Source organism: Centroberyx gerrardi, chromosome 15, assembly GCF_048128805.1.
Source record: "Centroberyx gerrardi isolate f3 chromosome 15, fCenGer3.hap1.cur.20231027, whole genome shotgun sequence".
In the NCBI taxonomy this organism is placed as follows: Eukaryota; Metazoa; Chordata; class Actinopteri; order Beryciformes; family Berycidae; genus Centroberyx; species Centroberyx gerrardi.
Window position 1 is genome coordinate 6,351,462 of NC_136011.1, and position 65,000 is coordinate 6,416,461.

The 65,000-nt window shown below is 43.5% G+C and overlaps 4 protein-coding genes across 4 annotated transcripts in view; 1 reads left to right on the top strand and 3 right to left on the bottom strand.

Moving 5' to 3' along the window:
* Positions 1-11,907: 11,907 nt before the first annotated feature.
* Positions 11,908-24,592, bottom strand: socs5b (suppressor of cytokine signaling 5b). Its single transcript, XM_071924801.2, has 2 exons — positions 24,309-24,592; positions 11,908-18,497 (listed from the first exon to the last, which is right to left on the bottom strand). The coding sequence occupies exon 2, from the start codon at positions 18,476-18,478 to the stop codon at positions 16,787-16,789; it is 1,692 nt and encodes a 563-aa protein (XP_071780902.1). The 5' UTR covers positions 18,479-18,497; positions 24,309-24,592; the 3' UTR covers positions 11,908-16,786.
* A 12,190-nt stretch (positions 24,593-36,782) lies between these two features.
* LOC139931334 (GTP cyclohydrolase 1 2-like) lies at positions 36,783-39,401 on the top strand. The gene is made up of 6 exons (XM_071924812.2): positions 36,783-37,068; positions 37,782-37,891; positions 38,067-38,122; positions 38,227-38,258; positions 38,338-38,422; positions 39,275-39,401. Exons 1-6 carry the CDS (start codon positions 36,783-36,785, stop codon positions 39,399-39,401), a joined length of 696 nt encoding a protein of 231 aa, XP_071780913.2.
* Positions 39,402-42,217: 2,816 nt separating this feature from the next.
* On the bottom strand, positions 42,218-56,098 carry LOC139931338 (rho-related GTP-binding protein RhoQ). Its single transcript, XM_071924817.2, has 5 exons — positions 55,582-56,098; positions 55,153-55,211; positions 48,838-49,002; positions 45,855-45,950; positions 42,218-44,792 (listed from the first exon to the last, which is right to left on the bottom strand). Exons 1-5 carry the CDS (start codon positions 55,721-55,723, stop codon positions 44,631-44,633), a joined length of 624 nt encoding a protein of 207 aa, XP_071780918.1. The 5' UTR covers positions 55,724-56,098; the 3' UTR covers positions 42,218-44,630.
* A 7,177-nt stretch (positions 56,099-63,275) lies between these two features.
* Positions 63,276-65,000, bottom strand: part of mxtx1 (mix-type homeobox gene 1) — a 2,517-nt gene continuing 792 nt past the window's right edge. Inside the window, exons 2-3 of the mRNA XM_071924820.2 lie at positions 64,636-64,820; positions 63,276-64,022 (exon numbers count right to left, since the gene is read on the bottom strand). Coding sequence (XP_071780921.2) covers positions 63,276-64,022; positions 64,636-64,820 — 932 coding nt within the window. The remainder of the gene's footprint in view (positions 64,023-64,635; positions 64,821-65,000) is intronic.

The window sequence follows — 65,000 nt, forward strand, 5'->3', positions numbered from 1 at the left end:
GTTTTTGCACCTTTATGTGTCTTGATTGTGAAGCACTTTATAATCTTTGTGGCATTATTGTAAACAAAATGTATAAGAATTTTAAATATAATAGTTAAAATAATAACAGTACTATTACTACTACTACTAATGATAATAATGAAAATAACTATCATTATTATCATTATTATTATTTATTATTGTTTTTGTTGTCGTTTTTGTTATTGTTGTTTTTGTTGTTCCATCAGAATCCGCTCTTTGCATCTCAGAGGTGGGATGCGTCGACACCTTGGTGACGGTAACTACGGCGACAGCAAGTATCCGGGTCATCCAATCGTCTAGGGCCGCACATGCACGTGTAACACACATGTACACATGCATACCTCCTAATATAGCGCACATGTAGGCTATATTCTCCCTCATAAACCCACATGTGCACTCTCGACTGGTAAAAGCGCTTGCATGCACACTCCATGACCTCTAGGCCAGTATGGGATTTCTACTACTGTTACATTGCATATTGTAGTCTGCAGGCTATTCTTAGCACGGGTAAAGGAGAAAACATGGTGAGGAAAGTTGGAAGGTTTTTAAAGATTAGGGGGCAGATACATGCTGCATACTGCAACAAATCATCAACTAAATATTTAATGGGCCAAGACGAAAGAAACATTAGAAATATTCTTACCATGTCTTATTAGGTTTCCTCTCATTTTGGACAAAGACGTCGAGGGTTTTGGGCTTTTGACTGAAGTCATGCCAAGTCCAAGGCCGATATATCTCGATTTCCAACACAACAACACATAATAAATCTAATCTGCTTTCCCCATGTTCCCCAGCAGCTGCGGTTAGCGATGTAATCGTAAATTAAAAGGTGGGTGAACTTTGACCTTTAGTTGATCATCATAACTCATCACGACCACCAATATAAACAAGAGTCGGTTATATTTTCAAAAAATGCTTAATTTATGCTTTTTCCTTCGAAGATCCTGTCTTCATAGAACTTTCAGCAGTTTGATACTACATGATGTATGAATTTTGGTCTTAAAGTTCAGCCTTAAAAGGTGCTAAACCCTCTCCCGCAAATAAAAACATGGGTAAATTAAGTTTCGGTGGGTTTCTTCTTTTCATATATTTATTACTGGAGTCATTCATGAACTATAGCGAACTACAGCGCCCTTTTGGGGTGACTCTCTTACACAATTTCGAACTGTAAGTCCCTTGCTTGCTACCAGACGTGTTCATTTACCCAACTTCTCCAACTCTGCTGCAAGGGATAAAGATCAAAAGCAGGACAAACAGTCTTCACCCCCCTGACCTAAACATATATGAATGTTTACGTATTAATAACTGTGTGTGTGTGTGTGTGTGTGTGTGTGTGCAGTGTGTGTCCATCTGGAGCCGTGCCTCTCCTCTCGCGGGCCTCATCAGCGCAAACTTCCCAGAGTTTGCGGAGGTTTCCCATCGTGCCAGCAGCAGCCACGCCCGAACAGCTGGAACGAGGACAGGAGCGCACAGCTGGGAGGGAGAGAGTGGAGTGTCAACACCGCTTAACACTACCAACACTACCAACACAGAGAGAGAGAGAGAGGGAGAGAGAGAGAGAGAGAGAGAGAGAGAATGCTGAAAAACACACACATACACAGGATCAATGGCCAAAATGCTCTGTGGGACCGAGTGTGCACTTTTAACAGCAGATTTGAGGGCATGTTACGAGTGTTTCGGAATGGTTACGGCATAAAACGCCTCGCTGTATGTGTGTGTGTGAGTGCGTGTGTGAACGGGAACAATGCGGGCATTTATAGAACGAATGCCGCAGCCTGTAACAAGGACCCTTAACATATTAGCCATGTGACCCGCTTGAGCTCAGAAAATGTCTAGTAACCGCCCCCCCATACAATTGTACAACTACAGTTCATATAACGTTGCATGTAACATTGCATTTTGCCCACCAACAGCACAACAATATTGCCCTATTTGCACAACACTGATATTACCGGTGATTTGTAATAATTATGGAGATTGTACAGAGTAATTTCAGCCATAATTTAGTTTTCCAGCATGATTTCTTTCTCTTTTCCTTCTTCCAGATGTAAAATTTCTATCTTCCTCCTGTCCTGAAAAATAGAGGCAGTACTGGAATCAATAGAAGAAGGTTTTCAATGCATTTCCAGTGCAAACGTCAAGTTTGCTTTGCTAAAAACAAATTCTTGACCTTATAAAAACTGTATCAAGGGACAAAATCCGGGGGCAAATGTATTTCACGATAATGTGTTCACATAATACTAGTGCAAATGAGGCTTAAGACTGTGTGTGTGTGTGTGTGTGTGTGTGTGTGTGAGAGACCAGCGTGACCTCTGACCTACAGAGTGTGAGCTGGGCCGCTCGTTATAAGGCCCGTTGCCCCCACCGAGGCTGTGATGTCACCCCCCGAACACAGAACAGGCTGGGCTGGAAAAAAAGAAAAAAAAGCCTTAAAAAAAGAACTGAGAAACACAGTCCAGCGGAATAATTATATGAGAGAGGGAGTGAATCAGGAAATAGCTTTTGGTTTGGGAAACTCAGAGTTTTGAGGGAGCGCTGCCATGTGCTAAATGAAAACAGGATTTGCAGAAAAAAAAAAGAAAAAAGAAATAATGGAGAGAGTGAGAGAGAGAGAGAGAGAGAGAGAAAAGAGAGAGTGAGTGAAAGAGAGAATGAAGAAGCCAAAATGTTTTTTTTTTCTTGCAGAGGGGTATCCAATGGTCAGCAAGGAGAGTATCCCTTAACCCCCCCCCCCCCCTTTTCTAACTTTTCTCTATCCAACTCTCCCCCTCCTCCTCCCTCCCTCCCTCCCTCTCTCTCTCATTCTTTGTTTGCAAGTTGGCTGGCAGTCTCTCTCTCTCCCTCTCTCTCTCTCTTTCCTCACACGTTTTAATGGGTATCTTCCCAATCAGGTTTTTTTATTGCAGGAAATTTCAGCACACCACATTGCGTGAGCCGGAGGAGCGCTCCATTCTTAGCTCGGCACCGCCGAGTGCCAGGGTGCGCTGCAGCTTGCCAGGGTGTGTGTGTGTGTGTGGAGGGGGGGGATGTGTGTGTGTGTGGGGTGGCGTTGGTGTCGGTTCGGTGCCAACGTTACAGTTCTGCACGGCTTTCCCCCCGTTCCTCCTCCTCCTCCTCTTCTTCTTCTTCTTCCTCCTCCTTCTCCTTCGTTTGGTAACAATAGTGAAGTCAGGGAAGGAGGCGGGTGGAAGCCATTGAGAAAAGACCAAACAATCCCTGCAAAATCAGAAAAAAACAGACACACACACACACACACCACCCACCCAAACTTTGACTCTGTTTGTGAGAGCTTCAACTCCTCACCTCTCTCTCTCTCTCTCTCTCTGTCCTCTTCTCACTTTATGGCAGCCACCTGGGTCTCTCTCTGAAAATAAGGCCGTGGTTTTGGGCCTGCGGTTTAATTGAAATAATATTTGCTGTACTCCGCTGCCTCCCCAGCTCTATTCTCCCTTAACAACGGGCATTATATTTTTAGCCTCCGCGCCCGGGTTCTGTCATTTCCTGTTGGAGGGCTCGCTGCCGCTGCTCAGCCCACAGGCAGCCTCAAACGCTGCCTCAAACGCTGCCTCAAACACTGCCTCTGGGCTTCGCTTCCACCGTCACACCATTCCTGACACCCGAGCAGAACGCTGCACCGGTGAACTGTCCAGACCCTGACTCTATACATCCACAACCTGGATCAACGAAAAGACACTTGGGCTGTGACCCACCACTGCAAAAACAAGTCATTTAATCTAGTATTGAGACCTTAAAATCTTATTTTTCTCTAAAAAAGCTGCCAGCAGGGTGAGGGAATTTCACTTGTTTGCAAAGCAAAAATAATAGAAAAATCAACAAATCACCTAACAAAGCAAATCCTAACAATTCATTTAATCTAGTAGTGAGTCTTAAAATCTAATTTTCCTTAAACAAGTAATAGTAGTGAGATAATTTCACTTGTTTCCAAAGCAAAAATTCCAAAACTTTTCTTGATTTGAAATTGAAAGTGTCATTTTCTTGATACTAGTTGATTGATTGATTGATTGATTGATTGATTGATTGATTGATTGATGTGTTTATTTGAGTGTCCTGCACCATTTATGGTGCCTATCCCGTATGGGCTTACAAGACACTAGACAGCAACAACAGCCAGGATGGCCACATGACAAATCATAATATACAGTTCCACAAATTCAAAAGGAGAACATTTCAAAAACATTCAATTTCCATGACAGAAATGTCCTATTATGTTGGATACAGTGTTCTCTGTCTTAGTTGCCATGCATTTTCTATAAGTCTTGCTAAGACAAAAATCTCCTCATTAAAGAGCCAACTCAACATATCACCTTCAGACAACCAAAACAAATCAGGGTTCTTCAACTGAATTTTTTCAAATAGATGATTCCTCATATCACTGTACATGGGGCAGTGCAACACAAAATGAAACACCAAGATCACAAAAAACACATAAACGCAGCTCTTCAGGAATACCTTTATATCTGCCTACCTCAATTGCCAGTGGTAAGGTACCAGTTCTTAACTGAGCACATAAGGACCTCTGCCCTCTCTTTAAATTAAATGTTATATAAGGTTCTGTAGAGTGATTTGCTTTATTTATTCTTTCAGTTTCAGAAACAAGTGAAACTGTAGAATAATCTCACCCCATTGGCAGATTTGTCTCACTTTTGTTAAGGCAATGGGGATTTTAAGACTAAATATGAGACTAAATGCTTCGTCAAGATATATATATATTTTTTTTTTTACAGTGCCTCCGTTTTTTTACAGTACCGCTGGTTTGAGAGCCTGAACCACCTTAATAACAAGGTCCAATAAATGTACAGAAATGTATGTTGATGACTTTGGTACAGAGGCTTAATTTAGAGATAATGTATAGTACTCTACAGTACATACTGACCCATGTGGTACAAAGACATCAGGACCTCACATGCAGTGCAAAGAGACAGTGCAAGACATATGGACAGTAGACTATACAGATCACTCTACAAATATACATCCAACATGCTACAGCTGTGTGCATTCAGGCAGTGTGGCACAGTATGGCTGCAGCTGTACAGGGAAGTGTAGTCAGTGACCAATGGGGCATTGGTTCAGTGTATCATGAGGAAGTCATACTGAATACAGTGAGATGCATGGAATATATTGAGTGTGTGTGAGTGCAGTTTCCATTTTTATGTATTTTATAAACAGAAGAAGAACTGGGTAGTTCGCATGAGCAGTGATAGCCACCATGGCTGAACAGACAAAGAAAAGAGAAACTCAAACTGCATCAACAGAAAATCCAAGACTTCACAGTACTGGACACACTGTTTGATTGACAGGTGATCTCTGGGAAGAGCAGTGCAGAAACACCACAGCAATGAGCGCTGAGCAACAAAGATGGAGACAAAAACAAAACAAAGGATTTTGGAAACTTGCTTTGCAGTATTGAAAGAACCACACAAATCCTTGAGTCTAAATACCTTGGTAGAATTGGGCAGTGGAGGCCTAACGGTTAGAGAAGCAAGCTTGTGACCAAAAAATTACAGGTTCAGATCTGTGGGTGCCCTTGTTCTGGGAAGCTCCTAGGTGTGAATGGGTTTCACTGGATGGATGTGAAGCAAAGTGTTGCTGGAAAAAAAAAGTTAGCATTTCCTGATGAAATATAGATTAGACAAAACAGCTCTCTGCTAAAATTACTCTGTTCAAAACCATACTTTGGTAATGCTATTCAAGTATTTGATAGTAAATGTGCTTTGAAGTGTCTTGAGCAAAAGTACATGTTCTGCATAACATGCTTGCAATTCAGTGCTTGAATGTGTTCTTTTTCAATGCATCAACCTCTATGGGATAAGGTAAGAGGGTTGGAGCCATAGACAAGTATGAAGTTGGATATTAGATTTGGATTCAAATGGAGTAAAAGTGAAAATACTAAGTGAAAGTACCTTAAAATTATAGTTAGGCACAGCACTTGCGTCAAAGTAATAAAATTCCACCACTGCCTGTGTGATAAAATACTTGACTATCTATAGTGGATACATAGGAGCAGGTCATAGAAGATCATTGAACCCTACAGAAACTCCTATGCTATGTTTATATCCCTGGGGCAGAGTTACATGTGTCTGAAAATAAAACGTGTCAACAGTATGTAAACAGCGTATGGGGACTTTAAGCCAGGTCTGCCCGAGACAATATGTCAGTGCACATGTCAACAAAACAAGTGAACCCTCAAAAACCTGGGTGGGTGGTGGTTGTGTAGCTGGTGTCCAGTGGTGTGGCAACAGCTGTGTGAGTCACTGGGGGGTGGGGGGTGGGGGCAGAATGGCAGTGGAGTGGTGGTCCAGTTCAACCCCCCACAGCTGTCCTGGGAGACACCCTGGGGCCTGGATGAAAAGCCTCGGGGCTAGTTTGTGGTCACCCTTAGCTGATTCACTCTTCTGGGAAAGCCAGCTGGGAAAGGAAACCGCAAAAGAGCCTCGCTTCTCACTGTCCCGTCTCGATCGCTCCTCCCCTCTCTCTCTCATTGTTTCACTCAAGGCCTATAGCAGACATGACTACAGTAAAGACAGAATTGGTGCTTTTCATTGTCCAGGCTGTATCTCCATGCATTTTATCAGTGCCATGACCAGTACTTGCAAATAACTCTTTTGCGTGTTTCGATCAGTGTGGTGCACCAGATGGGTGGAGCTTGCCACAATGGACAATACAATGAGTGCCAGAAAGTTTGGACTTTTTCAAAATCTATTTAGTTTTCTGTGATTGACAGCTCATGTAACAACTCTAAATTGTCCTAAAGTGGATTCCAGGATAACTCCACCCATGTGGTGCTCCAAGTAGATTAAAATAAACACTAAGGGTCTGATTTGACCCTGGTCTTGTGGCAACACTGTCTAGTAACATGGATTTATACTTTTAGTTGGTAACCATATTTGGCATAGGTGGTATGTGCAATAACTATACTATGTGTTTTTAAGTTTTACCATACCCTTCATATACTAGAGGTGAATCTACTTAACACAAAAACAGTCAAAACCACAATTATTTATTCAACATCTATTGGGGGAACTTAGCACCCAGTAGATTGGAGAATGTTTTCCCAATTTAATTAATGAAAGAGTGATCAGTAATCCCAGTGCCAATGATCCAGGCCGTGCCCCGCCATAAGAAAATACAGCCCCGCCACAGATCCCATAGCCCCACCACAAGACCCATCCGGGCCCGTCCCGCTGCCTCCATAATGGTGCACCAGCCGCCACAGGGGCCGTCGCTTCAGCTCCAGCTCCCCATAGCTTCTCCACCGCACGGCCTCGACTCGCACAAGGGGAACGAGGGATTAAATATAATGCTCGCATGTCAAAGTCTGCAACACAAGAGAGGGAAGGAATTTGTCCGAACTCCATAAACACACACACACACGGAGTCGGGCCCCCGGTGCCAGCGCGCCTCCGAGCGAGGAGAACTTTCCGGAGGCTCGCTGAGCGACGGGGGGGAAGGCCGAGGGTGAGAGTTAGCAGGGCTGCCGAGCGGACCCAGGGTTTACACAGAGGCCAGCCAAGCAGCAATGATACACTGCACAGTGGAGGAGAAGGACATGAGGGAGTGGGGAGAGAGAGAAGAAAAGTGGCAGAAATGGAAGAGAGAGAGAGAGAGAGGAAGAGAAAGAGACAGGAGAAGAGATGTGGGATCACAGTTTGTGGAGAAGACATAACACAATTCGAATGGGACATGTACAGTATCAAAATGTTGGCAGGCAGTTAAGGCCAGAGATAGATAGATAGGGTGAGGGAGAGAGGAAAGAAAGACAGTCAAACAGGTAGAGAGACTGGATAGACAGTGAATCAGGGAGTGAGGGAGCAAGGGAGAACGAGAAGGAGGGAAGGAGGGAAGGAGTGGAGGGAGGGGGGGGGGGGGGGGGGGGGGGTTCAGAGGAATTAACAGGACATGCCCACTGAAATTTTCCAGCCTCTCTGCCAGAGAAGAAGAAGAAAAAAAAAAAAAAGAGGTCAGTCCCAGATGCCGCTGCACTGTTCACATGTGGTCCAACTTTTCTGGAGCTGGGGTGGGGGGGGGGATGGGGGGATGGAGAGAAGATCGAGGAAGAGGAGGAGGAGCAGGGGGAGGAGGGTGGGGGGGTGTTGAAGATGGAGGTGAAGGTGGTGGAGGAGCGGCGGGACGGATGGAGGGAGGGAATGAATCCGACTGCGTTTGGGCCCGCAGATGTTCGACAGGTGGGGGGACTCGTCTTTCCACAGCCCGTCTCGGCTGTGGCTCAGGAGGTAGAGCGGGTCGTCCACTAATCAGAAGGTCGGTGGTTCGATCCCCGGCTCCTCCAGTCCGCATGTCGAAGTGTCCTTGGGCAAGATACTGAACCCCAAATTGCTCCCGATGGTTGCGCCAGCACCCTGCGTGGTAGCTTGCCGCCATCGGTGTGTGAATGGGTGAATGTAGGCATTGTTGTAAAGCGCTTTGAGTGGTCGGTAGACTAGAAAAGCGCTATATAAATGCAGTCCATTTACCATTCCAGGGGGGGCCAAAGGTCAAAGGTCACGAGGCACAGCTACTGCACACACGGAGTCGGAGCTGAATTACAGATCTATAAATTTGACAAGTAGCGAGAGGCTGGAAGACGGAGCGATCATCCGTCATGGTCGTGGATCTCGCCGCTCCAGATGACGGTGCGGTCGGCCTGTTGCTCTTGGCTCGGTCGACCCGAAGAGGAGCAGCCTCCCTCCCCCCACTCCCACCCACAGCTCTCTCAGCCACTGGGAGGTGAGCTCCGGAGCGGGTGTAAAATACTGTCGGGCGGATATATTTCTGGTATGAAATATGGATGTAAGCCTTGTGTGTGCGAATGTGTGTGTGTGTGTGTGTGTGTGCATCTGCGAGAGGTTAACCGGAGGTCAACGCTCACTTTGCCGCCACAGACCTGGCGGCGCTCCAGTGCTGGAAAAGCAGCAGCAGCGTCTCTCTCTTTCTCTCTATCCTATCCGTCTCCTCCTCCTCTTCTTCCCAGTGTAGTTTGCGTGCGGATGACATGCAGGGAGCCATGTGGTGTGTATCTGCCGTTGAGCTCTGGACTTAGCGCTGTGTGCGGGGAGAAATGTGGGCTCGGAGCACAGGAAGCGAAGGGAAATGAAAAGCCTAACTGGTTCGCAAGTGAGACAGGAGTCGGATGAGTCCCAGAGAGGGGACCGGGAGGAAAGATTGCTGACGAGTTTCAGAAAACGATGCTATGCTCGTCTCACATAAAAATACAACATATACTTACCGCATACACCAAATATGTTTCAACTGAACATACAAAGCAATCAACATTCATGGAATATTTTACTGATGGCTTTACAGAATGTTACACACTGAACAGTTAAGATAGGGAAACTTTTTTGGACAAAACATTTTCCATTGTCCTGGCCAGTGGCGCGATGTGCTGAAACAAAGAAAACTAAAAAAGTGTTGCATGTGTGGAAGCAGGCAGCAATAAGCATATCTTGCCAAGAAAAACACTGTATTTTCATGTGAACCGTTATCAAATAACATGCAAATGCAGAAACTGTTCTTGGCTCGGACCGAGTTACCCAACAGCAGACACATTTTGAAAAAAAAAACCCTTATCTTGATAGCTGTGTGATGGTTCTCACCCTTGACGGGCCTTTTGATGCTGTTGCCAGCAACAACTGCTCATTGAGGCTCAATGTGCCAGCCAGAGATAGAGCGGTGTGCGCTGCGGAGGCCGACACGGCGGGCTGATAAGGAGGTGTCTCACACCGAGCCGACCGGACCGCAGCGAGATGAAATCTTGTGGGTTTGGCCTGCTGATAAACCTGACAAGACCTTCACCATCTGCACTTTCATCCTCCTCCTCCTCTTCTCGTCAGTGACCCGCATCCAACTCTAGATTCCACAACTTATTGCTGGAAACCTTTTTGCTATTCTGGATGCACCGGAGGGTTGAACGGGGGGACTGAAGGTACGTTTTGAGAGAGGATGGCTGGCCTGTAATAAGCTTCTATTCAGATTCCATTTTCTGGGTTAAAAGTTTAGCGGCAGTTTCTTGCCCCCCCCCCCTTGAGAACCACGCAGAGCCTCCTGCTCTGTATTGCCAGCTCACCCTCACCCTCACCCTCTCTCTCCTTCTGGGTGAGCGTCAATTATTTATAAGCCTCGGGTAGCTAACTTGAAACCGATAACCCACATGCTATTTATACTTCATTTCAAATGAACAAATACTTAACTGTGGAGTTCCAGGCAGCTCGGTCGTGTCTGTCTGCATAGCCAGTGCTCGGGCCTGGGGGGGGGGGGGGGGGGGGTTAGGCTGTGGGTATGGGGTGGGGGGGGAGTCATCTGTCTACTGGGAAGACTGGCTGAACCAACAGCTGTACAGCATAGGTGAGACTACAGGGTAGAGCACTGAAGAGAAGATTTTCATTTTTTGTCATTCATAAATTTCACCTTTATGCATTCTAATGCTGTAATTGCCAGTTGTGTTATGTTTATCACCACCCCATTTGCTCTATTCTTATTTATATCCTTTTAAAATTGTCTGTATCGTATTATTTGCTGCTGCAACAACCCAATCTCTCCATAGGAATCATCAAAGTTTCATCTAATGGAATCTAATACATGCATCTCATTGTCAATGATCTGAAATCAACAAGATAAAATGTTGATGAAAGATTAAATATTTTGTCTGTTGTCACAATTTTACTGAACTATACAGATTTGCTGAAAAGTTATGAATAAATCAGAACATAAGAGCTATTGATGTGGTATGCAGTAATGCTGAGCTTTTGGTTTCAATGATCCACCACAACTGTCTCTTGTACATTAACTGAAATCAAAGACCCAGACATCACCCCCAACCACTAACCAAAACACACACTAACTGACCCCTAGCACACTGCCAAGAGCGTGCAAGAACAATAGTGAGAAAAAGCATACGCAATATTAAAACATGGGCCAATGTGGATTACACTTAACAGTTTTATTTGGAATATTAAGACAATGAAGCATAAGCCAAGCACCAAGAGTGACAGCTACAAGTGTCGCATCATACGGCTCTTTAAAATGAACAGGTTATACTGGAAAGAAACAACTGTTTTTTTTTTCTTTGAACGGTGAAGCAGATACACAGAACAACAAAGACACTGAAATGTGAACATGATTACGTTGTTTACACTCTCCGAATCCTACCTGACAGCAGTAGAAAAAAAAAAAAGGAGAAAAGAAAAAAAGAGAGGAGGAGAAGAAGAAGAAGAAAATGGAACAGCGATATTCGTCTGACGAGAGTTTGGTTAGCCCATGGCAGTGGCTGCGGCCCCGGATATAAAGGGCTCTCGTGATTGGTCAGAACGAATAAGGCAGTCTGGGAACACAGCGGCGCTGCAGAGTGACAACCATTAGTTCCCATCATTGTCAAGTCCTGTTGCCTCGGCACCCACATCCACACAGCAACCAATGTGCACATACAGCATTAAAGTGACAGAGGATTGCAACCATCGTTACAGTACACTCCATTGCATATTAGGGAGAAGTAATAATGAAAAATAATAATTCTTTAGTCATACATCTTTTTTTTTTTTTCTGTTTGCATATAGCACTTAACCCAGCTTTCCAAAAAAAATATATGGGAAACATGAGAATAAAACTTTTTTGTTTAAAATTATTATTATTTTTTTTGTTTGTCCTCTAAGCGGTGAAACCGTGAGCCGTACCGGAGGGGGAGGGGGGGCATCAAGACCTAGATCCAGGGGTGTTGCTGTGGTTTAATGGGGAGGGGCTGGTGATACGACCGGCCCGTCTCCCATCCAAACCAGACCCAGTGGTTTCTCGCCACAAACGAGGCTCTCATAGTGCAGCTAAATAGTGTCGTACTAATAACGATATAAGTTCAAAATAGTTCAATTCACGGCATTTGTTGTTTTTTTGTCTTCAGAACATAGAATATACATGTAAACACCAGTCTTTGTTTTTCCCTTTATGGGGGAAGTCACACAAGAGAGGCGGTGCTGGCTAAATGTGGTCCATGTTTACACATCCCTGGTTTAGGGTGGGGTGGTGGGAGGGTGTGTGTGTGTGTGTGTGTGTGTCAATATCTTGGGTAGCGCGGGTGTCAGAAGTGTGATCGTGTGCAAATGTATGTGTGTGTGTTTGATACAGTTAATGCACCACAGATGAATAAAACATCTTTTCATCAGGCTGCTATTACATCATTCATCATACATACAATGTTCTTCTTTTTTTCGTATGGCAAACATGTGCTACGGTTCATGTCGGATATTTCCCATGGGGAAAACTGGGTTGAGAGGGTCCTGGGACTCGCCTTGCACTGGGCCTGCCTGAGAATAAGGGGGTGTTGGGTGAGGGGGGAAGGTGGGGGCGGGGTGGGGCAAGAGGCATTGTTCATAGGGGTCACTGTCATCACCCCTCACAGTCAACTCTGCATCCCCCCTCCACCGGACCCCTTTATGTGGCTCTGTCCATACACAAATATACACCCACGCCGCACACACACACTCGCGCACATACACCACCGAGTCTGCAGCATGGTAGGAAACACAACTCCCGAGTCCACCGGCATATCTTACAATGCCTGAATACACATGAAATAATCCAGGACCACCAGCTTTTTTCTCAACGCTCGTGCACGTCTCCTCATTTTGCGCAAATATACACGAAACACAAATTCACAATTAAAGTGCCATTTACTTCGACAAATCCCTAGTACCCCCCCGCCCCCCTTCGCACGGCGTTCCCACAACAGGAAACCGGGGCGCTCAATGGGGCATTGTGTGAGCCGGGCGCTCCCTCTCCCCCGCTCGTGCTTTAACGCTAACTTTAGCCCGACATAGCGTATGGGGTGGAAGGCTGCGCGAACAACAGGCCTTAAGTCCACTCTCCACCACGTATCCCCCCCCCCCCCCCCCCGCATCAGCAGAGTGATGTTGAGGATGTGGTCAAGGGAAGAGAGAGAGAGGTGGGAGAGGAGAAGAGAAAAAAAAAAGTCCCCCTCAAGTCACACAGCACCCATTAGGCAACACAGAGTGGCCCTTTTAGTGCCCGGTAAATTTAGATCCCAGTGCGGTAAAATTAGCCTGTGATTAGCGCCCGCGGGTGGGGTGGGGCACTGCCAGGAGTTGTCTGCTAGTGCTAGGCGGTAGCATGATAGACAGGTGGCAGGGAGGGAGATAGAGTGTGCGTTTGTGTGTGTTTTCAAACAGATACACCAGTTTTCTTGACAGTGTGGCTGCGGTAAGTCCCGAAACATAAAAGTGCACATGCAAGTGACTTAAATGTCAACTTTTTTTCCCCCGTAATTAACAGTCACTCCGGCCCCTGTATACTCTTCTAACACATATGGGCGATTAACATGCAATATTCAAGCTTTCTGAAAACAAAGTGCAGGGCAGAGGGAAATGTTTCGGACTTAAATGTGAGCGAATGTTTGGTGCCTTCTGACGGGTTTCACAAAGCAGGGGAAGAGGGCAAATATGGGTCAGTGAGATGTGCGGCGATTTAACCGTTTTACCTGCGCCCACTGAAACTTTTCATCAATCTCTTACCTGCATAACAAAAATCAGTCAAGTTATCTTTCATGCGTATACTGTGACAGAACCATGATGGGTTTGGCAGAAAAGAGCGTGGTAGGGCAAAGGGGGTTTCAGTCTTCCCCATGAATACCTTTTTTTTAACCAAAAAAGTGTAGCCTATATCTTACACAGTATGGAACTGGCTTTCACTTGAAATGTTCGTATAGTTGTTATTGAAATATAATTTAGCTTAAGTTTAACACCATTGAGACACAGTGACAAGCGTTTCTAGTTCATACAGGTAACTGCGTGCAAGAGCTTTTTAAGAGCTTTGGTCACAGACTCAGATATTCATGAAGGAGAAAAAAAAAAATGCACTGACATATTTCTTGTTCATGATTCATCCTCACTGATGAGTGAAAATAACCTTTTAACATATACAGATAAACGCACACACACACGCACGCACACGTTAAAATCTTAGTCTGAGAAGATTAGAGATAAGCCTTTCCAATGATCATGATCTCAAGTGAGTTTCAGCTATAATACTTTCGTTTTTGACCGGTTACCTGAAGGGTTTTCATATACATATTTTCCCCATTCATTATGTTTATGTTAGAAAAATTCTCTCTAAAAGCCTTAAGGGAACTGTTCTGCTTGTCCACACCCATCTCATCATCGATCAGTCACGCTCACATGAAGAGTTTTATTAAAAACTCAAAAGTCATTTCATTTCTTGGAGAGCCGGGTATTCACCATTAATTAAGAGCCACAACTCTGTTGATGAACAGGTTTTAACAATTTGCTGAAGCCTAACTTGGGCACTCTCAGAAACAGGACTATTCAGATTAAAACCCTCATGTAAAACAAATGCCCTCCCATTAGAATCTGTTCATCGAGTTGCGGATTAGTAATGTGGACATCAAATTAATCTATTCATGTGAGGCCTGGACAAACATGGATATCTTGCACAGGCAAGATGCTACAACTGGGCTGGCATTGGACCCACTAAAGACAAAAGCAATTTTCAAAACTTGTAGTACAGAAGCCAAAAATGTGGTGGTGGAGACAGATGCATGCGTTAGTGAGTGAAAATAGGTTTTACAAATCTACAACCATTACACTAATCCCCCTATCTTAACCAACATAGCACCACTAAAATCTTTTTTCTGTTACAAAAATTTAACGTGCACCATGAATAATAAGGTGAGCTCAGAGCTCATGCACCTCTTCATTATTATTCTCTTCAGTCTCATCAACTGGCGTCCGGAAGGGCCGCTTTGGAGCATCTCATGCTCCAAGTTTGGACTGAAAAGCAACTGAATATGCTGGAACAAGACAAATGGCTCTCTAAAAGGCACATAGGTTACACTTAGTTGTATTTTCTCTTCATGATGAAAACTCAATGGAAATGACCAGCTAGCCAGCAGTGTGTATGTCCTAAGTCCCATAACTGAGTTCATTCAAATTACATAATCGAGATAACCGGGTGAAAGTTTGCCAAACCTCTCAGAGATAAGCGTTGCCTACACAGTCAGACTCACAAATACAACCAGGCAATGAGATTTCTTGGGGTTGACAAAAGTCAACAATGAACCCTCATAGTAACAAATCCCAAAGAGAGGGACAGCAACTGCCAAGAATAGACTGCAACATCGCTTTCTTTGCTACACAGTGCTCTTCATATTTAAAAAAAAAAGCTTGACACATTTTGTGGCAAAGCTGTTTAAAAGAAATGTTATGCATTGAAGAAAAAAAGCTGCTGCAGTCTAATCCTGAGAGCAGCAATTCACTAACCTCAAAAGCCAGTTCTTGTAAAGTCACTGAACTATCATGTGAGGTTAGCTGCCCTCCCCATTTAGTATTTTTCACTATAAGGAATCTCTTCCCAGGAAAACACTAGTAGTGCCAGCAAGCTTCTATCTTATAGTCATGGTTAAAGGGACACTTTGACATTTAGAATTTTCGTTGATTATTTGTCTTCACCTAGCACTTGTTACATTTGTGGGGGAAACATTCTGCATTTGTCCTCAGTTCTCCTGAAAGGAGTTAGCATTCCTCCAAGGCGCACAGCTAGCCGCACCAATGGTTCAAGTGTCTGGTGATGAAAAATAACCAACTTGGATTCACAGGTCAAAGTATCCTGTATGCCAGATGCCACAGAAAGATTTGCACCGAGAGAAGAGGGGGAAAGCTCCTAGACACCATAAAGCCATAATACAAGTCAATAAAGACACCAGACTGTTCGACAGTTACCCTGGGAACTAAATCTCACACGGGGAGAATGAACTGTGTGTGAGAGTGTGTGTATGTGTGTATACACAACTGCATGCACAGAGTTAAAGTGCCTGTGGCCAGTGAAGAACTGACAGACTGCTTTGAAAACTGTAATGATGGCAAGAATTGTCAAAATCTTTCATCCCCCCACCGTTATATAAGCACTGGTACACAGGGGGAAGAAAGCTGACAAGATTAGCTTGCTCACTAAATAGGACGCAGTAGACAGATTCATCATTCATCAGTCATTTCCTGCCGAAGGAAGAAATAATCGTTCCTATGGACTAAACTATATTTCCCATTTCCCCTATGGGCACCTGATGTACAGTACTGAACTCCGTGGACCCTCTCTGGCTTAGCTGTTACTGCTCCACGTACAGAGATGGCAAGGGATGTGCCTATGTAGCTCTATCCATGGGACAAGCTCTGACTGCAGTTTGCCAATAGCATCTCCAGACGCCCTCTCAACCCACACACCTCAAAACCCTCTTGGGCAAGCGCTCCACTAGGCGCTTTGTCAAGCAAAGGGGGAAAAAAAATAGAGAAAGCACAAAGTGAACTGTACAACAAAGCTAGCCATGTGGGCCTAACTAGCGATTTGGGATGAACAGGGGAGGCATGCAGGCAGGTCTACAGGCAGGGTAATGTTGTGGGATCAGGCAGACACTTAGCACAAAGTGGGAGAGAAAGGACACAAAGCTTTGATATTTGTGCTTTCCCTCCCTGTCAAAAAACCTGTTCAACACTAAAACATGTGCTTGCCAGACAGCGTTATACTGAATATAATCATATGTATTTTCTGTGATGTAAGTAATAACTAAAACAAAGATTAGAATGAATCTTGTATAGCTCATTTCACCTAAACTCCATCCCCCGCCTGACGGAGAGCCATGTCAGTACGGCCTCTCCTGATTGGCTAATGGGGAGTTTCTCAAAGTTTTGTAATCCTCCTGCAGTGTGTCTACAGGCCACGGGGAAGCCCCGCCCTATTTGACCTTGAGTGGCGGCTCCCTCTCCAGCCAGCGAACTCGTACTTTCTGTTTGTAGTGATACTCCTTGAGGAAGTCCTGAAGGGCGGGGGGCAGCGGCAGGGCGCCGATACCATCGTAAGTGGTCCAGCGGCAGATGGCGGCGCGCGCCAGGTGCTGCAGGCCGAAAGGGAAGGTCCGGTGGAGAGGCGCTGTGAGCAGCGGTTCAAAAAACATGCAGGCGCTGGGGTCCTTGTAGTGCTCCAGCAGCCCCGTGACCGTGGACGAGTGGAAAACGCAGGGGTCGTGGGCATCGAAGCTGAAGTTGTGGTTCCACTGCTCAATGCGGGCGTGCAGCGAGCGGTTGTAACGGCGGAAGCTAACGGAGAAGAGGTAGTCCTCCTGGGCCGAATCACGCAGCAGGAAGGTGCCCTCCGGCCGCCCATCCAGCAGCGCCTCGGCCTCGTAGCGGTCCATCACGCCCCAGTAACAAGGCAGAGCTGTGATCTGCAGTAGGTCCGGCACCAGGCAGTGGATGTAGTCAATCTGGGTGTGAACCTTCCAGGGCCCCGGTTGCTGCCGGCTCAGGTGGCCGTCCCCAGAAGCATGCCTCTGCTTGGGCCTCCTGGCCTGCAGACAGAGGGTGGTCGAGTCCTCCTCAGAGTCACAGTCCTGGGCTGATGCCGCAGCCCCCAGCACCTGCCCGCAGGCCCCTGATGACACAGCAGCACCAGAGCAGCTGGCCGCTGAGCTCCGGCCCTCCCCAGAGGCCTCTCCCATGCCGGGAGCCATCTTTGGTCCCAGTTTGTAGAGAGAGGAGCCCGGCACTGAGGCCTCCAGGGTGTGGATCTGGGCATTGGGTGGTGGGTCCACGCCCTCCTCGATGCTGAGCCTGCGGCGCTCACGCAGACGCTCCTCCTCATCCTCAGGAGAGGGGTGGGCCGGGTCGAAGGCGTCCAGCAGGGCGGTGGAGGAATGCGGGCTGACCGGTGCTGTGTGCTGCTTGATCAGGTGCCACTTGTGGGCCAGGTCTGAGCCCGGCGGGAACGGGCAGGTCTCCAGCATGAGCTCTGTCAGGTGGATCTTGCGTTTGGAGGTGACGGGGGTCTTAGATGAGCGGGACCGTCGGCGAGGGGGCAGGGGGAGGCAAAGGCCTACTGTGTCGCTCAGTCGCTGGCGCAGGGAACGAGCACTCAGACTGCGTCCTCCAGATACAGAGTCACCCATCTCCTGGATGGAGCTGACTCCGTAGCGCCTGTCCCTGCGGCCGCCACTACCCCGTGAGCGCCCAGACCGTCTGTCTGCCTCCAGAGAGCTCTGGGTTTTGGTGGAACATGAGTGTTTTTTCTTGCCCCCCCACGGAGCGTGGCGGGAATAGGAGTCTCTACGAGCCAGGGGAACACCCCCTGGTCCCCCCCGCACATCCTCTGTGTCCTTGTCAATAGTGATCTCTACTATCTGAGGGATGTCTGACACACAGTTGTGATGGCGGCGCCCTGCTGTTACCAATGGGAGTGGTAGAAGGCTCCTTGATGGGCTGGAGGCCCCAGAGGCCTGGGCCTCACCTGAGCTGCCTCCCTGCCCGAGATCCACCACACAGTGGACGGCATCTGCCTCAACGCTGCTTTCACTGGGCCCGGAACTGTCGGCGTGGAAGAGTGTTTGGCATTTGCTCCTCAGGTTGCTCCACATCTTGCCCACTTTCTCCATCGATAGGAGCCCCTGGGACCTGCAAATAACAGCAGACAAAAGTGATCAGGTCACAGGTGGTGAAATCTCACAATAGCAATGGTGCCTACATTCTACACTGAGGTACAAGCTACATAAAAAATGTCCTACATTTCAATTCCCCAGACTACTGTGCATCTAGTAATTAGACATGGTGTGAGTATAACGGGGCCAAAGTGTCTGAGAGGTGGGTGAGCTTGAGTAGTTGGAACAGCAGAGAGTTAGGAGTTGCCAGGCAGACGTGCAGGGACACAAGGCCACGGCTATAAATGAACCCAGGATCTGCTCACAGCTGATCTGCTGGTATGTACTGTATTACAGAGCCAGTCTAGACCTGACCAAAAACTTTCCCTGTAACGGCAGCAGACAGGGCACATGTACATGCACACACACTTCCAATTTATTCATCACTCTACCAGCATCTGACAGGGATTTGGAAGTAGTACCACCAAACTGCTTTCCAATGATGCAAATTTTACAGAGAGCAAAGTCACCACAGGTAGGTGGCCTGCCAAACACAAAACCTCAAAGGATTCCATAATGTAGCATTTCCTTCCCCATTACATTCACGGTTGCTGGACTTCATTCATCTATTTGGGATAACACACATTTTGCCATTTGGTGGACACTTGCATCCAAATACTTACAACTGATAGCAACTGATAATGCAGTAATGGTCAGACAATGCAATAACTTTTCAAAATGTAATAAAACATTTTAAGATAATTGTGATCATTTTGTTCCTGATAATGTAAAACATTACTACTATACTGTTATAACACTATCTGGCAATTTATTACATGAGCACTTTCTATTACATTTTCAACCCATTTAGAGGGACATTTTATTACATTTGACCAATTATTATCCAGCATTAATTACATCATCAGTATCAGTAAGTTGATGCAAGCCTTGCAGTACTCATAAGTGCTCACATTTCAAGTATGACCCTTGCAGCGTGAGCATCATGCTCTATTCATTGAGCTACATGGCCACAACAAGGGATGTTAGCTCCTCTCCCACTTTTACCAATTAACAAATGTATTCTGCTTCTGGGCTAAAAGTAGCTGAGCAACAACCTGGCATCACAGTGACCTGCCTGCAGAGAGAAGTTTGCCTGCTAGTATTGATAAAGACATCATGGATTTGCACAGTCAGCTGCGATAGACAGGGTTCTGTGATGCACAGGAAACTGGATTGGTCTTCAGCACATGACTGATTATGTTTGAGGTACTGAGGGCAGCTCCCCCAAGGTTATCACTAACCAAACTCATGATGTCTCCGCCAGCCCTGGCCAGATTAATCCCACTCATTGACTTGCTTTGTACTCAAGTCGGGTCACAAAAGATGTCATCAAACCCTCTCCACTTGATAGCCATCAGACATTTAAGAGTGCATACTCCTCCAAAACAGCCTGCGACAAATTTGTTGGTATGAACATAGAATATGTTCTCCTTCAAGCTGTCAGCTACTAAGCTGCATCACCAGATGCAACATGACTCATTCCCTGTGGTTTGTGTCCCATTCTGTGCCCCACGTGTGTCTGCACACCAAGCCACTGGGTCTGGGTGAGTGCATTGTCTCGTCCGGTGGAAGTCTTCCCTCCATTCTCTCAAGGGGTGGTACCACAACAAAATTTCACAGGAACTGACTGTACACCTCGCCCTCTGATCCTCACTGGGTTGAGACAGAGCTTGAGTAATAAAGTAGAGATGAGAATAGGGGAGGTTTGTAATACACGTGTATACATTTAAGAACCACATTCAATCGCTTTCAAATCAGCTGGTGATATATTCACACGCTTTTCAGCACTAAATGCCAATTCAGCAAATTCACAAGGAAGTGCAAACAAGGGAAATTATGTCCCTCTGAGGGAGTCCCTGGGGCAACAACATCTCTAGTTATTAATAATTTAAGGCTAGTGATACATAAATTGCCTTTTGACACACATTAAAACCAGAGCTTTGTAATAATGCTATCGAGGAACAAGGCCTACGTTTCTCCTGGTTGACTTCACAATGGATGTTGCATGGAGGAAATGAAGGAGACCGTCTTCATTTATTTTTTGGGCACGTTTTATGTGAAACCTAAAGAAATCTGAGCCACACACAGTTCATCCATGTGTTCTACAAAGTGCTCCAACTCTCTGAGGGAGCGTCCTCCCTCCAGCTAAAATCACAGTGAAATGTGTCGGAGTGGAAGTGATGCCAACGCTGCTCAAAGGGAAAGAATAAATTCTAATCATTTTTAAACACAGTCAAGTTGTAATCAATTTTAATGGTATTGTCCAAAACTAATTACCACAGCTCAAAATCTGAGTAATTATTTTCTGACGTGTTTAAAATGCACTCAGAATGTGCTTATGATGTCTCACGATGGTGTTATTCAGTAGTCATTTTAGTACTGCGCTTTAATAGGTTAAGTTGTTATAATTACAGAGAGGAATAATTAAGACTCTTTTCAATTCCATTTAAAAATCGTAAAGGTCAAACTGTCCGACTGTAATTGGGACAGGAAACCTAACTTTTCGTCATCTTGGCTCATGATTTCCCAAATCCGTGTAGGTATTTTGACCAGCCAATTTGATTTTTAGAAAGGAAAACATCCAAACAATGATTGCTGGTAGAGTAGAAAGTCTTACCAGCAAGCCAAATTCACCAGCATTTACCTAGATGTCTGACTGTAATAGTACTGCCGCTAACATGAAACATTGCTCTAGGAACTAATGCTGTATGGTGTTCACACCCTTCTGTCTTCCCTCCAAGATGAACTGGAATTGTGAGGCTAACGTTATATCAGCTCCATCTTGGGAGGCTGGATTTTTCCATGTGGGTTGGCGTGTTTTATCCTTCTACTTGCTAATCACCTCAACAAAAAAACAATGAAAAGCTCCAGTTTACAAGAGACAAGAAGGGGCCAGGCTCTCCAAAAACGTACTTAAATTGTGCCCATGGGTCATTAAAACATGTGGTTGACAGTTTAGAGAGAATTAAGATTGTGATTATGATTTGGAGAGTATATTTGTGGTTGCAATAGATCTAGAGATAAAGTGAAATGCAATTTGGCTTCCTTGAATCCGTCTATCTCAAATAACAAGATTAAGAAAAACAAAATAAAGCTACACATGCATACAGTCTTACACTGTATTACAATCCAAACAATGTTCAGGGTCAATAGTGCCTTACAATATTACATTAGAGAATCATATTTGGTGCTTTACTTGTTTTTCATGCCCAGTCAAAAGTGGGAAATAGAATATCAGGGACAACAGACCTAAACTTACCAATCCACGAGGCCTAAGATTAGTGGGAGGCCTCATTCAGTCAAACTCTAGCCAGAATAAGAACTAGTAATGAAAAGGTATTCTGACTCTAATTTTCTCTTCCCACTGTAATCACCTGACTTCAAGACAACAAAGACAGCGTTTGCCAGTCTGTGCCCACTGAACCTAAATATGCCAAAACCTCACAGGTCCTCATAGGACCCATGTTGAATGCTGATTTAGGGACCACTGGTATGAAAAAGCAGTATAACTACTGATATACTGTATACAGGAATTGAAAAGGCTTATTGGGAAAAACATACTAGCCAGTACACACTTGTCGACCACATAGGCCTACAGGTTCACATCAGAACTACACATCTCAAAAAATGTAAACATGTACCTGTTAGCCATGTCAACTTTTACATATTTAGCTGGCTTCACCGTCAACTGCTAATAAATAGTAAGAATTCATAACTTCATTATGCTAACAGGCAAAGAGACAAAGTGGTAGCAAAGCTAGTTACTTGTACCCATCAAGTGCCCAAATAGCCAGTGTGTATCTATAACTACCAGTGTGAAGGAATGACCAGTGAGAACTGACAAGCTCTGCCAGTGTGTGCAACAGGGTCAGTTAGCTAATCTGCCTCTGTCCTGTGTCCTCATTAGCATGGCTCCATTCTGATTAGGCATCAAAGGAACTCTGTGAGCTGTCCAAGAGACACCAATAATAATACTGCAAATGTGAGACCCTTATAAAAAGATCCCTATTCACAGCACCACTACCTTGCAAGACAGTGCATTTAATGAATGCACAATTAATAAGACAAAACATAAGCCACAGAGGCCCTGATATCGGACCAACGACAGGAGAGTGCTAAAAACGCATAAAATTGCGGAGATCAAGAGACAACTTCAATTCTAACTAACGCTTTATGACGTTTAACTGTTGTGTTAACCATTAATGTAACACTATAACCAGGGTGGGAAATTGAACCTTTTGTCCACAGCAGGACACACTCAATGCTATGGCATCTCAAGTCACACATTTTGCATGGAGCCATGATTGTAGTGTATGAAAAATCCCCAAATCAGGGAGCCTGGGTGGAGCCAAGACCTACCAGCAGCCAATGGACTCTGCTCAGCTAATTAAAGAATAAAGCATTCAAACTACAGTAATCCTACCTAATTCATTGTGACTGACACCACTGACAATGACTGCGACCCAGTCTCCAACCCATTTAAAGCCCTGCCTTGAAACAGAACTAGGCTACTTCTGCTCTTCGACAGCCTAACACACCCATTCTCCTGGGATCATAGTGATCTAAGAGGGGGCTGGAGAGCGGACAAGATTATGGGAGGAAGCCTTCTCTGCCCAGACCAGACCAGACCAGGATAAATGAGATATTTGTGGTGTCTCGCATTTTGAAAGACATGTGGGATGGCAGAGAGCCATACAGGGTCTGTAAATAACTGATACAACACGTTTTGCTTTCCATCACTCAAATCTCACCAAATATTACTTTCATGACAACACTGGTCTACTTAACTAGTTTTTGTCACAGAGATGCAAGATGTCCATTTTTTAACTATAGCCATTTCGACATGAGGCAGTACAAAACATGCACAATCCATTGACCTATTCTGCAGCTCTCAGTGAACTAAAAGTATAGCTACAGAAGTCAAAAACTCAGAATCTAGGTAAACAGTGCAGTATTGCATTGTTCATTACGACTGGTTCCTTGGAGTGATTGGATATACACTGTCAGGTCCTTATGACAGCTTTGTACCTAGTTAGCAGTAATTACAAAATATTACAGAGCCAGACACTAAAAAAAAGTTGGGCAGCTACCGTTAACTAGTCAATCAAACTTACTGGAACACAGAGCTTAGGTTTTCTGACCAAGACTGATTAGAGTTAAACTGCGCCTGCTATGATAAACAACACGAGCTGCATTTGAAAATTCTCTAATCATAGCTCAGTATCGTTATACTTGCTACCTTGACCCGTTATGCTTTAACACTAACGTAAGAGAATCAGCTATCTTGCTAGTCTATGGCAATTGTTGGAAGGCCTTTGGCTCTCTGGAGGCCCCACTTTTCCCCGGCCACAGTTAGCCAAGTTAGCTGACTGGCTAACACGTTAACCATCCACAGCCAGTCCTCTAACTAAACATAATGACTATCCAGCAAGATAACGTTACCCAGCTATAACGTCTGGCTTCATGACTCCAAGGTACATGTATAGTTTTTCTAAAGAAAAAACAGCTTATTGTTAGTTAGCAATTAAAGTAAACGCAGACTGCCTACAACCAGGCTTGCGAGCTGTCAAAAATGCTAGCTGTTAGCTATCCCTTCGGACGGGTGTTTCTAGCGGTTTGGCTAGCGTTAGCTAGCCAGCCAGCTAGCGAGGTTAGCGTGTTAGCTTGTGAAAATTCGACACAAAATTACACAGATAAACCAAGCGGTGCTATGCTGCCTAGCGATGGAGAGTAGACAAATGTGACACGTTCGGCAAGTAATCGCTGGTTTCCCGTATTCACAGCTTACCCTTTTGTCTTTTAGAAACCCCTACTCAACAGCTCTCTTTGTCTGCAAAAAATGGCTATCAAGAGAAGTCAGGCACATATCCCCCTTGCGGTCCACGGTGTCGGATGAAAGCAAAAAATGTACGCGGATAGTTGTCGGTTTCATTCCGATTCCTTTAAAAATAATGGCTAAATATTATATGATAAATTCATTTAATTGCTAAAATATTCTCCAAATGCCGCGAAAGCCTGTTCTTTTTCATGGTCGGGTCTTCTTTTCTGCCGTGGTCGTTCCTGTTCCTGGCAGCCAATATGACGGCGGTCTCCCAGCAGACAGAGAGCAGGAGAGGCGGACGGTGTTTAGCATGAGGGAAACGGACTGACAACGGCGGAGTCCAATGGAGAGAAGGGAAAGGACGGCCACTTCCGACGGTACACACAGATAGGGAAAGCCCCGGAGCTGGCTCCGCGTGATGGGCGTCCGTTATCACCAATGAACGGAGAGAGCAGGATAAAGCTCTCCATTGGCAGCTACTTGGAAACGTGGAGAGGTGAAGTGATGCTGCTGGTGTCCCAGTGAGGCCAGGCCAGCGCCAGCAACCCGCTGATGTCATCCAGGTAAGCCTGGCCCAGACGAAGTGCTTCTCCAAGTGGGATCCTTGTTGAGGACTGCAAAATGAGGAATAGTTCAATTTCACCATTATTGAGTTCACTATATATTAGCCCAATTAGAGAATGTATAAGAATGAGGTTTTACCCTCACTATCTATTATCTCCCCACCTCTTTCACTGGTGCTAGACAATGATTAAACTGCAAAACTCAAATCCATACAACATTCCTGTTCACCAATTTTATACTGTAGGAGACATTTTGACCAAGTTGGTCTTCATTAGGTGTGTTTGAGACCGTACCCATAAAATAAATAGCTTAAATAGCTTGTAGAGACATCACATGATCTCTTACTGAAACAGCACATACAAATCCAGCATGGGTTGAATACACCTGTCTAAATCAGCATTCAAACAATAGATTACTTGATTGTCTTTGAGTCAGTAATCTATTGTATGAATGCTGATGTGGACAGTTGTGTCGATTGGGAATGGCTAGGTATGGCACTCGCCATACATTAGCCTAAATGAGTCAAAATTTGATCTTATATACTTTATAATGGAGAGCAAACAAGCAAAAATTCCAGAATGCCATATTAAAAGCCTCATCAGGGGAGCTTTCAGGGCCAGGATCAGTGCAAGATAGTTTAGAGACCTACATCTAATCATTTTTCATTAACCAAATGTCAGTCATCAGTCATTGCTCCACTATGTCCCCAGAAATTTGGTGGGTATAAAGTGGTTTAGATGTTTTGGTGGCCAATTATATTAGATGCAGGTGGTGCATAGGGTCAGTGAATTGATGCCCCTGCCCTAAGAGATGATGGGACTGTCTGCTGAGCTAACCAGCAGCCTGCTAACCTGCGAGGCTATGCATGGCACTTCTTTGCCTGAGCCCAGAGTGTCTACATAGTGCCAGGCAACACAAGTATACTTTATGTTGGATGGTTATGTTTGATAAATAGTTCTGACCAAAGCCATCTAACCTAAGGGAAAGAAAACACTAGAAACTACTGTCCTATGTCATTAGGCCTTCTGTCCATATTCAACAGATTGTTTCTGGGTTCCTCTTCAAGTTGAAAATCAAAATATCACTATCAATCTTGGGACTCCTGGGACACCTCCATATTCCAGCTTCCATCTTTTTTCTTTTCTTTTTGTCTTCTTTTTCTGAACTCTGCCCTCTCACATCTCATGAACAGCAACATTTCTTGAACATCTCCCTACTGAATATAGATGTAACATGATTTTGATCATTTCACCCCATAGACCTTTGAATTTAGAGTTTTGTTTTGTTCGGCCCTATGTTACCTGATTCCAGCATGTCCTGCTCTAAATTATGTTAATGTTAGCCTGCGTACAACATAGACAGAAACATCAACTGCAATGCTGCAATTTCATTTTCCAGTACAAAAGAAGGTATTCATAGAGCTTTCTATGCACAAAGCACACAAAAAATGAAAGTATTTTGTGTGGAGATGCCATGGTGGCACAACCACCGGTATCCCATGGGTGAAATTAAGTAAAGTTGAACGCTCCCTTGCCACCCTCTTTTGGCCTCTGCTGCTGTAGAATTAGACGTGGCGCACAAACCAGTATAGATGTGTCATAGCTTGCACTATAGTAAATCTTAGGACAATTAAAACGTCTCAATGGAGCATTCATAGTCACTCGCACCCACAGATGAGGTCATCCTCTGGAGTCGGATCATTCATGAGCACATGACACAGGGCATAATGGGAAGAGGAAGTGGTGTGAGTAATGTAGTAGTTAGCCGGAGCTGAGGTCGAGTTCCAGGGAAATCACCAGCAGTCCGAACACATTAGGTTTTACATCTCGGACTTTCTGATCTAATTTGTGCTATTATGAAAGGAAATGAAAGAGAATTGCATTAGCGCTGATTCTTCTGTCCGAGGTGATTTGCGCTGTTTTACAGTCAACATGGACCTCTCCTCCCATCCCTACTCCCCACCCTCATAGCTGTCATCACGTTTGACGAGTTATAGCACTTTCATAAGATCTGCAATCCACAGTAAGTGCATAGTAGCTTGCCGTGTCCAGCGAGGATGAATGTGGTTCTGTTGGACCTGAAAAGCATGTAGGGAAAGGGGAAAGTATGAAGCCACTTTCCTAGAGGCTCGCACATGTGCTATGGGATGCTCAGACCCAGACCACACACCAGACTATTTGCAATTAGGATTATTATACATTATTAAACAATTAGACTATTTGCAATTACTGTTTGCAAATGATTCTTAGCATTTGTTTTAATGTGCTTGGAGTAGCAGGCGGGTGGGGTTTACTCTATCAGGACAATTCAGATTATGTAAGGTGAGGTGTCAATCATAAAAAAGTATATGGCTACAGTGAATTGGCTTCAGAATGTTTTCCTGTGATTGTCTAAACTTTCTATAATTCATTGTATTGGCCTCTGTGGTAAACCCCACTCATCTGACACCTAAATACACTAAAACAAACCATACGTGTTTGCAGACATGATATGTGCCAGGTCTGCCACTCACTGCAGAAACAGATATGGAAACAGATCAGAACTGATATTGTATAGATGGATAGATGCAGAGGATGGCTAGGATGTGTAGTGGATTGTATTTGTTTTCATTGTAAATTGACTGAAAAGTACATGTGGGTTGTTTTGTGTGGTGCATCATCATCTCCATTAAGGCAGAATCAGTGAAAAATGAATGTACATTTGATCATCTCAGATCTTGTAATTACTGTTTTACTCTGTCTAATCTTTTTCACTCTGGTTTATAAATAAATCAGTCATTTGTCTTTTGATCCGACATCATCTCTAATTAATGCAAGGCTGTTGTTTATATTTAATTAGTCTGTCTATTCCTGGCTGTGTTGTCGGAGAGATATATATCTGATGTTTTTGATGTGGGAGTGGCACTTGTAATCTAATTGTAACTAACTAGATTGCTCTGCATGGAGACTATAATTACATTGGTGCCTTCTCTGAGAAGGAATCCCCCTTTAATAAACTCAGGACAGGGCTGATGAGGAGATTCATTTCAACATTACTGCTCGTGTCATACAAGAAGTAGACAGTGTGTACTGCTGGTGAAAATGGAAAAGCAATATTCTATATTGAGAGTATATATACTGAAATACATATTGCTCATATTGGTCAGTGTATTCTTTTTTTAAAAGACTGATTAGTTAGTATTAGTATTAGGATTAGTTAGAATCTGCTTTGAATGTAGTGTGCATCTAGATGTAAAGACTTGCTCCCATGATGGAAAAAGCAGGGTTGCCATCTTGTGGCAGCAGGATGGAAGCAAATTTACATCAAAATCATATTGATGTTGTCAGTTTGACTGCTCCATGGTAACTCTCTCAAAAGCCCCAAATGTGTTTTTTCATTAGATATATGAATTATTGGCTTCTCCACACAGATTCTTTAAGTAAATATTTCCTTCAGATCCTACTATAGATCGAAATACACACCTGGTTTGCTGCAGTGTTTATGATTTCAAACCATTTTCAATTTTAAACACGTTTAAGATTCCCGTTCTGTCTTATTTATGAATAGTTCAGTTGTAAATTTGAGAGGGAAGTTCTGACTATTTTCAATCTAATGAAAAAATACCTTAAGAGGATCCACAGGTGGTGCCATACTCCATTAAGAAAGACGAACATACCTTCACACTGGACAGAATAGAATAGAATAGAATAGAACAGAACTTTATTGTCCAACCAGGACAATTTATTGTAGTTTATGTCTTGCTTACAACATTTAGCTCAAACATGATCTTTTGTCAGGTTCTGCATATTGTGAAGGTAGTATAGTATACACCAACCCTAACTAACTAGATAGATGGCATCTAGCTGATGATGACACCTCATTCAATAAATCAGTCAGTCTTTATTTGTATAGTACAATTTGTAAAAAAGCAGCAGGGTGGTATTCACTTCACTAAAATAAACTGTTTTTGATCATAGTCAGTTGTTTTTTGTCATCCAAACCTATGTTGATCATGAACAAGATAGTGATATAACATATTAAGGTGTATCCAATTCCCTTTGCATGTTTGAGATGTCTCTGCAACCTAGTTTGAGTCCACCTGTGGCCAGTTCAATTACGTGCATGTGATTTAGAACAAAGACACATAATATGTCTATATACAGTCACACAGATGACAGTGCATGTCTGTGCAGAAGCTACCATGAAGTCCAAGGAACTGTCTGTAGAATCCAGAGACAGAAGGAGGCAGAGATCTGGGGAAGAGTAGAAAACTTCAGAGTTCCTTGGCCGTGATCTTCGTGGAAGGAAAACAGTCAGTGCAGCACTTCACAAATCCAGACTGTATGACAGAGCAGCCAGAAGGAAGCCACTCCTGATAAAGAAGACACATGGAGTTTGTAAAAGGCACATGAAAGACTCTGAGAGCATGAGGCAGAAGGTTGTGTGGACTCAGGAGAACCTACTTCACAGTGCCAAAGACCTCAGATTGGGGTGACGATTTATGCTCCAACAGGACAGTGACCCTGAGCATAAATCAACACTGAAATGGCTTCAGAAGAAGAATGTGAAAGTTTTTGAGTGGCCCAACCAAAGCCCAGACTTGAATCCAATTGAACATATGTGAAAAGATGTTCCCCATCCAGCTTGACCAAGCTTGAGCAAATCTGTGAGACAGAATGGAAGAAAATCCCAAAATCCAGATGTGCCAAACTGATACAGACACATGTAGAAGACTGGAAGCAGTAATCGCTGCCAAGGGTGCCTTTGCTATACATTAATCCCACATTACAACAGTCACTGTCAAAGTAACAAATAATACATTTACAATACTTATTTAAATTATTTAGAAAAAATATTTTAGTAAACTCAACTGATGTTTGAGCTGAACTAATGTTACGGTTTTAGTTGTGTTGAAAAGTAATGTGAATGTGTGCTGTTCCAAAATTCGACACATGCATGTGTTGAAAATTACACTTCTTTTTATTGTTTATGCAGTAGGGCAGGCATAGCATAAACTGGAGCATAAAACTGTGTGGGATGGGTGGGGTGTAGTGACTATTTTTAAAAGCAATACATTGCAACCCAATCCATTTCTATACTTAAGCCTCATGAGAGCTCCAACTGTTTCTTGTTCCTCCTTCTGATAAGTAGCCGATTGATCAAACAAAAACAGATCTGAGATAGTTACAGCTATTGCAGGCTTTTCTGGGATAAAATACTGTAAGTTTATGCAAATGACAAATGTCTTATATGGGAGAAATGAAAGGACTACTATGACATTTTGAATACTACTGTTTGTTTTTTTTTGCTACTTTGCCACAAGTTTCTAAATTCTCCTCCACTGTGTTAGAAAAGCCTTGTTACCACTTTTCACATATGTTGACAGGTTGCAAAATGAGGAAACATAATTGATCAAAATTGAAATAAGTCTTAGTATCCTTTCAAACCAGGGATTGGATCAGTGGTTTTCAGTCCTGGTCCTCATGACCCAGAACACTGCTGGTTTTCAATCTAGCCATTTAATTGGGGACCAGGATTGGAAACCACTAAGGCTTAGTTTAGTTTATGACTCCTTAGGCTTAGACTAATCAGTCATAAACTTATGCATAAACCTTGATTTTGATGCCAGGATGGTACCCAGCTAAATAAGGTCTTATGAGATCAGAGGTTTTTTTTTTGTTGTTACTGAATTTAATTTGTATCCCTTGTGAGTTTATACAAAATTGTTAACTAAATATACTGTATGTATTGGTGTGTTTTACCAAAGCAACATCCACACTCTATTTCAAAAAGATATTTTGCCAATTTAAGTAAATATATTCTGACACTTCCCACATATATGTGAATATGTGTAAATCTGTAAGGGAAGTCTTATTGACCAGTGAGCCAGTTTGAAAGGGTTCATCTTTGTCTTGTTAGTTTATAGGCTTCATCTCTACTTCCCTCACATGAGAGTATGTCTGATGACAGTCACACTTGGCTAAAACCATGCAAATAATAAACCACAAATAGAGCATCAATCCACTGGATCTATATATTTTGTTATATCCTCCTTCTTTATGATTGTGCCTGTTTTTCCATTATTTTCTTTAAATTAATCTCATGCCTTTCCATCAATAGTCCCTTTAAATACATAAAATGGGAACAAATAATGAGTGAAAGTGTATGTACCGCCATGCATCACCATGCATGAAGAATTTACAGACCTTAAATTATTAGTCATGGCAGCATTGTGACAGTCAGCAAGCTGGACGTCATGCCTCTGGAGAAAAATTTGCAAAATGTGGAACAATGTTGTTGAAGAAATCAGAGGTCAGAGGTTCATCTTACTTGAATATATATTGATTGAGGTGACCCTAAGGTGACCCTGAGGTGACCCCAGTTTAGCTGTTAATACATATGTTGAATTTTCTTCCACAAATGTGAATCAATTAAGAAAAGCTCCAAAAGGCCATAAAATGCTAAATACAGACACTGACATTAAAGATTAAAACACACATTAAAACATAATTGCACTAGTGATATCTTTGAGACCTCCAAGGTCCTGTGAGAGCAACAAGGAGCCACACAGTGCCGGGCTGTATTGTTCATAATAATGTTATGATAGTAATAATGTAATATTTTTTGGATGTCTGTAGGGAAATTCCCTTTACTCCTACCCCCCTCCAAAGAGAGGTCAGAGGTCAGGCTCAGCTACAGAGCAGCAGCTCTGGAGCTGGTAGGGATTCAGTGTCTGGCTCAAGGACACTTCAGCAGGGCAGATGCCTGTAGCACCAGTTTGCCCTTAGTTTTCTAAGAACTTTACTATGTAACGGTAGGCGCCAAATAGTAATAAGTTATTTGTTTTCAGTTGTAAGAAATTAAGAGACATCCCCAAGAAATCTGACCCAAACTGGCCCACTACAACTGACCCACAGATACTGCTGACAGATGTGCTGGGTTCATGTTGATGAATGGAAGTGAAGCCAGACTTGTCATGGATAGATCTCAGCTTCCTTCTGAAGCACAAGACAGTCAGCAGGATGAGGTTGGGTCTTGTGTCGGACAGGATGCATAATCTCCAATTTTTCTCCAATCTCCAAGTTTGAAAAAAATCATTATGTCATGACAAAACTAGAAATAACCGCCTCACGGTTGTATGCCTCCGCCAATAAACTTTGTTTTATCATTGCAAGGACAGTCTTTATTTATTGAACATATATAATTAATGTGATTATTAGGTCAACTTAAAGGATTTTGGTGTCTGCAAAAGTAAGTGACAGCACTTCCACCGTTTTTGTAGAATGACCCAAGATCGTTTTCTCAGCTACAGTGGTAAGCAAAACATTATGATGTCACAGTGAAGTTGACCTTTGAACTTTTGGATATAAAATGTCATCACTTCATCATTTTATCCTATTAGACATTTGTGTGAAATTTTGTCATAATTAGCATATGAATTCTTAAGTTATGGCCAAAAAGAGATGGTGTAGTGATCAACCTGTGCACATCCATCCCCTCCAGTGCATGCTGTGTCTGTCCGAGCTGTTCCGGTGTCTCCAGGAAGTCATCGAAAGTTGGCGTGTTCAAATTCTTTGAAACATACGTGATGCAAACCACCGACAGCCGTGGAAATTGTGAATTAAGTCTTCGCTGGGCCGGAACACATGAACAAGGTATAACAAAGGGTTAATTCAGCTGACTGTAGTTTTGCTCATATGACATCATGTGCAGAAGAGAATAAGGGAATGTGTTGACTGTTTGACAGATAAGATCTTTGATCAATTTGCTGCTCTGCCTCGAGGAGATCGCTAACTGTTTCACCTCGGTGTTTCCACTGTATTGTGCACATGATGTTTGAACTGTCCACCAGACATACATGGTGATCTAAAGTATTAATATGTACTGTCGTGGACTAAATAAATCCTGGACACCACCACTACCACTGTTCTTGTGGCACAATGGTAAGATGATCAAAATGAGAGTTCTTAGGTTTTGGAGGTTACTATTAGGAGCTCAAGTTCAAGGTAAAGTTCAAATTTCAACTGTATTTGTCCCCAGTGGGCAACTGGTTTGGCAGCAAGTATTAAAAACAATATTACATAAAAAATACAAGACCAGCAGGCATAAAAAACAACAGTCAGTCACCAATGGAAGGTGTCAAAAGCAAGCAGCATGAGACAAATCATCATCATCAACATCATGACATTATGATCGACAATCATGGCCGTCCTCCTCCCTCTACCAAGATTTCAGAGACCCAAGGCAGCAGGGATAAAACTGTCCTTTTACCTGCTTTGTTTACCACCTGTCTGTTGTATGTCACTCATTCTGTTGAACGATACTCCTGCTATCTTCCACCACCAACACAGTCTTCTCTGGAGGGTTCCTCTCTTCAATGCCAAGATTACTGTACCAACAAATAATTGAGAAAGTCAGTGCTGAATCAATATAAGCTCCATTAAACATTTCATCAGGGTCTTATCAACCTGGAACGAAGTAAGTTCCTTTAGACAAGAGAGGCTGCTGTCCTTTTTTGCACAGCATTTCAGTGTATTGCATGGAAAGGGGGACGTGGATGAGAGAAAGAATTTGTCTTGACTCACTGTAATAACACTACTTCAAGCAGTTTGGTTCATCTGACAGGTCATGTGTCTACTTTATTTGTCTACAATATATGAATATCAGATACCTAATAAGGAGTAGAATCTTTGCCTTCAGAACAGCTTCAGTCCTCCTTGTCCTGCTGTCTTACTGCATCCTCAACTCTATGTAGTGCGATATCGGACCTTTCTTCAGAAGAGAGAAGGCCTCCAGTTCTTTGAGCGATGAACGTGGAAATCTGCTTCCTATATGATGTTTAGATCTGTTGATTGGGGCCATGGAAGGAGTCTGACATCCTGCTGTTCATGAAACCAGCAGTGTGTATGGAGGCATTATCATCTTGAGGGAGCAGTGTTTACACCTTAGGGCTCATATTCCTTGGCTGTTATACGACCATGCAGAGCAATCATCAGAGCTAATGACTCCCAGTAAATGGCTGCCAATACCATTACAGATCCCCCACTATGTTTAAAAGTTGGCAGCAGACATTGTTGGTTGAAGGCTTCATCAGACCTAACAACCTTTCTTCCATTGCTCATGGCTCTATGTTTTGTGCTCCTTATGTCAGGTTATGTGTCTTGGATTTTTTTTCATGTTTGGCACATGTTTTCATTATTATTGATTAGGTTCCTCTTGCCACGTTCAATAATTTTGTGACTGATGCATCTGCAATTTGGGCACCAACTGTTTAGCCTCTTTGAAACTCAGTTATTTGCCTCATGTTGCTTTGAAAACTCATATAAAATGGATTGTCAGAGTTCTTTAAAAGGGAAAATCCACCCTAAAATACTTAAACTCTGTCAAAAAACACTGAATCCACATGTAGATTAGTTTGCAATGTAGGTAACTGCTCACTTAATGTATGTGTATGTATGTATTTATGTAACACAGTCACTTCATATGTCCATTACAACAATAAAGAATTTCTGGTATCCATGGCTGATCTTGTCCTGACTAAAAACTTTTTTCTTTTTGGTGAACAGTTCTATCTGCAGTCTCATGGCATCTCTATGGGTTCTAGTTTTGGTCCTGATTTTGCTAATCTGTTCATGGGATATTTGGAACATCATTTTGTTCTACACAATAACCCTTTTTCTGACCATATTCTTATGTACAAGAGATACATTGATGACTGTTTTCTTCTGTGGAAAGGCCCATTAGACACACTGCATGAATTTGTATCATATCTAAACTGTATGACCCCTACTATCAAGTTCCGTGTTGAGCATAGCACTCATGAGGTTTCTTTTCTGGACACCAGGGTGCGTATTCAAGATAATCAGATCTCTACCACCCTCTACACTAAACCTACAGACAAAAACAACATTCTCCATGCCACAAGTTCTCATCCTACCTCCTTGAAAAAAGGACTTCCTTTTTCTCATATTTTGAGACTTAAATGCATTTGTACTACTTTGGAGGATTTTGAACTGGAGGCTCGGAAAATGTATGCAAACTTTCAAGAGAGGGCCTATCCCACCAGTTGGCTCGACACAGCTCTAGAAAAAGTTTGTAACATGGATGTCAGCCAGTCTGGAAATCGGGGATCTGTAAAGAATCATTCATGTGTTTGCGCTACTACCTATTGTCCTCTTAGTGAGGATATCAAGGGCATTGTTAGAAAACACTGGGATATTCTATCTGTAGATCCTGCTTGTAAGAAATTGTTCTCTGATCCTCCTCTCTTTTCTCACTACAGAGCTAGGAATATAAGAGACTTTCTTGTACGTGTGGACACCTCCATCCAATTTGTTCCTGTCCAGAGGCGTTTGGACGGGATGACTGGTTTCTTTCCTTGTCGCAACTGCACGGCATGTGAGAACTCTAAGAGAACAAGCACTTTTACCAGTCATACCACTTCTAAGACCTATGACATTAGACAATGCCTCACATGCACATCTGCTGGAGTCATATACCTTCTCTCATGTCCATGTGGGCTGCAATACATAGGAAAAACAAACAGGCCTGTAAAGACACGCATCATAGAACACAAAAGTGCTATACAGAGAAATGATGCTAAATCATCCGTTGCTAGACATTTTCATGAAGCCAGTCATCCTGTCTCAACACTCTCATTTTGTGTCATTCAACAGATTTCTAAAACATGTAGAGGGGGTGATGTTGATCAGAGACTGCTTAAATCTGAATGTAAATGGATATGAAGACATTACATCCAGAGGGTCTTAATGAAGAGTTGTCTCTCTCGTGCTTTCTGTAACCCCTTGACTATCTCTCTCTTTCCCCAGGGCCTTATTGTGTAGCCGTGCCCTCCATCCTTGTGGATTTGTCATAGATTATTTTGTATATTTGTATAGCTGCCTATTGTAATATGTATTTATGGAGTAAGTCTGTGAATTGTATCTGACAATGTTTGATCTATTCTTAATCTATGATTATCTGTATATATATTTTTGTATGGGTTGTGTGTATTTCCTTGTAGGCCTCTTGGCCACAATATGGCTAATGGGCTTATTGACTGATTGATTCCACCCATTCCACCCTCATTCCTATTGGCTACCGCTAATAGGCTGGTTGCCTATTTAGAGCCAACATGAAAAACATGGAAGTAGTGCTGATGATGGTCTGAGGACTGAAACGTTCACCTTTTTTCTCACTTAGTCACTTTTTTTTCACTATGTAAATAAATAATCTATTTTTGCATCCAATGAGGCTCAATAGTTTTTGTCAGTGTGCGGGCCTTTTCTGAGCCTTGAGTCTAGAGCGCAAACTTTTCGATAATATTTATTTATTTATACAGTTTAAAGTTACAGGGACAGTGCACATTAATAAACATTTCTGTAAATGTGCCAGCTTAGCCATCTTGGCTAATTTTCATTGACATTACAACAATAATGCATGTGAGAGTGGAAGCTGATGAATATACAGAAGACATTTAAACGTTGCAGTTGTCTGACGCCCTAAATTTTAACTTAAATTCACAATCAAGTAACCCATACGTAACACCAATGCAAAGCACGGGGCCTTTTGGTATGCTTATATGCTTATGTCACACGATCAGTCAAATGCTGGCGCTTGTCATTAGTTGATTAGAATTACAGTGATTTCCTCGGAATTGATTTCCACGTTCATTTTGCTGCCTTGCAATCTTGGAAGCGCGCTTATGAGGAAATTTGTTCACAGGTCCTTTGGTTTCTGCGTGACTGTTTGACTTCAGTGACACTAAAGCCTCGCCGCGGGGCCCCACGTCAGGCTTTAAAAGCAAACGTGCGTCGTCTACGAATCCCACTGATCCATCAGCCAAGCACATCGCATCCCGTCGCAGCAGCTGCAGCATCTTTCATTCAAAGAGTCAGAATGGAGTATCACCACGCTTCCAAGATGAACGTCGCCGCCAATGGGAAAATCGTTACTAAATACCTGGACGTGTGCAGTGAGTCTAAGCATAGTGACTCGTGCAGAGAAGAGAAGGGCTCCAAGGACTCTGAAGATGCGGCCAGGCTGTCCTGCATAGAGAAATCCTACAGCACCATACTGACGGAGCTTGGAGAGGACACCGACCGGGAGGGCCTTTTGCGCACACCATTACGCGCAGCCAAGGCCATGCAGTTCCTCACCAAAGGCTACCAGGAGACGACCCAAGGTGAGTATGCGTGGATGAGTTTAAAGATTTTCTGAGACGACAAAACAATTACCAATGATAATCTACAGGATATCGTAAATAAACTTTACTTTGCTTACCAGTCAGCGAAACAGACTGCAAAAATATCCAGTACTTGATTTAGTCTAGTGCGTTTCAAAGTAGGCTATTAAAACGTGAAAAAAATGACAGTGGGATGAGATCGTTCAAGTGTTTCCAATGCAAATCAACTTCGAGAATTGTCTTGAATCAGGTTCCATTATCTAGTGAGTGGGAGTGATCCCCCTTATTTCAAGATATTGTTACTTGTTCCAAGAAAAACTGAAACCACCCAACCCCACTGACAGAGGAAAACATTTTAACTCAATACTAGACTTAATTGCTAATGCATCACTGCATATTCTTGCAGAGAAAGTGAATAGAAAGGGGATTTTTCTGTAAAACCCATCTCAAATAGGATTAGGCTTGCATACAGAGGATATTTCAGTATGACCCTATAACAAATTGGATGACTGTCCAAAAGCCGCACCATATGCTGAAAATGAACATCTTGTCTTCCTGGTCTTTACAGATTTAAGTTTCATAAGTCATCAGGATTAACTGATGTTAGACCCTAACTGATGGACACAGCATTTGTCACTTTGGATTTTGTCATTTGCTCCAGTGTAAAGACTGGTGTTTACAGGATCTAACACTAACACTCCATCTCCACACAGCTATCTTGAACGACGCAATCTTTGATGAAAACCACGATGAGATGGTGATTGTCAAGGACATTGATTTGTTCTCTCTCTGTGAACATCACCTGGTGCCCTTCTTTGGCAAGGTAATTCAATGAAAGACTGTTATAGCTCTGCATGTGACAGAGATTGATTGTGTGTGTGACAGGGATAGTGTGAGTTTATGTATGTGTATGCATTATTTGATATGTTATGTATTTTATATTACATATTATAGTATTTGTGTATATTGATGTTATATGGTTTGTTTTAATGTGTCAGGTTCACATAGCATACCTCCCAAACAAGAAAGTGGTTGGTCTGAGCAAGCTGGCTAGGTAGGTGATGACAACACACACACGCACACACACACACACATCCACACACACAAAGTGCACACACACACGCCTTTCTCCCTGACTTTACTGTTCTACTCTTTCAGAATTGTGGAGATCTACAGCAGGAGGCTTCAAGGTAAAATAGCGCTGATTGTCCACTCTTAACTCTTCTTCTGTGGTTTTCTGTTAGATTCACTGTGTTGTTTTCTCCACAGTCCAGGAGCGTCTAAGCAAACAGATAGCAACAGCTATCTCTGAGGCGCTGGAGCCGGCCGGGGTGGCGGTGGTGATTGAGGCTGTGTGAGTATTCGACCTTTGTCTCATACATAGCATACCTGGGTCAGATGTATAGGTGGGTTTTACTGCACCATGGCTATTGAGATAGGACCAGGCAAGTTGGCAAACACCTAAATATAGGCCTATACTAAATGTTCTTACCCCAGTTGGCCTCAAGGTGTCACTAGAAATCCAAATAAACGTTTAATTCTAGAAAGGCCAAGCTGCAGTCAATTCACAGATGTTTTGAATTTTAGAATTGAAATATCTCAGCTTTCAAAATAGCCCTCCACGACTCTTCCTAGACCCACTTCCTGTATAAACTAGTGTTGTTAGATTTTATAAATCACACCAGGAAATATGAGTTATAATTATATTTATCTCCTTCAGTTGGCATCTCTTAAACCCACAAATCCCTTAGTCTTTCTAGAGTTAAAAGGGGATCTGATTGTGAAACATATACTGATTAACTTGCTGTACAAATTTGTCAGTGGGCCCAAGGCTTCTCTAATTTTGGACCAAATTTGGTGCACAACATTATTGGACTGATATACATAAGAGTTTATAGGTTCACGGCATATTACAATCCTCTAACTGCCTTGTTTTGCCATTTGTATTGTGTGTTAGATGTCAGAACTGGCTGAATATGTGGGATCTCTTGAAGCCAGCTTATGAAGAATATGGAAATAGAAAAAAATGCTTCCAGCAAACAAGATGATGTAGCAATTGAGAAGATAGTTTGGAGATCTACAGTCTCACAGTCACCTAGATTTAGTGAAAATGTGGTATATACTGTATCTCCAAGATTCTAATGTTAAATGTCTTCTGAATCAGTGCAATCAGTGTAATTTCATCTGCCTCCTTTGTGTATTCCAGTCACATGTGCATGGTGATGCGAGGTGTGCAGAAGATGAACTCCAAGACTGTAACAAGTGTCATGCTGGGAGCCTTCCAAGAAGATCCCAAGACCCGCGAGGAGTTCCTCGCTCTCACAAGGAAGTGAGAAGTTTGAACCTCAGCAGGCAGTTCCACACAAGGAAATGTCCACAGTTTTAACTTGCAACACAGTCCCACCTTTTGATTTTCCCCATGTGTATCTCTCTTTTTTATTTAAAGTGGATTGCTGTTTCACCTTTCTTCATTTGGGATTTTTGGTGGGTTTGACATAAGTTGATACTTTGTCATATGGCTTATCTAAAAAAAATAATAAAATAATAATAATAATAATAAAAAAATCACCATTGGAATGTAAAGTCTGCATGGTACTTATTGTTGACAGAATTTATGTTATTTCATTGTATTGCTCCATTTAGCTGTACTTCATGACATTAACTCAACTTCAGCTTTAATGGGGCCATTAAAAATGTGAGTTGTTTGTAATTAATTGGTTCATGAGTTAGTTCTTCAGAATTAACAATGGGTGCAGATATTTTATTGATGCAAGGCTACAGGGTGATTCAGCTACAATTTACAATGCTAATTTAAAGATGTTTCTGCAACTAAAAGTAAAGCAGATTCTCATTTTGCTGATGAACAGTTTTTGTATCATTCCAGGGTCATATTGTATGCTTTCGAAGTACGGTGACCTAGTGGTTACAGAGACCAGGTCAAAGGTCACAGGTTTGTTGCCCCCACCTCACTGTAAATCCCTCTGATAAGAATGTCAGCTGAATGTATAAAATGTAAGTGTAAATCATCAATCTATAGGCCAACTGAGAGGCAATATAGGGTTTTGACCTTAATTTTATGGTACATTATATGTCTATGACTTTTTAGTCAGTTTCTCAAAGTCTATCCAATGCTTTATATGTGCGCATCTAACTCTTTCCTGTATCTTGTGTAGGGTTACTGAAACTTTCAGGCCAGTTGTACAGAAACATCTCTCATTTATTCAGAAACAGGCTTTAATAACAGCTTCAAAGCCTTGAAACTGACAGACGTGTTTTTTCAGTGGAGCGCGAGTGAGTTAAATGTACAAGTTTCAAATCTGGTTTTGTTTGACTCAGACAAAACCTAATTAGGCTCAGAGGAGTGGAAACATTCAAAACCTTGAAATGGACTTAGACATACATGTGTGTTGTGCTGCTTCAATTAAACTGGAGTGATAATAGCAGCAAATCCTAGTAATAACCAGCATATCGAACAGCATCTACATTGTTTGTGTCTGTAAAAAGCAGGATTTTAGACGCGGTTTGAAAGTGAGTGAGGTATCTACTGTACTGACATTGATGAACCTCATGAACTCATTGAGTGTTGTGTGCCAAAAAGTAAATATTTGCTACCAAAGTGAAATGTTGTTCGAGCGTTACCTTAGTTTGTAACCAGCTGACCTGCTGATAGAGATTCTTTGAAGAAAGAGTTCATGTGAGGCAAACTGGAATTCCTTTAACCCTTCAGTCAATGCGTCAAATCGATGGAAATGTCTGGGAAAAAGGCTGAAACCACATGTGAAATGTATCAAACGTACAGCATCATGAGTTGAATTCCACAATCCAACTTAACTTCAATTTACACAACACGTTTGACACAGCCGACCTGGGAGGGAACCAATTGATCTTGGTCTTGGGACCTATAATTTTAACGCTGAGACCGGGGGGGCATCACAGCCCCTCTAAATACAAAATGGGCCCCCAGGCATTCAGATCTGAATGACTGACCAGTGTAGTTTGTAAAACATCTGTACTATCTTGCAATCTCAAGCTATGTCATGGGCATGTTCAATCATCAAACTTTATTGCAATGTTTCATTGAATAAATGTAATTTATGAATAAATGTAGGCCTAATTTCCCATCATTCTTGCTGCTACATCATGGTGAAAAGAATGAAGCCCGATTCTTTACTTAAATTGTAAGATTAAGTGTCAGACTGTATTCTCTTATGATGACTTGACACACCCCTGAAAAGATGTCACTTAGTGTGTGTTAGCTTGGAGAATAATGTTAGCTAAGATGCCTGATCACAAAAGTGGTGCCAAAAAAAGTTCAGTCAGTCACACTTTACCATAAGTTGCTCCATTGTTATGTTGGGGATTTTATTACTATTTGAGTCAAATAGGTTTGAAATCCTGTGTGCCCACCCTTATTGCCTTACTCACCTTTCATTTCTAGAAACTAACCAAATGAACTAAAAGTGGCCGCATCACTTCATCTGACACCTGGCTTTTTTCCAAATCTGACATCTTGCAGAAAAAGAAGCAGATTTTTCCAGTTCTGTACTCAGGCTGGGAAAATGCATGTGGGGAAAGTGAATGGGTAAGACTCCATTTTCTGCCCCTGAGCAAGGCACTTAACCCTCGACTCCTACAATAAGAGTGTCCCAACAGCAGAAGCAGAGCTCTCAGATGTGATTGTGTGAAACGGTATGAATGTGAAGCAGAACAGTAATTAAATAGAGCGTGCAAACCCCTCCCTGGATCAGGTACGAAAAAAAAAAAAAAAAAAAAGATGGAGATATTCTAGAGTAAAGATGTGGCCAGCAAGTGGCGCTCATGCTTTAGAGATGAACACAACTCATCCTTGTACAGATTGAGTAGTAACATCAGGAGAAAACTGAAGAAATACCTCACCAATTAAAAAAAAAAAAATGCAATCTTAACATACATTTCCTGAAGAAAGCATATGAACGTTAAATATGTGTCTTCATATAACCTCATAGCTGAATTCTGGTGACCTGCTTAACAAGTCAAGCCAGTGATGTCTGAGCCATTACGAACATGAACACAGTCAGTTCCAGAAATAAACACTGCAAAAGTTAATTTCACAAATTGCGGTCCGCGGCCAATCCCGCTCCTCTCCCCAAATTAAACCCTCCAAGCCGGCTTATTAACACAGTAAACACATTTATTGAGAAGAGAGGAGCATCAAGGGGAGAATGCATCGGCGGCTGCGGCACTTAGACCCTCGATCCTGAGGGTGGACCTCAAACGACACGTAAGCAAGCGAAACGAGTCTCTTGAGCGAGAAAGTCCTTCACCCTGCAGTCCACTTCGCTGTTCAGGGTCAAGAGACGGCACACAGCGCAGGCCGGGACAGAGAGAGGGGAGCACCAGTTACATTAAAGCTTTAATCAATCAACACGTCCGATTCTGAGCAGAACATTAAATGTCATAGAAGTCGTTTTTTTAGCAAATGTTGGCACCTTTGATTAATATAAAAAAAAAAAAAAAAAAAAAAAACCTTAGAAAAAGCCAATAAATGCATAAAGACAAGGAGAGCCTGCACTTCGGATGTTTGGCTTGCGAGGAAAGTTCAGTCACACTTTGCCATAAATTGCTCCATCGTTAGTTGAGGCTTTTTTTTTTTACTATTTGAGCCATGTAGGTTTGAAATCCTGTTATACCTCATATATAACCTCAATTTCTACTTAAAACATAGTAGAATGTGATTTTATTACAATTAATTCCTATGGGATATCCTGTTTCTATTGTTGCTGAACAGAAATGACAGGATTGGTACATGGATGGTGGTCAATATGTGTTTCCTCAGATTGTAAATACCCTTCGCTGTTATGTGAAAACCTCGTAGCTCCGATTTTGGTGCTTTTTGAAGGATTACATGGTTGTGTATGGGCTATGAAACCCTTTCAGAACCCATTGGATGAACTCAAAAATGCATGGTGCTCAAGCTACAAACAGCTGTTTTCCTTGATTGCTGATAAGCTGACATTTGGGAGATACGAGGTTTCCACCCGTAACAGTCACAGGAGTGCTGGACTACGGTCAGATGGTGGACTGTGCTCGTACTACAGTGCCTGATGGGAAAGTGTGCGTGTTCTGTGCTTCAATCGGCCTTGTTTCCGGGGGAGAGGGGTGGCGTTCAGAGGCAGAGGGATGTGCTTTGTCGTGCGGGGTCATGAGGGGACGCGGACTGTGCTTCGTGTTGTGCATCAGATATACAGTATTAGGTCATCTTAGCCACCTGACGGTGACGAGAACGTGTGCATTTGATTCTTTGGGCATCGGATATGAAACGAAATGAGACACCATGTGGAAAAACGTGACACCTACTCTTAAATAATGATGGATAACAAAAAAATGATAGTACTTTTTAAATCACAGTATGTAAATGTAATACTTTTACAGACTGGATCATCTATATTTTAGAGATATTGAATCATAAACTTCAGATAATATATATTTTGGATATATAGTGTTTTGGAATAGACCTCTTCATTTCTAACGTCTGCGCTGGCAAGCCACACTACAAAAATCATAGGGTTTTCATAAGGGTTGGGAGGAAAAACAATACTCTCCAAGTATAAAATAATATAGTTGCGGGTCCAAAGTCTATTTTCTGAACCGCATTTCATTGGCTTGTGGATTGTGTGTGTGTGTTATCCCACACACAAAGCAAAGCGCTTGGAGGCCAGGTGCAGAGCGCTATATAAACCATCCATTCTGTCGTTATAATCGATATGGTTACAAAAAAGGAAGAAAAAAAAAATAAAAACCCACACACACATACCATAACTTAAGAGGGAAAAAATCTGCCCAAAAGCAAAATTCTCATATGTAGTTCCGTCTTTGAAAATTAAAATTTGTGAATATGAATGACTCCTTCAAGAGGTATAATTTGGAGGTCCTCAAATGACAAATAATTGGAGACAGACTTTGTGCGGCAGCAGAGTATTTGTAGCACTAGGTTGAAATCAGAAATTGTGCCCCTATACCCAGAAATCCACCTTGGGCACTATCACAGTGTCACTAAAGTCAGCCTCCCATTCATTATCAATGCCATTCCAGGCTTTTTCTCGTCAAATCAGGACGTTGGCAACTGTTAATTATTCACAAATCGAGAATCTAGCTTGAACCGTCCTAGAACTTTAGGAACAATATGAACTCTTTTCCCTTAAAACTTCAAATGTTCTTTTTTTGTCTTGTTTCATATGACAGCGTACAATAAGTTTATACAGGAAAAAGGATTAAAAAATGGTTATAAAAGAAGGTACTTTTGAGGCAAACACAGTCTTTCAGAAGAGATTGACTTGGGTTTTGTGCTCCTTTGGTAGTAAACTGCATCCTAAACCCCAGAGCTGGACAGCAGGAGAGAGTTGTGGCCGTTCAAGAGCGCCAACAGCTTAAAAGCAGCTCTGGTTTTGTCCTTTTCACTCCTTTAGTCTCTCTCTCTCTGGTTCTCTTCGCCGTCTACGCATTTTTCCATTATCTGTCTTTTTTATGCCTTCAGTCCAGGTTTGGTTTATGGGTTTTCGTTGAATGATTTCTGGGTTTATGTATCACGTGATGAGGCAGCAGTTGATGCAGCGGGGTCCCAGTCTCCTCTTCAGCGCTCCCTTCTTCCTCTTGGGAGCCAGGATGGCGATGATGGCCTCGTCGAACACCGTCTTCAGGCCCTTCTGGGTCAACGCTGAGCATTCCACATAGCAACATGCACCAATCTGAGGAGGAGGAAAGGATGGACCGTCAGTCAAAGCAATCTATCCAAACCCTGGTCTATCCAACTAGCAGTTATTTAAGGCTGCACTAGGCAAGATTGTTCTGTAAAAATACACCCGTTTTTATCAGTCTAAAACACAAAGTGGGGCTGCAATAGAGAAGAACGTCCCATCTTCACTAATTGGGACTCCGTAAATTCACTCTATTTGCCCAAATTAAATCCTGGTGTTGGGTTTGGTTCTTTCTCCACTCACAGGTAGTGACAAATCAAAATTAGACCAAATTTAGATTTTAGACCAAAATACAAACTGTCAAGCTGTCAACTGTCAAAATACAAGCTGGACTCACCAACGTTAGATATTTTGCCTCTTTCGTCCCTTTGGTTTCCATTGGTTTACAGCAATAACAGACTGTGTCTATCCAATGGTCAATCAGCAGTTATTTAGGATTCCTAACCCTGACATACAATATAGAGGCCAGATGATCTATGGACAACAGAGTTGCATGTAATTATGTCCAAGGCAACATTCATGACTTAAAATACTGCTGCCATTAAGTGAAATCCTTGTAACTCTAATTTGAGCGATTTTCATATTTTCAAGTTTTATGACCCCATGACTCATGAAACCCATCTAAATCCTATCTGGCATTGCCAAAAATGCATGAATCCGAGTTTTAAAATGAGTCCAGATTGTCTTAATTTTTGAAAGGTTGACTTGTTGTGTGTTGTAGGTTTTCGTCTGACAGCAGCGATTAATCACGGACCACATTTGGTATGTGCATCCTACAGCCATTCGCCCCGCTGGACATCTGTGTGGAGCCAGCACGTATTCCTGGATTCTGAAGGTCTGAATTCCGAGGTCTGAATTCCGACCGTTTCACTAAAGAAATTACATTCCTACGGAGACATTCCAGGGTCAATTCAACACACAGGAATCTAACGAGACCTGACAGCTCCATTCTGCAACACTGGTGAAAAAATCAACTTCCCCCGCTCTCTATTCCTCTAACTACATATTATTTCACTGCTCCAGGCAGACAGACAGACAGGCAGACATCCATACCTCCTTTGCCAGCTTCTGCCCTTGCTCAGTGGCTATGGGCTTCTCCTTCATGTCATTCAGTTTGGCAATGGTCTTGGGGTCATCACGGAGGTCAATCTGAGAGAGATAACACATGTCCTGTTAGCTAGATCAACAGGAAGAATGCACGATTACAGTTAGAGTGACAATCATGATTACTTCACTAGATTGTAAGCCATGATTATTAGGCTCGATGGTCTGAGAGAATTATGTTACTGCACTTCTGGCATCTTACATCAACATCTGGACTATTTGTAACAGCAGCGGATGTTCTAAATTAAATGTAATATTTCAATGCCGCCGATCAATACGGATAATCGGATATCGAGGCAGCTGTGCGGTACTATTCTGAGCAACACCCTGGCTTTGCAGTGCGCTGACACTGTGCTTCTAACCGTAGCTTTGAGCTGTCAAACAGTTGAATTGTGTAAGCGAGTGCCTTTTTGTTCGGTTTGAAACAAAGCCACGTTGGCCCACACTTCCTGCTCTTGTGCAAAGTCATTTCACAGCCAACCACAAGGTTCCTCACTCTTTTATTCATTGGAATGCAGAGCACACATAGTCCATCCACACACACACACACACACACTCCCTATCTCACTAATAAGCAATTACGGCAAACGCATCCACCTGCACAACGCGCAGGCCCCGCCGCCGCAAATCAGCACAACTCTGACTGAGGAGCAACCTTAATTAACCCATTTGTGGGTTTGTTTGATTTGTGGCAGCTCCGGTCCCTGTTATGAGTCGATGTGTACATATCAGCATGCAGCTGAAGAGAGGAGAGCGAGTTATGACGGGAACTGATAAAAGAGCAGTAAATATCAGCTGACACCAGATAAATCAGACACCCACTCCAACCTCCTCATCACTGCTGGGCCTTGGCTTCACTGGTGTGCGGTTGCCAGGGAACACAGACTGAGAGACTCCCACTAGCCGGTGCTCGTTTTTAAGAGTACATATGGTATTGGCAGTGGGTTTGGAGGCGTGAGCAATGAGCTAATACTTAGGATTATGTCATTACTTCAAAACTACTTGTGCATAGTTGATTTTTAAGACTTTACTCATCACTTTTTAACGCTATATCACCTTTTAACATCATATGAGATCATATGAGATGAAAACAAGAAGTTCCTATTGGCTGTTCCAAAGTCTAGATTAAAAACAAGAGGTTCCTATTGGCTGTTCCAAAGTCTAGATTAATAACAAGAGGTTTCTATTGGCTGTTCCAAAGTCTAGATTAATAACAAGAGGTTCCTATTGGCTGTTCCAAAGTCTAATAACAAGAGGTCCCTATTGGCTGTTCCAAAGTCTAATAACAAGAGGTTCCTATTGGCTGTTCCAAAGTCTAGATTAAAAACAAGAGGTTCTTATTGGCTGTTCCAAAGTCTAGATTAATAACAAGAGGTTCCTATTGGCTGTTCCAAAGTCTAATAACAAGAGGTCCCTATTGGCTGTTCCAAAGTCTAATAACAAGAGGTTCCTATTGGCTGTTCCAAAGTCTAGATTAATAACAAGAGGTTCCTATTGGCTGTTCCAAAGTCTAGATTAATAACAAGAGGTTCTTATTGGCTGTTCCAAAGTCTAATAACAAGAGGTCCCTATTGGCTGTTCCAAAGTCTAATAACAAGAGGTCCCTATTGGCTGTTCCAAAGTCTAATAACAAGAGGTTCCTATTGGCTGTTCCAAAGTCTAGATTAAAAACAAGAGGTTCTTATTGGCTGTTCCAAAGTCTAGATTAAAAACAAGCTATTTAAGTAATAATTATGACTATTATTATATTATTGGTATTATTAATGAATTGCATGCACTCACAAAATTTAATTACATTACAGAAATTTGCATTGTGCAGCTGTCAGTTTTAGGGCGTTTTCACACCTAGTTCATTAAGAGCAGCTATTTCAATCCTACAGTGATCTTGCGTAACTACAGGAAGCGCTGGACATTATGGGTTAAATATGAGAGTCTAATATCACAGAAAGCTCATTATTCTCAGTTGTTTAGGAAATTCCTGTTCTACAAACTGGATTATCAAAGCGAGAAATTAAGTGAAAAGATACTGTTATTTATTCAGAATCTCATTCCATAAGTAGTGGGGTAATTCTTTGTTATACATGAGGACCACCACCATTCCCACAAAGTGTCTGACAGCTAATGCGATGACAGACGCAGGTAATGCTGATGGTCCATGTTGGTTTCCCGCACCAAATTCCAGAACAATGAAGGAAGTGATTGCTCCCATGTGGCTTTTGTTGATAAATTAAGGTTTGCTTGAAATTTTGCCATGTGTAACGATCATAATGCATGAATGCAGCAACACCTCGTCCCCTGATTCGGACCAAAGCCAATAGACTCTGGGTTTAAAAATGCCCTTTGTGGCCTCATAGGCTAAGTTCACAATGCAACTGAAAGTCTCCCAATTCTGATTTTTTTCCCTCATGTGACACAGATGTGATGTTTTCTACTCAGTGTAATAATGAAGTTGCATTTTTTTTTATTCTGATCTGGATGTGGTACAAACTCGAATCCCGGAGCATGCAACATTCATGTGACTTGTATCTGAACACTCAAACCGGAATTTGTCAGCGTTGCCATGACAATAAATAAACCTCATTCACCTGAGACATCTGTCATAATTTTGGCACCAATGACAGCTTGGCTTAACCAGCATGAGTTAGCATGGAGGACGACGAGACACAACAATGGAAAGAAAGTTAAATATTCCAACTTGATTGATACTTGGGGAGATGCTTGAGTTCAGTCAAATCTCAAAGGCTCAACCCAAAACGGTCTGTCTTTTGTTATTGTTACCTGCACATGCATGTCTTCTTAACATCAGTTAATACTGGTATCAGGGTTACATCCAAGAATAGATATGAACAGTCATGCCATAAAGTCAGATATGAGCATCAATTCGGAATTGAGCATGAAGGCCCGCAGTGTGAATGCAGCCACAGAAACTGACCTGGGTGCCGATGAGCAGGTAGGGCACGCTGGGTGCGTACTCCTGCAACTCGGGGACCCACTCCTCCCGCACATTCTGGAAACTGGCCGGATTGACCACCGAGAAGCAGATGAGGAAGACGTCGGTCATCGGGTAGGACAGCGGCCTCAGGCGGTCATAGTCCTCCTGCAGGAGGAGGGGAAGGGAGCGGTTAAGGTTGGTATTTGGGGTCAGAGGGGGATAGGGGTCAGGGGTCAGGATGGCAGAGGGGGGGGAGCAAACAAACTCGATCACCTCCGTTTTGTCACAACCGTGGAATTATTATTCATGAATTATTAAAGCGTATGAAAAGTGAGCTCCATACGCAGACACCCTTTTAGTCTTGGCTGGAGCCGGGAGAGGAGAGAGAGAGAGAGAGAGAGAGAGAGAGAGAGAGAGAGAGAGAGAGAGAGAGAGAGAGAGAGAAGTGGGAGAGAGGAGCGCTAACTTTATACTGTGCTTATCGGCTGCGTTCCTTCACGCACACAGCCGAGCCACTCAGCTGTTTTATGCGAATGATGAGCGGTTTTATGACAGGCAATTGGAATTGAGTTATTAAAATGAAAGAATGTGCAAAAGATGACCTTCACGTGAAAGTCTTCATTGGTCATCTCTTTCTCTCACTCTCTCTCTCTTTTTGACAGGGAAAATTAAGCATTACTTCACATTTGCAGTCCTTTAAAGGCATCGCCACAAGATATTCAGAACCAGACGCGCTGCCATCTCCGATATTCGGGCGGTGTAAATGGCTAATTCACATACACAAGACTGTCCCCTTGTGCACGAGATCAAGCGCTCCCTTGTCCGCGCCGAAGATAAACCCTTTTGACAGACTGTCCGACTCGAACACACATGAATATTCATGAGCCGTCGCACTTTCGGTGACAGACAGTTCTCTGAGCGATGTCAGGACGGCTGTCTGCGGGCCGGCCTGAAGACAGTGGGAATCGATGGATCTCCAGGCCGTTAGATATGATTCAACCTGACCAACTCGGGCCGAGTGAATCAATCCCACTCTCTTGTCCGGGGCATTTATTGTCAGCAATCCCCGGAAATCAAAGCAAATTAGATACAATGGCCCCACTGTGCCAGAGATTCTTGCAATGCCTCGGACAACCAACCGCTGGCATGTCTCTCATTCTCTTGCCTTGGCCCAGTCCCATTCTGAACCAGAGACACAGCACAGTCTGCTATAGAAGGACCTCAAGAGACAACTCATTCTCATGCAAATGCATTAAAGGGAAATAGTTATGCAAATTAGGCGAATGGCTTCAGATTCGTCCAACAGCGGTAGATCAGCCACGCAAATGTGTCATATTTTGTTGCCTGTGTAATGACTTTCAGATATATTGACTTTATATTAAATTGGAGTAGATGAGGGAAATAGCAGACCAATCTTCACGGCCCGCGCTCGCCTCGTACATGATTCAAACTACTCCTCGCTGGATGAAAGAGAGGTCAACTGGATGTAATTCAAACATTTATGAGTTACTCATCCGCTTACTTCTAAATGACTACAGTATTACATGAGTTTTAGCATGAAATAACTCTTCGCGGCTGTTTTAACCTTCTCGGAGCACCAGATGGGTCGGGTTTGGCACATTGGACGATTAATTGCGCGTCAGGAACTTCTGACTGATAACTTTACCTGACACTATCTGAATGCGGTAAACCCCACCCCTCTGGTACTCCAAGCAAGCTGAAACAAACGCTAAAGATGATGTGCACTTTATGACCCAGGGCTGACATTCACTTGTACAGTTTATGGGCTGAAGTGAAGCGCCGTCAATACTCCTCATGAAAACCTCAACATGCCATGCATAAAAAAATGCTGATACTTCTGTACCGCGTTCCAGCTCATTTTAACCGATTTGGGAGAATGTGTATCAGCATGTACATGTGCGCTTTCCTCTACCCCCACATATAAATCTGTCACATGGGATCAAGTGTGCTGTAACTGTGTGTGTGTGTGTGTGTGTGTGTGTGTGTGTTCATGACCTTTGCGCCCCTTCCTGCACGAGTCAATCCTCCGATCCCCCCAGTGACCCACGGACAGAGGAACACAGTGTAAGCCACTCAGCAGTTTACTGTAAACAGGCCCGGAGGTTCTCAGGGACCCATCTCTGTCTCTCGCACCGTTTTCCTCAGTACATTACATAATACAATATGTAGTGTATCCTCCTACATCGCTCAATGGGTGCAGCGTGGCACTGACGCTGCCAAGGTTTGATCCAGAAATGTATACGCTGAGGCACTCTGGGAGAAAAGTTTCCACCGAAAGGCATATGTTATGTATGTCATTCTGTCTAATCAGCACAGTTCATACATCCCCAACACATTGCATAACAGTCTCTCTGAAGAGCGTAAAATAAATATTATGATCAGGGGCAAAGGGAAGAAAGGAAAGGCAGAGAAAAGGAGGAAATGAGAATGGGTTTGTATGTGTGTGTGAGTGTGTGTATGAGTTTAACTTATTCACACCAACTCTTCTCTATACATGCCCATACATTTCCATCAGGGTGACGCTCTGCATTTTCACTTGGCTAGTGTGTGAGCTCAGCGGTGTGTGTGTGTGTGCTGTTGACTCAGTGACATATGAGTGCTATGATATGAGTGAGTCACTCCCTCCTCCGCCCCCTCTCTCTGTGTCTCTCCTCTATCTCTCTCTCCTCTCCTGACTCCGATTGCCTCCTCGGGGGCTCTATAAGCTCGCCGTGTCACAGAGTCAGAGACGCCCGCTCCAACATGGCCGCCGGCTATAAGAAAGCAAGCCCAGACACTGACGCTTCCATCCGCAAACCTGCACATGTTCCAGAACTGGATTTAACCTCTGGAGTAAAAGAGCAATTTATCCTAGTTTCTGTTTTACCGGCCCTTTAATGGTGATTGATGATCATTCCCTCATAGCTCTAGCCCAGATACGTGCTATTCACTCTCGTATGGAGGGAACATAGTGCCAAACTCCATTCAAAAATCTGACAGTTTAATGCTGTTTATTGGCAAAGATACATATCTGGTAGAACATGACTTTTACATTTTACAGATCTTCTATTCAATTCAACATACATCCAATACACCAATAAGCTTCAATACTATTTCAACTTTTAAGACTGGCTCGCCTGTTACTCCCACAATCTTCTACCACCAATATTACACCATGTTCAGCGGAAGCAAGCAGCGTGAACCAAATCTGAAAATTGCATTGACATAAGTGCTGCTTGTTGGATTAAATGTGTGTGTCGAATTGAAGAGTGGCTCCTAACGATTCAGAAAAGTCCTTGAGTCATATTTTAAGAGATGTTTGCCAATAAGCAGATTACCAGATGAATGGAGTGTTCTGAATTTTGAATGGAGTTTGGCATCATGTTCCCTCCATACCAGAGGGAACATCATGTATCGGAGCGACACTGGAGTGCACATCCAAATGTCTGTAGCATGACTGTGTTACTGTGGCTGTGCAGCTGAGTGGCGACAGGCCCCCCCAGCTGGGTGAAGCCATTTACAGTCTGCCCCTCCACCCCATCACCCCCCCACTCTCCACCCCCCGCTGGGAAGTCTGGAGGTCAGCGGGCCACATTGGGTTGCTGAGTCAAAAACGAGTCATCAGACTGTACCAAACGGTGCAAAGACGGGGGTGGGGGGGGTAGGGGGGGTAATGGGTGAAGTGGAGTGGTAAAAGTGATTACGGGATGTGCAGTTGAGTGTGAGAGTATCTGAAGGGGCAAGCAAATGAGGGACTCAGCAGCAACAAAACAAAGGTAGTGGAGGGGGGGGGGGGGTTAAGAGGGCAGGAGGAGACAGATCCCCACAGGGCTGCGACTCCCGAGGTCACCCCCCCCACCCACCCACCCCACCCTCCAGCGTTGCCATGGGTACAACAGCACTTAGCATCCACTTCCTGCTTCCTCCTGCTCCTCCTCGGGCAGCGATGCTAGATTTCCATGAGTGCAGCAGCAGCAGCAGCAGCAGCAGCAGCAGCAGGAGAATGAATGAATAAGTAAAGACTTTCCCCTCTGTTCCCTCGTCACATTCGGCAAACAGACTTCTCAGACCTTCCATATGGAATAATTCAATAGGCTGCCTGCGCCTGGGGGAGCGACGTGGCAGCTCCCAGACAATAGCAGGCAGGCAGGGAAGCGGCATCAGCGGCAGACAAAGCGCCGTGGCTCTCAGCTCAGTGCCGAGCTGTGATTATGTGGCTCCCGACATGTAACACCCACGTCACAGCCGCGTCCGACAAGGGCGCGACAACCGCCGTATCTGTAAAGCCCTTTACCCCCTCACCCCCCCCTCAACCTCTGCTGATAGCCCGTGAAACAGCAAAGCATTGTGGGAGCTCCAGCTATGCCAGGAATATAAATATTAAAGGGCGCTCGGAGCCAATAAAACGTGTAGCGCAGACCAGAGGTTGGGGATGGCGAGAGAGGGAGAGTTGTGAATTGAAGGTGCCGGGTTGGTTACATGGAGTAATTGAGAAAGAGAAAGAGAGAGAGAGCGAGAGACAGAGAAAGAGAGACAGGGAAATGAAACAGAGAGGAATTTATCCAGATTCTGGGCAATGCCGTGAGCAGACTTATAGGATTCCTGAGCAGATTTGCTACTTTTGCCCCCCCACCCCCCCCACCCCCTTCCTCACTCTCTTTGGTTTTCCCCCCCTGTCTCTCTCTCTTCCTCTTTCCCTGTCTCTCTCTCTCTTCCTCTCTCTTTCAGTTTCTCTCTCGCTCTCGCTCTCTCTCTCCGGGGCGCCGGGTCTTTGATCAGATGCTGAAGCTATAAACATTACCAGCTGGCCTTGTGCTCGGCATAAAGAGGTCAGCCGAGTTGGGGGCGGAGGGGCAGCATTTGAAGAGAAGTAACTCTACTCTCGGCGGCCGCTGGCGCCCACAGCAGACATCTGGGGGAACTTCTCCATTTCACAGACGCTCCGAATCAGCTAAAAACAACCCCTCCTGTGACACACACACCCCAATCAAACACGCCGGAATAGACAATAAGCCTGTGTTCCTCTGTTACGACCGCGTAGTGATTCTACTACCATCTGTTTTCTCCGAAAAAACACTGCGGTCACAGGTAGTTGTTTGGGTGGGGAACAGAGGAGGAGGGGGGGAGAGGTGGCTGTGATTTGGTATTCATAGACTTGTTCATTTAGCATTCATGAATGAACAACAATGGAACGGCTGAATATTTCCGAGTCGACCTTTCGGCGCTTTTCACCTTTCCGACGGATCGGATTTCAAGCTTGCGACTCATTTGGACTTCACGCTGTTAAATCTGGTGCTGAGGAAAGTGTTAACTGTTCCACATGTGACTTACGTACGGTTTTAGGTCCCGGGAAGACAGAAGGTTAAAGGCCTTGGGGCAGAGAGAAGAGTGCATGGGTGTCGACTGAATATGATAAGGTGTGGCACTTGCCATATTATAGCCTAAGTGAGTCCAAATGTGATCTTTTAGCTTTTATCATTAAAATTCAGAGCAAAAATCACCAGAAGTGTATTTGGAAGCCAAAAAAAACGCATCAGAGGAGCATTCGGGACCAATGTTCCCTCTAACCTGTGTGTGTTTCGTGACCTACGCCTAATAGTCTAATTTATCACACTGACCAAGTGATACCTTATCCTCTACCCTCCTTTTGGCCCAGGAAATGTAGTCAACATTAATGATTTTGGAAGTTTTGGTGGCAAATGATATTAGATACAGGCCATTTGCCATATAGTAACACCTCTGAATGAGCTTCTGTTTGCATGCTTGGCTCTGTCTGTATGCCTATTTATGTATGCATTTATGGGTTTGTGTGTGTGTGTGTGTGTGTGTGTGTGTGTGTGTGTGTGTGCGCGTCTGTGTGTATATAGCCTCTTCTTCTGCTGAGTGGAAACATCATTGTGTGTGTATGTGCTGGCCAGTGCATTTTCAGTACAGTTTTAACTGAATGGCACATTGTAAAGAAAAAGCCCAGGCATTAGGCAGCCCTATTAACAAAACTGTGACATCACTACTGGACATAGGAGCGCTGTTCTCGACATAATAGACCTATTGAAAGCCCCTCACTACCGCCACTGTCCATGGCACACCAGACTTTGGCACTAAACCCGTGCGCGAAAACCCATCACCTGTTGCAGCTTAGTGTCTGGCCTGAATATGGAGCCTGTGGGTGTGTCAGAGGCACCATTGGATAGTTAGCGGTCCCAGGAGCACATGGGGGAGAGCGAGATAGAGATGGAGTGAGAGGGAGAGAGAGTGAGTGTGTGTGTGTGTCCTTGACATGCTTGGCACGGGGCCAGAGTAAAAAATAAACTGTACCTGACCGGCTGTGTCATACAGTCCCAACAAGTACTGCTTTCCGCCAACGTTGACACTCACTGCAAGGAAATGACAAAGAGCAGTTGAGAGAAGGAAGGAAAGGGTGGGGGGTGAGGGAGGGGGGAGAGAGAGAGGGAGGGGGACCCTACCCCTCTCTCCCCGCTATGAAGGAGGCAAACAAGTGGTTTTGATTATAGCAACAGATGCAAGCCAATGCAATTTGAGAAAGAGTGCAAGAGGAAACGGGGAATTCAACTCAGACATATTCTATACATTTCCCTCTATATGTCATCATTCATGTATATGGCTTTTATTATGAGAAATCACGATAGATCGCAGAATAGCAATAGTTTACACACGGGATCTGTCTTTTATGATAAGGCATTTGGGTGACGCTCGTGACAGACAGATGTAGAAGTGTTTTCTTACCTGCATAATGATCAAAGACCGTGGGTACATACTCCTCGGGAAAGGCGTCATTGGCATAGCTCATCAGAAGACACGTTTTGCCCACTGCACCGTCTCCCACCACGACGCATTTTAACATGATAGTGCCGGTTCCGTTTGCCATGATCCCGACGTTACCATCATCATCATCCGCCCCCTGACGCCCTGTTTTCCCGACCTGCTGCCGCTGCTGCTGCTGCTGGGCGGTGATCCCCGGACGGCGGGCATCACCAGCGTCGGAGCCCGACTGCGCGACGCACCGAGACGGACGGAAACTGCATCTCTCTCCCCTCCTCCCCACCGGTTACGGTACTCCCAAATTTGGCCGTAAAGGAGTTTCCTTTCTTGCGGGTGCGAGAATGTACAGGGTCCCTCGGCTCTCAGCGGTCCTAACGGGACTTCCCCCTAACCCCCCAAAAAGCGATCGTGTTTTCTCCGGGAGGTGTCGCCGCTGCCGTCACCCCTGTTGAGCCCGGTCCGCTGTGCCTGCTCCCCGGTGTGCCCCTCGCCTCAGCTCCCGGTCCCTGGCGCACTGTGGTGGTGGACAAGGTGGGTGCGCTTGCCGGAGAGGCGGGGCTAGGATTTGAAACCAAGGGGCTCTGGATAAAGTGCACTCCGCCTGCTGGGGACGTGTTGATTCTTATACTCGAGAACTACAGTAATCCTTTAGGAGGATACTATACAAATATCATAGCAAAACTATGCCCTATACTAAATCCCTATAATAGGAATAGCCTGGAGATATTATAGTGATACCATAGGAGATAGGAAATTACCATAAAGTATGACAATGTCTATAAACTCGCTATTGAGTACAGACTCACTATAACTCTCTATATAATAATATTATAGTGATACTGATATTGATAATATAAGAAATAAAGAAATACCATAAGTATGATAAGGTCACTATAAACTCACTATTGAGTACCATAGGCACACTATTAGGAATATTATAGGAATATTATACTGATTTTTTTGTGTAGACATACACCTGTCCTACCATATTCCATAACTGGTTATAGAAGAATACCCCACCTGTTTGATTAGATATCCCAATCCATTGTTTTGTCTTATAACTTATAATTTCTAAGTCAATACTAAGTCATAAAGTCTAACTGTAATTCTAAATCATAAACATTCAGGCTCTAAATTTGGAGTACTCTGTGCCTGCTTTTCACATGACTGTGGTTGAGCAGATGAGTAGATGATCCAGGCTTACTACTGTGTGTGTGTGTGTGCGTGTGTGTGTGTGTGTGTGTGTGTGTGTGTGTGTGTGGAGGTGGTGGATGAAGGAGAGATATGAGAGATGGGACCAGGGAGCCGCAGATGGAGACGCCACAGGAGGAGGTATGTGTTGGGGAAAGAAAGAGGGGAGATACAGAGATTTGACCTCTGTGGTGCAGTTGGCCAGGTGTGGGCTGTCTCCTTGAATTAGTGCACTCATAACCATCTTAATAAACGGGGCTCTCTACAAAGGGAAAGGAACATGCAGAGACACACACACACACACACACACACACATGCATACACACACGCACATGCATGTTTCTCTTCCTCTCTCTCAGCTCTCTAAGCCAATGGTTCCTCAAGTAGGGGCCGGGAACTCCAGGGGGCCTAAGAAGGCTCCAGGGGGTTCCCCATGTAAAATAACAAATAATGACATTTTCTTGGGCCAACATCTTACAAAACAAGGGTCCGTGGTAATACATATCTGAGAAAGTGTGGGAAATCTTTGCTTCAAGCCACTCCTCTCGTTTTTATATCTCTTTTCATATCCAGTTCTCAGCAAAATCTACATTACTGACAATAGCATGACTAATCTGCTGCTAGCAATGTGATCTATCACACTAGTACTGACTTATTTCCCTATCTCTTTCAAACATAGCCCTATCCTACATGGTAAAAGCCTGATAAAGATACAGTATCAGCACAATAAACTCTATGCTCTTATATAGGCTACAATTTACAGTGATTCCATTGATATAAACAGAGAAAAAACATGACTGGAAAGAAGGGGAAAGGCAGACAAGGAGATTCCCCATAAATGGCACATTTTCTGTCTCTTTCTGCTGAAGCTGTCATAACTCTTCCTGTATTGCGCCAAAAATACGACATATTTGTCTCATCCACCATATTGTGTTGTTACTTTTGAACATCACCATTAAAATCTACTTGTCTTAAACCGCTAAAATGCTAACTTGCTAATTTGTTACCTACGGCTAACAAAACCTGGTCAAGCATATGCCCATATTTTCCCAGGTTGTTTTTGGAGAGTTTTGTGTATTGTTAAACTAGCAATGTGCTCAGGAACTCTTTTCGAATTTTCAAAATTAGACTGGTGGTTAACAAGCTAACGTTAGCTTGTTAGCTATTGTGTTGTCTTTGTGTTAGCATTTTCTGATGTCAAGTCAGTCTGAATCAATTTTGTAGTTGTACAGTTGTCTAATACCAGAAACAGCAAGTTATGTTGATGACAACATGTTATACATTTCATTGAAACTCAAAGTATGAAACTCAGCATATGTCCTCTAGTGCTTTTTGCATTCCATGAGACAGATCATATATAACAATGTATTCTTTAAAGTAGTTTATTAACTTTAATGATACCTGTTTCAACATTCGGTCATTCTAGCAGCAAAATGGGATACAGCAAAGAAAAAATAGAATAGAAATATGAAAATAGTAAATGGGTGGGTATTAAACATTACTAAGATGGCAATCCCAATGGTTCAAAAATATTTAAGTGGAATTAATGAAAAGTATGAAAAAATATGAGTTACAGCATTATAAGGGTAAAAAAAAAAAAATAACGGCAGTCAAACATAATGACACAAAGAAAAATTTATGAGAATATGTATAATATTGAATTGAAATATATACAGTATGAAAGAAGTGAGATAAAATACAACATTTTGGCACTCTTTTCAGCTTCCCTTTGTTTCCGGGTTGGAGCTAAACTCCGTGTCCTGCTATAGGCTGATCTCTTGGTTGATGGTCCCTAGACAGATGTGAGCCGTCCAATCAGCTGCAGGGGGGCGGGGCCGAGGATCCTCCTGCTATCATCACATTTGACAGCTGCTGCAGCAACTCACATGACCAAACAACAATTACCTCATACATGTAGTACTCCTGCTGAAGGTGTTGCATTGGACACAGCGCTCCTCAGGAGGGGCTGGGAGGGCGAGCAGCGAGGGGCTTTTAGCTGAAATGACAAAATTCACCATCCTGGAAGGATTTTCACACCTAACAAAAATCACTGTAATACTCCCATAGTGTTGCTAGGGAGTGATGTGGTGTTAAATAAAAAGGTGGATAAGCTATAACCTCCAGTCTGTGGTCATCATAAGGCAAACAACCACCAATATGTGAAAAAATCAACTATAACTAAAAACATTAATTTATCCTTCTTGTTTTGCCTTAAAATGCCCTATCATCATATAACTTACATCAGTTTGACGCTATTTACTCTGATGTATACTCTCATATATGAATTTTATATCATAAGGTTTATATCAGCCTTAAAAGATGGGAACACTATTCTACAAATAAAAAGGTGACTCAATATGAGTTTATAGTGACTTTATCATACAAAATGATATTTTTTTTATCTCCTATGGTATCACTAGAGTATTCCTGTAATATTCATGCAGGGATTTATGCTTATCCTTCTAAAATGTATTATAGGATTACTATAGCTGCTTTTCTTTAGGGACATTTTGTATATCTTCACACCTTCTATTCACAGGATGTATCATTTCATAGGTTGCCATAGGTTAGTGCTGGCAGCCAGCGGAAGACTTTGCTGCATTGGAGTTCATTAGTGAGCGGCTGACCTTATTTCCCATGTGGATGACATTTAATATCAACTGTCTATTTCTGTAGCAGACTAAGTTTAAAGGTGAAGGCTTCAATAAAACATATTGGTTCGCTGCATTCTCTCAGTGTATTCACACATTACTACTAAATGTAAACATGAAACATGCCTGTATGTTGTGTATTCTCAATAGACAGAATGCTGAGTGATATGTGAATGGAAATGAAACTCATAGCTCCCTTTATGCATATTTTCTGACCACTGTGAATGATTTTGAATTGAAATCAAGCACAATATGCAATAGTATACGATTACATCAGTCTATTTACAGTGGACTGCAGTCTGTGGCCAGCAAGTGCTTTGCCATTCTATTTTGGGAAAGGCAAACAAATGCAAGAGCTCTTCAGTCCCATGTCTCCTATCGCGTTTCCAGATCATATCTTCTAGATCGTATACTACGCACGTATAGGCACGCTTATACACACACACAAACACACACGCGTCCTCCCTGTCACTGGCCAACATCAATCACGGTCTGGACGCGCGAACCAAAGATGAGCCAGGAGACAGGAGAGAGTGGTGCAGTGCAATCACAAAGCTCTCAGATGAGCTCCTAAATTAGAGCGTGCGGCCGGTGTGGACTCCCTGGGAGGGTTTGGTTAAATTACAGGCCATATTTTTAGTGAAGGCTAGGCTTCATCCCCTGGAACTGCCAGCAGCTGAGGACCATCACTCACACGCCTGTCTGCCCCCAGTTTGTTCAACACTGCAGCTGTGAACACTTGTGTTTGTTTGTGTGTGTGCGTGTGTATGTGTGTACTTGGTGATCAAGAGTGAAAAAACGGCAACTGTTCCTTTGAAACAGTCAGGATTTTATATTGCCTGGCGTGTGTGTGTGTGTACACTTGTATGTAATTACAAGTAATAATTCACCGTGAGTGATTTTTTTTAACAGTGTAAAGTTGTTTTCTGGCTAAAGGGCTGAGCAATCACTGTATGAGATGAATCCAGACATCAAGGTCCTAGTCTGGATCAGGTGTGTGTGTGTGTGTGTGTGTGTGTGTGTGTGTGTGTGTGTGTGTGTGTGTGTGTATGTGTGTGTGTGTGTGTGTGTGTGGGAGAGGCAGACAGAGACAGACAGATAGGCAGACATGGTGTGCATCTAGAAGCTGTCAACAGGAAAATGTTGGTCATGTCAGAAATGCTGGTCATGTCAAAACCTCACTAGACACCTCCATCCACACACACACACACACACACACACACACACACACACACTGACCCACATGAACTGCTCAGCTGATTAGGAGTGGGCGACACCATGCAGGGAAGTGATGGGTGGAGAGGCCGGACCTTTAGCCAGTAACCCTGGAACACATGATAAAACCCATGATGCCACACACTGCATGTCGCATTGCTTTGGTAATTACTTGTGATCCACGCTGGACTCTCTGTAAATCAAGAGGGTTTTTAGCAGGAAGTTTTACTGTTACGCAATCACCGCTCTCTCCGAATAGCACCACAACAAGGCCAAGACACGCATGGTCACAGCAGACGCCAGCTGAATCATTTACAGTAAACAGAGAGGACTGATTAGCACCATGAATCTGGCTTTGAAGCGTGTGTAATGGAAAAAGCTCACATTTTACTATACAACTTCAAAAGGTTTGAATACATGGCTTCAAAAATCTTGGTTCTGTTATTACAAAGTGAATGGGGATCATAAGGGCAGCCATAGCATATTTCAAATTCTGGGAACAGTCGTCCTCAGTTAAGAGTAAACCCACTGTTGATGATTTGATGAAGAATTATGAAATATATGACAGTTAACCCCTTCGAATACCATTTACCAGTGTTTCAATTTAGCTTTTTTGTGTGTGTGGTCTAATAAACCATGTATTCCAGTTTCACTTAGTTCTTAGAACCATCTGAATATTACATAAAAACAGATGTATCAGTAGTAGAAATGTTCATATGTACTCTGTGACATCTAGTGGTAATGTGTAATGTTGGGATAACTGCTGTATTACGTTTTCCACATATTTTCTACTGATGAATGATACTAATTCATTTTTGTCAGTAGGTTTAAACTGACATATATTTGCCTTTCTGTATTATTCATGCATACTCAATATATTATTATTTGTAGTAGAAGTAGCATTATTATTATTAGTAGTAGTAGTATTGTAGTAGTAGCAGTAGTAGTAGTAGTAGCACTAGTAATAGCAGTAGTAATAGTAGCAGTAGTAACAGTAGTGGTGGTAATAGTGGTAATCCTAATGATTTTTTTTAATTTTTCAGCTTGAAAATTGTCAAATTTTAAGAAACATTGGCTTTAAGTATCAGCTATTGGCAGCTTCATTCCAAAAATATTGATATCAATATTGGCCTTCAGAAACCCATATCAGTCAAACTTTGGCTCATTGTCAGTATTCTTTCCTCTCAGCTGGCTGCATCTTATGTTGTTGGACGTCTTGTCCTGCTGAACACCTGTCTGACACACGTCAGAGGCCCACAGTCTGCGACATTTCCTTAGCTGAGCTATCTTTAGGGGGCAGAACAGGCTGCGGAGCCACGTTCCCTCCTGCGTCCTGGCCTATTGTGTTTGTTTTGGGAGAGGAACCCACGCCAGACACTAACAAAAGGACACCACCCTTCCTCTCGGCTGGAGGTTAAAGGCAAGAGGCCAAAACAGCATAAACAACGCAACCGCAATACATTTTTCACAGGAAACAGCCTCGAGCCTCAGGCCTAACATCCTGTATACTGTCTTGTGCTTTTGCCATTGTGCGTTTGATAGAGAAATATGTGTTGGGGTCAGCGGGTCGGGAGAGAACACAGGGCTCATACACACGCTGGGAGGTTTGTTGGCCAAAGGTAAAAAGATGAGAGGCTTCCTTTCATCATGACTCAGCTATTTACCCCCCCCCCACCCCACCCCCCAGAAAACCAATGGGGGACTAGCTGAGGGTCTGTCAGGGAGAAGAGGAGCCCTGAAACAAATTGAAGAAGAAAAAAAGAAAAAAAATCCCCCCCAAAAAACAGGATCTTGAAATAAAACACTGCAGGACAATGTCAAAATCTCAGTGGATAAAAGGGGTTTTGGGTAATATTTAAGTGCATGCATTATGTTACTGTTTGTAAGAAAAGAGCCCAAGATAGTTAATAACTTGAATAATATTCTATAGTGCGGTTCACTCTCAGAAGTCATTTTGTCAGCTTAGGTTTCACATTCATTTTGAAACGAAAATATTCATTTTAGTACTCATTTCCCCACAGAAGACTGAGGGTTTAGGTCAGAAATAATCTGTTGCCTTCTTTTCCTCGTCCCAACTCACACGCGCCATCTAGTGGTTGAGGGATATGACCTAGTTTTCCACTGAGCTTGATAGCAAATCTGTCACATCTGGATAACAGAGGAATTCATGTGATGGATTTGGCTCTGTTGACATTAACTCTGAAATAAGAACAAACAAGTCCATTCCCTTCAAATCAAATTAGCAGTAAATTCACCCAAAGTCCATTCCCTAAATGTAAGAACAGAAGCAAACTACTTTAGGGTTTGTTACAACAGATTTATTTGTAGAAAAGTGCAGAAAATCATAAATAGAGATGATAAATAGTCAATACGCGAATAAATAGTTTGAGCAAAACAAATTGAAGTAAATTTTGAATGGAGAAAAACTGCAGGAAATTGCAGGATTAAAATTTTTTTTTTACACAAAATAGGGATTCCATTTCCAACAGTTTGGCCCTCTAGAGTCTTCTTCTTCTGTACACATCTCAACAGCATCAAAAATCAAAATAATACATATGATTGCGTTTTTTTTAACAAAATTGTCCATTGTACACACTGCCATCAGCAGTAAGCCGTTTTGTCCTCAGCAGGATGGCCGTCCAGTCCCTCTCCTCCCCACCAGTCCTCATCCAGCTCCCCCAGGAGCTCATGCAGGGACAGCTCAGGCAGAGGGGCATGCTGGGAGTGCTGGACCATCCCTGGATGTCCCGACTCCTTGCAGCCCTCCAGAGTAACCCCGCTCCAGGATTCCTCCATCTCCGAGTATTGAGCATCCAGCGGCGGACTGTTCTCCATGCCGCCCTCCCAGTATCCGGAATCGGGGGTGTCCGGGGTTGAGGTCTGGGACGTGGAGGCTCTGCAGGACATATAGAGTTGCTGCTGTTCTGCTGGTCCCGGGTACAGGAAGCTGGAGCCCAAGCCGTAGTTTCTCACCTCCAGGGTAGAGGGGCACCACAGCGATGGGATGGGGGGCGACTGAGGGCCCGGCTGGGGCCAGGCGCTCTGCGAGGGCGGGCTGGAGCTGCTGCCCAGCGGTCGGAGCCCGTACACGGAGCCGTAGTGTCCGTGCTCTGCGTAGGCGGAGTAGGCCGGGGGGCATCGTCCGTAGAAGCGGTCCTCCATCTCCTCCTTCACCTGGGTGGGGTAGGCCGGCGGGGGGCCCTGAGGTGGCAGAGGGACCGAGCAGGGCTGGGGCCCCCTGGTGTGGGGCGGAGAGAGGGCATCCCGGGAGGGGCTGTCGCCCTGCCACAGCGCTTTCTTGGCTCCTTTACACTTCAGGGTCCGAGCTCTTCTGTTCTGAAACCACACCTGGACAGGAAAGAGAGAGAAAAGGAGCGGGTTAGCTTCAAAGCAAGACAGATAAACGGCGCATTCTGCTTTTGTGTGCCTGTTAATCATTTTTGTGGGTAAACACACAGACTCCAATGGAATAGAGGGAGAGCAGCGGGACCTATCTAGCTGTTGTCAGCTGTCAGAACCTGTCGTACAGTCTATCTGTCACTTCAAACAAGAGCCTGATAAAAACAGCTTGTGTCATCTGAGATAAAGAAATAAAGTGATAGCGGTATCACGAATTCTATGCAGGATACATTTGAAAACAGAGCCCTTCTTATGACAACAACCCACAGTACAAAAAGCCATACAAACACTAGTGTGTGTGAAGATAAAGAAATTGTATGCTTATGTATGATGCATGCATGTGGCACTGGCTGGACACTTAATGGCACTTAAATAACTCAGCTTAAAATATATCATCAAGATGTGAAAAGTGACAGTCTGAAATAAATGAAGCTGAGTAGGTGAATTGTCTGGAGCGCGTTCTGTGTTTTTTAAAATAATATTGCAGGGTATTTGCATCAACTTTGCCTGAGATACAGGGATTTTCTGTGGGACGCTAACAAGGCGCGGGTCTTGTGCGTACCTGGATGCGTGACTCCGGCAGGCCCGTGGTCTGGGACAGGCTCTCTCTCAGGCTGATGCCGGGGTAGGGGTCGGTCTCGAAGGTGGCGCGCAGCAGCTCCACGTGCTCCTTGGAGAAGCTGGTCCTCTTCCTGCGGCTGGCGCTGCGGGAGGAAGCCCCGCCGGAGGCCACCGGCCTGGCATCGTCTGAGGGGGGAGAAGAGGGTCAGGTTCCACGTCAGTCACACTCAGATTTTAGTCTCTTACTTGTCATTCTATTCAGTGTAAATTCCTCCTGGCACACTGGACCAATGCAACTGAACTGTACTCCACACTGATGCTCACAGATACAGAATATGTAGAGTGATATGTACAATCTGCTGTCCA

Excerpts from the sequence above, each read along its gene's own strand:
- socs5b (XM_071924801.2), bottom strand. The coding sequence starts at position 18,478 with ATGGAGAAAGTGGGCAAGATGTGGAGCAACCTGAGGAGCAAATGCCAA.
- LOC139931334 (XM_071924812.2), top strand. The coding sequence starts at position 36,783 with ATGGAGTATCACCACGCTTCCAAGATGAACGTCGCCGCCAATGGGAAA. Across the intron at positions 37,069-37,781 it reads CTACCAGGAGACGACCCAAG|CTATCTTGAACGACGCAATC; the intron begins GTGAGTATGCGT and ends ATCTCCACACAG. Across the intron at positions 38,423-39,274 it reads GCGGTGGTGATTGAGGCTGT|TCACATGTGCATGGTGATGC; the intron begins GTGAGTATTCGA and ends TGTGTATTCCAG.
- LOC139931338 (XM_071924817.2), bottom strand. The coding sequence starts at position 55,723 with ATGGCAAACGGAACCGGCACTATCATGTTAAAATGCGTCGTGGTGGGA. Across the intron at positions 49,003-55,152 it reads TGTATGACACAGCCGGTCAG|GAGGACTATGACCGCCTGAG; the intron begins GTACAGTTTATT and ends CTCCTCCTGCAG. Across the intron at positions 45,951-48,837 it reads ACCTGCTCATCGGCACCCAG|ATTGACCTCCGTGATGACCC; the intron begins GTCAGTTTCTGT and ends TATCTCTCTCAG.